General features: G+C 48.2%; 1 protein-coding gene across 5 annotated transcripts; it reads right to left on the minus strand.

Annotated features, from left to right (window-relative positions):
• Positions 1 to 6,204: 6,204 nt before the first annotated feature.
• LOC144944041 (MAP/microtubule affinity-regulating kinase 3-like) lies at positions 6,205 to 59,750 on the minus strand. 5 transcript variants are annotated; one of them, XM_078872063.1, is made up of 19 exons: positions 58,486 to 59,750; positions 50,652 to 50,861; positions 47,220 to 47,273; positions 44,828 to 44,876; positions 44,110 to 44,175; positions 38,990 to 39,060; positions 37,632 to 37,688; positions 35,655 to 35,891; positions 34,795 to 34,914; positions 32,649 to 32,748; positions 32,117 to 32,229; positions 29,308 to 29,458; positions 23,896 to 24,098; positions 22,407 to 22,498; positions 21,378 to 21,581; positions 18,929 to 19,210; positions 14,860 to 14,886; positions 14,118 to 14,162; positions 6,205 to 13,450 (listed from the first exon to the last, which is right to left on the minus strand). In XM_078872063.1, the coding sequence occupies exons 1-19, from the start codon at positions 58,528 to 58,530 to the stop codon at positions 13,069 to 13,071; spliced, it is 2,508 nt and encodes an 835-aa protein (XP_078728189.1). In that variant the 5' UTR covers positions 58,531 to 59,750; the 3' UTR covers positions 6,205 to 13,068. The 5 variants fall into 5 exon arrangements, with proteins under 5 accessions (XP_078728189.1, XP_078728188.1, XP_078728191.1 ...); XM_078872062.1 differs by having other exon boundaries at positions 23,896 to 24,101; positions 58,486 to 59,748; XM_078872065.1 differs by lacking the exon at positions 44,110 to 44,175 and having other exon boundaries at positions 23,896 to 24,101; positions 58,486 to 59,749.
• Positions 59,751 to 60,948: the final 1,198 nt, after the last annotated feature.

The following is a 60,948-nucleotide window of genomic DNA, read 5'->3' on the forward strand; positions in this document are numbered from 1 at the left end:
ACGTGGGATGCTGTAGCCGATGAGAGTGGGCCTGTCGCTTTTTCTCAACTAACCTGAACACCTCCTCTGTCAGCCAGGGTTTCTGGGGAGGTCTGGACCGCGTACCCAAAGCAGCCATTGCAGCTGCATGAGTCACATTCCTAAACCTCACCCATTTACCCTCGGCATCAGGAGGAGTGGGGGACGATGCCAACCCCAGCTGCAAGCGATGATGATATTCTCGCTTGCAACTTTCATCAGCTAACTGAGACCAGGCCACTTTTGGTTGGAATGTGGTCCTGGGTGTACACCCGGAGTGGAAGAATGGCAGGCGCATCTTACAGATGACTAGTCGATGGTCAGAGGACAGATCAGCTCCACGGTAGGTCCTGGTGTCAAGGACATGGGCTCGCATCCACTGGTCCGTCACTATGTAGTCCAGCAGATGTTCTTGCTTGGACCCGGCATGCATCCATGATGTTGTGTGGATGCGCCGATGCCGGAAGAGCGTGTTGGTAATTACAAGCCCATGGGCTGTACAAAATTCTAGCAGCCTCCTACCGTTGTTATTGAGCTGATCTGGCCCATGCCTTCCAATCACTCCAAACGAGGTGCCAGCATCATGACCAACTCGGGAATTGAAGTCACCCAACAAGATGACTCTGTCCCGAGTGGCCACTTTAGCCAGCACCTGTGACAGGAGGTCATAGAAGGCATCTGACTCATCGGCTTTGCCTGCATCCCTCCACGTATGTTCGTCTTCGGTGGGGGCATAAGTAACCACGACCACCACTCCTCGCCTCCGGTTGACGGGAAGGCGAGCCCAAAGTATCCTGGGGCTTACAGCTTCCCACACCTCACCGCCACACTCCCACGCCCCTTCATTCTTTTACTCAGAAGAAGAGCCACACCCTGTTGTTTGGCAGTCTTCTGCCCCGAGTGGAGGACTGTCCACCCCTCATGGTGGCAGGAGCCAGAACCGGTCCACCGGACCTCCTGAATGCCACAAAGATTCAGGCGGTACCGGTCCAGCTCCCGACAAAGGAATGGGAGCCTCTCCTCCGCAGTGAGCGTTCGAACATTCCACGTGGCCATCCGTAGTGGATTTTCGTTGTTTCTGGAGGAGCCCCGAGGGTGAAGATTCAATCTCCTGGCTCCACCAATTGTGGTTTGGCCAGGAGACGTCATAGAAGCCTGTCCCCCCGGGGCCTCTGGCACAAGCTTATTTGTTACAAATTTATGTTTCATTCGTAGTTTAGTGGTAATGAATTGAGGGTGGAGGGGTTACCAGCCCCTCGCACCCATCCAGAGCCCCCGTTTAGCCACTGTGGTGGTCGCAGACGCCATAAGGTGAGAGGCCAATGGCCATTGGCCCTCCCCCCACAGCGCTGTCCACGACAGTGTTGCCCATCCGGCACCGCGAGGAGGTAGGGGGTTGTTTTGCCGGACACGTACACACAACATACTCAACACGTACAATCGTACACACACAACACACACACATAGACACAACACACTCAACACGTACACACAACACACACACAACACACTCAACACGTACACACACAACACGTACACATACACAACACACACAACACGTACACACACACACAACACACTCAACACGTACACACAACACACACACAACACACACTCAACACACACACACTCAACACGTACACACAACACACACACACACGCGCGCGCGCTGATCACACACATTGCAGATCCGTCTATCCGGGACTCTGTTTACTCAAATCCTTTCAACCGAACCGAGCTCCGGGGACGTCACTGGCCACCAGGAACCCCCCCGCCCCTCCCCCCGAAGCTCGATGGTGCAACCCCATCAGACCCCCCCCCCTCCTCTAACCCCCAGGGTGCAGTCCCCACAGCCCCGTGCCTCGCACTCCCTTCCATCTCAGCGTCCGAGCGAGAGGAATGCGTGCGGGGGGGGGGCATTTTGCCTTTTTCTTTTGGCAACTTTGCTCGAGTTTTTTTTCCCGTGGCTTTACACTCGCGCACGCCACGTGCGTGAGTGCAGGTACCCAGAGGGTGAGGATGACCCAGAGGCGCCAGGAGGAGGGACCACGGACGAGGAGTGAGGAATTCAGCAGCAGCGGCAGCAGCCACGCGGTGGTTCGGAGCCGGCGATACCGACAATTGCCCAAGCTCTGCGGTCCTCTACGTATGTTGAGGCGTTATCAGCCAATTAAAAGCGATTGCTTACACGCGCGTGGGAGGAAAACTGGAGCATGCACGCGTGCCAAATGGTAACACTCTACCACGGGGGTCAGCAAACCAAACTAACGGAAACGGCCATTTCGAATTCGGAAAAGGAACTCAACATTTCAAGAGGCGCAATGCACTGTGGTCGTGGTGGTGGCTGCGTGACGACGGTCCTTGATGAAGTCACGTCACGAAACAGCCCTCAAGCAAGTCCGCATGCCGACCCCGGCTCCATCCGATGCAGATGGAACAGGTGGAGTCCTAAATTGCTGTGCCGCCGTCTCCTGGCAAGCCAGGGTATGGCACCTCGACAGCGGTAAACATGTAGTGTCATAGCGGCGGCTGGTGGACAGCAGCGGCAACTGTGGTGGACAGACAGAGCACACACACCTTGACTTAAAGCTTTCGTGACTGCAGGAATACATATTCTATGGGTCCTTCGGTAAAGCCACGTAGAAAGAAAAATAATAAAAAAAATTATAAAAAAATAAAACCTCGTCTCGGCAGCGTTCTCTCTCTCTCACCTGAAGACGATTGCTTGTGTTGCGATCGAAACGTCGAGATATTTGTATTATTTTTCTCTCTACGTGGCTTTACCGAAAGACCCATAGAATTGTACACACACCGGTGAAGGTGAGCACGGTGTATGTTGGCAGAGGAGAAACTCGGGAAAGAGTCACGGAGGACCCCATCTGGAGGGTCCCTGGAACCTGCTGGCAGGTTCGAGAAGGGAGGCGCGGTCAGGGCGGAGCCAGGGCGGCGCTGGGAGCATAAAAGGAGCCGAGAGCGTGGAGCTCGAGGCTGCCGGTACTGGGAGTGGACTCGTCTCGTCGCCGTCGTTGCTAAACGTCTCCGCTGGATATTGCGCTACGGACAGAGGTCGCAGTCGGGTACCCGATACCCGTACCCTACCCGATACCCGGCTACCCGTACCCGGCCGGGTACGGCTACGGGTAGCCGTTTGCGACCCTGGTGCGGCCGAGTACGGGTACGGGTAGGCCGTGAGTCACTGGTGAGTAACTGTTTGTCACTCATTTCGGGTAGGATACGGCTACCTGTACCCGGCCGGGTACGGGTACCCATTTGCGAACCTGGTGCGGCCGGATACGGGTAAGGAATCAAAACCCGTTTGCGACCTCTGGATACGGATGATAGTCGTTGGGTATCTCAGTCAGCGCCGTCAGTGTTAGCGAGTGTTGTGTACAGGCGAGGCTGAGCTACTGTGGAGAGTGCGGACTGCAGGAGGAATCCGATGAGCTATGAAGCTTTTTTTTCACACAGATGTCCAGGACTGTCTCGGCTGGACAGCGAGTGGAGCGCTAAAGCCACGAGGTGGTGCTCGGATATGGCAGTCCAGCAAGTGGGTGCGTGAGGCCTGTCTCGTGCACATTTAGAGTGTTTATCTCCTCATATGCGCGGTGCGCTTTGTCCGGGTCTCTGGTTTCAACCTCCCGCACGAAGTAAAACCACCGTTCATCCCTCCGTATACGGCAAATCGTGTACAGACTTGTGTTTGGAAGAGACAGCGTTTTAAAGGAACTTTATTTTCCGATTATCGAGGGAATGCGTTCGGAAAAAATGGCTTCACGACGTCATGATTGGTCCATTAAGATGCGGCCCTACTTGAGCATATTGGCACGAGACAGAAGAGAGTGGAAACAAATGTGAAACTGTGCAGTGGACATCCACGGGCTATCTGCCCAAGCCCACGGATCGTGATGATGATGCTGGATTTCGTTTTGAAGGCTTTTCATGAACATATCTGTTCCTAATATCGAGGGATGTCCTATCGTGCTCTTTAAAACACCAAACTTATTTGCCAAACACCCCACTTGTAACATGACCCTCCCCGAAAGTCTTCAGAGCGCTGATGATGTTTCGTCATCGGTGTGATCAAATTATCCGTTCTCCATTGGCACACCAGAGCCGAGCCAGTGCGGGGGGGGGGACACTTTGACGCCTCCGTGATGAGCTGTGTTGATGTAGCGCGGTCCATTTTATTAACTATTTAACGAGCATACCCAGTCTCCGCTTGCCATACCAGTCGAAACCGGTTTAAGTAGTTGCTGCTGAAGCGCCCATTTATACAGAGCTTCGGTACATTATTTATTTACAAGTCATATCCAAGTTCAAAAGGCGTCTTCCCCTTATCTGACATATTCTCTACTTAAACGAACCGTCAATTTCACCAGTCATCCCATTTCCCTATTACCTCCCTGTAACCAACTTCCTCAGATATAAATCAGAAGAGAAAACAAAATCACTCCTTTACCGTACACGTGCAGCCCCCCTTTTTTGTCATATCCACTGCTGGATGAGGGCCTCCCCCACGCTGTGCGGCACGTGGGGGTTATTTGGCCGTAGGTCCATCCATGCCAGTTAAGGTCCGTGTGTCGTTGGCCCTGGAGCAAAGGAGGACAATGAGATTCTGCTTCACTGCCCTATGCGTCCCTCAAATGCCGAACATAGCGGCCATGCACGGCTGAGTCACCCATTCAAGCATTACCCTGTTTCCGATAAAAAAAAGATGGGAATGGGCACATTCCGGGTGGTTTGTAATTTGTATGCATGTTGAACTTCTTTTGCACCGTGCGTAGCCAACCGTGCTAACCGGAAGTGCGGTGGAAGGAGAACTGAACACAAAAAGCTGTTCTAAATAAATGAGTTTTCAATCCAGACTATTTAAAAGTGCATGGCTTGAGTGGCTTCCTAATATCGGAGAGCATTCCAGACGGCCGCAGAGGCGCACCTGAAAACGCGCAATGCGGTGGGGCCGTCTTTGTTCGCTGTCCAGCCGAAAGCCTCTGCGAGGATGAGCGGAGCTCGCGTGATGGTTGATGCTCCTCGGTCATCGCCGTTCGACGCGTTATAAATGAAACGCGAACTTGGTTCCATTGAAAGGGGGAATTATTAATTCAAGTACAATTAAATCATGCTGTACGTTTGGTTCTCCTATAAACGCGCTAGTCGCGTTGTTGAAGCACACCGCGTTATGGGAAAATCGCATTATAGTTGTATCGGGTAAAAAACACAGTCCGCGATAACTCGCGAGATGCGTACGCAGGCTGAACAAAGACCGAGGCGCGTGGGTAGCATCTCGAAGCATCCAGCAGCATCCCACTGCCTTGTTGCGATGCTACGCCGAGGCAGCCGTACGACCGCTTAGTCCGACTCGCGCGACTTAGTGCTGTTCACTCAATCGCGTTATATACAATTCGCACATTCATCGCGTTGTATCCAATCCGCGTCGCGACCACGCGTGAACGGTAGAACAGACTTCACATTGACAATGTCATCTCCCTCGTGAGCCTCTTCGTAACTGCACGAGGTGGTGTGGAACATTCTCGCGCGCCCCGCTGTTTAGACACGTTCATTTGCATGGCAGCCGAGTACAGCAGCATTCACCTTTACAGCTGGGAACATGCCGAATTAAAGTAACAATGCCAAGTAACGTGTTGATTCTTGCTCAATCAGTGGTCACCGGGCTGACAATCAACTGCTTACATGAGGATACAGTTTCATCGCAGGAAACTCCAACTCGGATTCAAAACCCACGACCTCATTAGTGGGGTGATATAGCTTAAGTTTTTGTGGTCCAGATATTGTGAACAGCCCCAACCCCGAACCTAATCGGACCACCTCACTTGCGTGTTTTATTTTTTCTAATCCTCGCCAATACAGCCCGACACCTGGATTCGAACCCTGGGCTCTCAATAAGCGGGCTGGCAGCTCAGTGCAGTGACCCCGGCCATGATGAACCCCACCGAGGCACACACATCGTGCCATGCCACTCACGCTAGTTGTTGTTGTTTCTAACACTCGCGCTACAGAAACTCACGACATCGCAAGCCGGGTTGGGTCAGCGTTGGATACCGTTTTTAATTCACAAAACCTGAAACTCCCATCCCAAAAAACATGGGGTGGATAAACAAAACAAAGGAGAAGAACAAAAACACGAAAACAGTGTGTTCAGTAAAAAGCACAGAGCAACGTACGAACCACAGGTTTAACAAAGTCCTTTATAAAAGCACCAAGTCATACAAAAACTGGCGGATTGAACCCTCGAACCGAAGCCAGACCCCCTTTTACGCAGTCACCAACCAACACGGCAGACCTCAACATCGCGCACAAACGCGACCGCTGCCCTGCGCGCCGACAAGACGCATGCAACAGACACGACAGGCAGACGGACCGGGCCGTACTCATCAACAACCACAACCAACCAACCACCACCACATCCCGAAGAGGGAACTTTGCATCACCCATCCTGGGCGTTCAGCTGCGAGTTGACATGGGCAGTCCGGGTGGAGGAAACCCGCGAGGTCGTTTTGTGCGCCGACGAGTGAATGTGTCAAAATCACGTGGGCGCGATTCACAGGCTGGCAAAGGGACATTTAAACTTTTTTTAACTTTTGTGTTTAGGAAACCTAATTGTGGAAGTGTGACGAGTACCCGCTTGTCGGTTGGTGCTCCGTCTCCTTGTCCGCACATGGATAGCTGGCACGGAGGGGGGGGGGGGTACCCATCGAATGGTTGAGATGAAATGTGATATAAGGTGCTTTGGATTGCAGAGGCATTTAAGCAACCTCCATATAAACGTAGCGATTGTGAGATCATGATTATTATTGTTGTTATTATAAGAAATGGCACGCGAATCGAGGATTAAGTCTCGGGAGAAGTTTCGGAGTTCAGTCACGTCGATCTGTCGGCAACAACATCGTCCGGCTACGGGGATTCTGAGAACTTCACGTACATTTGTTAAAAATCTGTAATCACCAACGATGGTTCAACTTTATTATTTCCTAAATATAATTGCATAACTGTATTAGTACCATTATTCTTGCAAAACAAAGTTCACTTGGTGTTTTTATCCCTCTCTTCACCAACCCAAGCAGCAATCGGGGCCCGTTGCCAGAACGCTTTTCAACGATTGCCGCCGAGACAAACGATGCTCTCCGGTCAGAATAACAAAACAAACATCTCCCTGTGCCAACCCAGTTCGCGCGCCGTTACGATATTCTTACAAAATCGACGACCGCCAAAAAAAGTGCCCCGTGTGTGTGTGTGTGGGAAGTAGGTGCTTCTCTTAAGGCAAATGGGGAAAAAGCAGCATTCATGATCCAGGGTGGAGGACAGGCAAGACGGGACAGGCGGCGGTGAACAACAACAGCAGACAGCGGTGAACAACAACAGCAGACAGCAAAGACAAAAGACAGCAGGGAATGGGGCCCGCGATGAGACAACACAGGGTGACGCTTCCGCTGCTGTTGGGAGCACGTTCTGGGTAGGAGAAAGTATTCCACAGACAAATGTAGAAGGGTCACGAAAGGAGGTTGTTCTGTACCACCTGGGGTGGCAAATGCTGCCAGTACAGTACTGTCCACCATGGATGGGCGGTGTCCACCATCAGCAAAAAAACCTTCCATTTCATAGACACACTTCCCATTTGTTCTCACATGTCAGACGGTTCATAATCGCGTTCGCTTCTTCCGTTCCAAAACGATATGCTCAAAACCGGCCACTTTCTGAAAGCCACGAGGAAACCCCCACACAATCGCAACGGGAGAAAGCGGTTGCCGCCTGGACGCGAATCGAACATCGCAACGCACACCCCCCGCTGCTCACGTGCATGCCCCTGCATGGAACTGTAGACGCAATGTAGTGGTCACATGACATGCATGCAAGAGGCAAGATGGGAGTTGTTGCTTCTCGCCCGTTTGTGAGCACACCCGTTGCGCGCCGTGACGTCCGTGCAGTATTGTCTCTGCTGAGCACGCCGTGGTATCCTTTTGTGACATTTTCTCATAAGACGCAATCACCACCAGACCTTGCTATCCATATGTATTTCTGAACCAGCGATAACACGCGTCAACAACAATCATTGGTGGCATTCGCCGCCCCCCCCACCCCGACTCCCCCCGGTGGTACCGATAAGCAATTTTCAGGCCACTGGCTCCGGGGGGGGGGGGGAGGGGACCTCATAATTAGGCACACAGCACCCACACCGAGTGAGCCCAGCCGATCCTTCAGCAAACGTTTGCAGGCACTTGACGCACTAGAATTTCTCTCGCTCGTGGATAGATTCCCGTTTCGTTAAAAAAAAAGACAAATCTCATCTCGTTGCTCTCACGGTTTAAGCGTTCCAACTCAGTGTGCGCGGGTGTCTCGAACAAGTAAACGACAAGGACGACGCACGCGTACCCGGCGGGCGGCGGTGGGGGGTTGGGGATCAAGGGTAGCTACGCGACCACGTGGCAGACTTTGTGGCGAGCTTTCTGTACAAACACGGGCCGCCTAGAAATAGTCGGATTGTCATAAGCTGTTTCCACTGCAGGCGCGTGTGCGTGTATGCGCAGGTGAGCGGTGCCCGCCCGGACGCAAGAGCGCAATGGAAACGGGCGCTAAGCTCGCGAAACTTGCCGTTGCGTGAGTACGGTACGAGACGGAATTTAGCGACATTCTGGGGGCAACGCGAGTTCCGTGGCGGGCTACCTACCTACCCAATGCGTAATCCGATAAAGTTTCAATGCGCATTTACTCTTAAAGTTAATCGATTTCTACAATTACGCGAACCGTTTGTCAGTCGAATTGTTCACGTTTTAATGCCAACTCAATATCTGCATTGTGGCGAGGGGCATTGTGGGTAGCAGATATGAACAGATATGAACAGAACTCGGCCAGCGGCTTTCCAGACCAACATTATCCAGCAGCGTTTGTTTAATCGAGCACTCTCAGTACTGGTTTAAGACCTTTGGGGTCTCATTAGCAGCGAGGTTTCCTAAACAAAATGTGAATGCGAATAACCACGACTATGTGACCAGTTGCAAAAAAAAAAGATATCGTAAGTGAAAAGAAAATGTCGAATTACAGTAAAGCTTTTTTGATGCAAAGGTCACATAATCCCTTAAATAATATTTTCTCGCATGAAAACTTTTCCGGACGTATTTTAGTGGAAGCCGGTGTTAGAAAGGAACCATTTTGATTGCAACGCATGTATTTGAACAATTAGTTTTCAAGAAAAAAAATATTGATTTCGAATTAAAAATGATTTCTTCGTCGAATAACGGCACGAGAATTCCACCTAACTTTTGGCAAGAGCCACCAGGGGAAGGAAAGAGAGATCCACACTTTTTGTGAAGGGCACTTGGGTAACAAAGGTAGCGACGGTTAGAATTCCCATTTCAAAGAATAAGTAAATGTTCATTATGAAAATGTGAAAGGTCACAGCCTTGGCATTTAATACACCGCTTCCGACCGCTGGACTGACCGCAAAGTCTGCCAACAAACTCAACGGACTTTGGTATTTTACAGCATAATACAGACTTTCCTTGGCTACGTTTTGTAATGTTGGGCACGATGATTGTGGCAAGTGATTCTAAGTATCTGAAAGACAACGATCACGCGGAAACAACAAGAGGAAGAATACAATGGGCATCGACATTTTCAGCCAGTGGTGTTAAGTTAAAAGTCTACTTACTGATTTAGAACATATCCTAGAAATGCCAAATGTAGGAGCTTCCAACATGCAGGAACGCGGAATTGAGTTAATAACCACAATGACGTCTGCCGTTCCAGCGATGGCATTGCCATAGGGCCTGCCGCACTGCAACCAAATCTTTAACAGAGTAGGGGTGGGGAGGGAAACCGTTTCCTTATCGAGGGTGCCGAACAGGACTTCAAAATTCCCTTTGGCAGGCAAACACACGCAAACCACGTGCGTTAACGTACGCTCGCGTTTTACCCCAGTGGCAACGTGAAAAAATTGCGAGGCCCCACCTTCACCGAAATGCACCAATACGAGGCCCGCAACCCGCTCTGCGATCACCAACAGTGTCGGTGTCACGTCAGTTCCGAAATTAACTGACGACCAAGATGCAAATTCTGACAAATATCTTTTGAGTCGGATAAAAATGAAGTCACGGGTTCCCCAACCCTGCTATGGACGGGAGCGGCCGTCATAGTGGGTATTGAATATGCCCATCGCACAGTGTGTCCTGTAATATTTCACGAGGGTTTATCACAAACCAGAGACAACCGACAACGCACGGTCACCAACAGGGCTCAAATGCACCGCCCACTGTCGGTTGAGAAGGAGTGTGCTTAAGAATCAACTCTGCATGGTCAAAGGATGCAGTTGCCATGGGATTGGGGAGAAAGAACATTGCGATCAATTATTGTAGAAGGGATAAATTGAACGAGAAAAGAAAAGAGATTAACATTTCAAGCAATGGCCCTTTTTAAAGAGTAGCCATTCCCAAAACATCACCTCATCTTAGCTTGCCTAGTCAAGTCGGCACGGCCAAAGCTGATCATGGCGTTCACACCTCCACCAACGCCTTTCTACATTTTATTTTTGTTCTGCCTTTTCACCTTTGCTACGAGCGCAGCACTAACGCTGAAAGTGTCGAGTTGCATTCCCCACCTGTCTGCACACCCCGCTGCCAACGCAGCCATTCGTTAAGCGAGCAGGAGGGGTGTCAAGCCGTTAACGTCGATGCCACACGATGCAGGACGCTGATAAAAGAAGGGCTTCCCCCAATCCCCAAAATGCCTTTTCGTCGTCACACAACCGCACGGCAAAGCAAACGTGCGCCCGTGCAGCGGCGTGACTGCTGACCTCCGTCACGGTGGGGGTGGGATTGGGAGGGGTGGTTGCACCGCCGCTCCGATTTAAGACAAAGTTTTTTCCATGCAACCCACACCGCAAACCCGCGTCGGTCGACAGGGTCTGACGTCGGAAAAAGGAAAACCCCCCGTCCCACGAAAAGTGCGGCCCCCCAACGATGAGATGAACAAAAAAAAAACGGTCAAACCGGTCGCGGTGACAAATAACCCGTGCGGCCGGTCACGCGCCGCAAGCGCTCGCGCCTGGAAAGAACACGCCGTCGCGAGTCAATATTTATGCTGCGCACGATTGGGAGGAAAGGAACACAAAAAAAACACAAAATCTGACGGTGAGACAGGATTAATGCTGTGGTTATCGTTGGGGAGCGTTTCGAGTTGCCACGCGCTGGGCCAGTGCGACCCAGGGGGGTCGAGGGGCCCCTTCACTCTCAACAAGAACAACACTGAGCGCGTACATTTCCAAGTAAGTCTTGTTAAAATATCACGGTATATATCTGAAATACTTTTTATTTTAATTGTCGGTTGGAATCAAACACGAGCGGTGAAGAGAACAGTACCGTTAATATCACGTTCACCCAATTCATTACATCACACATCTTTATTTACAGTATATCAACGTCGGTTTGCGATGAACATTAAGGAAATAAAACAAAACCAAACTGTGCAGTCTGTGGAGCACGTTTGCTACCGAGAAAATAGATATGCCAACCAAATGACACCTAAATACGTACGATCATAGCATTAATCAAGCACAATTATTCGCCAGTGTTCATTAAAAAGAAAGCTTCCAAACAAACTGGCCTAAATAATATACATTACTCGAATCAACTGTGCGTGGTGCTACACACCAGATAGTGTTGAAATATATAAAGAAACCCCAACAGACTAAGGCAGCCCCAACGTGAACAAAGAAAAAAATAACCAGACAACGAAAAATTATATTCTGTATGCTACACAGCCATAAATTAATTATCCCCCTTACAAAATATTTATTTTTTATAATTTTTTTTACCTCCAAAGTTCATTCTTACAGCGTATAAAATCAACATTCACTTGGATTTGTAGCAAGCTATACAATTACAAGTGAGAGAGAGAGAGAGCAAGGCTCAGAGCAGTAAACAATTCAGGCCTATTTCCATTACAAAATGTACCCAAAATATTCAATTTTTTCTCTGCTCCTAATCTATGTATTTAGCAAAACCGAGCCTCTGCACTCCGTCCCGTGTTTTCGCTCCACCTCCACCGTGATGATCTGTGGTCACGCGTCAGCAGCTCAAGCCCAACATCGATGTGCCCTTTCGTTGCGTGAAACAAACGAATACTAAAAACCCAAAACGTAAAATAACAAACCCCTCCCCCCCCCCCCCCCGTTTGAGAGCTGCCCACAGTGTGGCCACGAAGCCCGCCCGCTGGGACGCCCGCCACACCGTACGTGAAGAGAAACCAAGCCCGGCCGAGAGCAACGCATTTTGGCAGAAGGGCGACGCTGTACAACGGCAAATAGGGAGATGGTCAAACGCTTAGCTCGGTGGGTCTGTTGAAGGGGGGGGGTGGGGAGCAACCGGGGCGGTGAGACGGGAGTGGGGGAACGCATTTTTTTGACCAACAGCCACAAGAGTCACCGTTTCATGCAAAGCTGCCCGCGCGCAAGCAACGGGGGGGACAGGGCTGCCGCCGTCGGATTCGCCGCACACGTGAAGACGACGTCACTTCGGGAGGGTGAGCAAATGACAAAGCAGAAATGTATATCATCATCACCACCACCATCACTATCATCACCGCCACGAGATGTGGGGCGCACACACGCGCAGCTCCTGTACACACATACCCGCTCTCCAGCACTTCAAGCATCACCACGAAATTAAAGCTCACTTCCACGGACGTGAAATAAGCCCCGGAATCCAGGTAGCAGAGGCGGCGGTGGCGTCCAGCGGGCTGAAGACGCGGTTACACAGTACCCTGAAGGACTAAAACAAAATCATATCTGGAGTGCACCAAACGCCAACATCCGAGTCCAAGGCTCGAGTGACATTACCAACCACGGAGAGAAAATTTCACGAGAGAAGGGACGGCGAGGGCTGTTGACGGCGGAGGGTTGGGCAGAGCATTTGGGGGGGGGGGGAAGATAAGAAGGTTGTGGTGGGGAGACGGGGAAGACAACGAGAGGTGGGGGGGCGGTAGGGTGGGGGGGGGTGGAGGAGGCGGGGTGGCACTCGCATCATCTCCCGGGGCCGTCGGCTAGAGCTTGAGCTCATTGGAGATCTTGGAAGCGATGTTCTTGAAAGCGATGGAGCTGCCCGAGATGCGCTTGAAGCGCACGCCGTTGAGCGAGAGGCGCGGGAGCTTGCACACCTCCATCTCCCAGCAGACGAGGTCACTGCCGACGCCACCGCCGCCACTTCCATGATCGTCGCCGTGCATGCAGTAGAGCAGGAAGGGCTCGCGCACCTCGCAGTCGCACCGGTTGGCGTCCAGCACCTTGCGGATCTCGCGCATCATCTCGCGCGCGTCCATCGAGCTCGTCGTCTTCATGCTCCACGTGAAGCGCAGCGCGCGGGGCTTGGGATCGCGCGGGATCTCCTCCCGCGGCTCAGCAAACGGCGTCCGGCTACCGCCACCGCTGGCGGTGCGGGAGAAGGAGGGAGGAGGAGCGGGCAAAGTGGGAGGAGGGGCAGTAGGAGAGTGGGCCAGAGGCAGGGGGGTAACATGGGTCAATTAGTCTGGAAGTCGGTGAGTTTTTCCAATTTTTTTTGTCTTTTTCCACAATTTTATTCGAGTTAGTGCCAAGTCATGGGACCAATAATCCAGTTGGAACTCCACCGAGCAGTGCAACAACTTTGCCACGGAGAAATGTCCACAGAAGCTGTTAGTTAACGAGATACCTCTGAGAAACTCTTCAAGTGATGTCTGGCTAACAGAGTAGGGGTCAGCACTTTACCACCCTCCCCTACTGCAAGCAGATCAATGTTCGTTGGATGACAGTCAAACTGATCATTTTTATTCTAAGAGCTGGAATTTAGCCCAATTAAGTACGAAACCGCATTCAACGTGACTTTTTTTTCCCGCGTAGTCATTGAAGGGTGGGCTGCGACCCATCAACTATCGCGACACTTGCGAGCTCAGCTTTTAATCAGAGGCGGCAGTGACGTGGATTCACAACTCCAGGATCTCAACGGCGTCGCCTCACTGCTCTGACCTGAGCCACCCCGGCCACCGCTATTTGCGCAGCAGGGAGCAGGACAGTGCAGGACAAGAACGTCAGCTGGGGGATTTCAATGTCAACTCACCTGGGTCCCTCGAGCCTGCCGTTCTTCTCCACCTCGTTGACAGCCCTCCAGGGACACAAGAGACACGGAGCAGCAGATTAGACACGGCGTGGCGGACGAAGGTGCCATTCACAGGTCACACGGAGAGAGCCAGACACCAAGACAACGTGGCAGCAGAGTCGACAAGACAGTGCAGCTACGGGCCCTTTCCCGGGGTTGAAACGAGGCCACCGAGGATACCACACCGTTAACCGCAACGTTAACCGCACCGTTAACTGCACCGTTATCCACACCGTTAACCACACCGTTAACCACACCGTAGCGTTAGCGATGCTCGGCCTCGTGCTGCGCCAAACAAAACCGGGCCCCATTTTCGCGCACAGACGGAAAATGGACGAGGGCTCTCGTAGGAGAAGACACGACGACGGGAAGGACCATCGCATTGGCGTGGGGAGAGGGGGGGGGAGGAGATAACACAGGCGTCGTTGTGACACGGGGAGGAGCAGAATGCCCAACAAAGCAAGGCTCGGCCACCGTGCGCTTTGTCCCCATGCAGGAAAAGCACGGCACACCACGGGGGGTACATATCGCGGGGGCAACACCGCATGGGCACACCGTGGGGGCACACCGTGCAACCAATCACAACAACGAGCCACGCGCAGCGCAAGGAGAGGTTGGGGTTAGTGTGGCGAGCTGGAAACGGATGCGTTGGGGGTTATGGAGAGACCGACATGAAAAATGAATAATGGTGCACTCGGCCTACCTTCTGGTAAATCGGATAGACAGATTTCTACAGCCAAATAAATAAATAAAAAGAAAGCAAAACAAAAAGGAAGAAAATTGTGAGATGGCATGTAAACGATAAACGTTTGACTTTAATTACTTTTAAGCTTGGGTAAATGAGCATGTGGTTCAGGTATACACAGCATAACAAATGTTGATGTCACTTGATTGAGTCAACGGGGCCAAGCGGTCCTTCTTCGAGTGTTGTCAAGTAGCGTGGTGGGCGAGGCGGCGGGCGAAATGGGTGATTAAGGAGATGCAAGTGCACTTATAGCACGGATGAATGAATGATTGATTGAAAATGCCTGTGTTATGCCTTCCAACCGCGTGGCCTCCTAAACGCCACACATTTAAATCGAGCGGCAGAAAAAACTGGGGCACGGCTAGCAGCGGTCACACACTATTTTCAACCCTTGACCAAAGTCAACAAGAAAAAAATGATTTCCTGCTCAAATGAGTGTCGGCGGCGGTGCTCACCACTTAATATTTACAGCCCTAAGCCAGAGGGAGGTTGAACTTCCGCACTCCTACAATAAAATTCCACATTGCAACAGTCTGTTGACAATTGACCCCACCCCCTTCAACCGAAAGCGGTTACTCAGGTAAAACGAAGATTTTCGTCACAGCCAATGCAATGATCCACGTTTGTTTCTGGGCCAGGTCACGTGATGGTATTTTTATTCCAGTTTATTAACATCGGAGGGACGGGAGATCAGGGGCGAGTGAACCTGCTGCCGCAAAGTCATCTCCCTTGCCTGGTACGCAGGAAGCCCTGGGTTCGACACTGATGATGCCTTCGGAATACTTGGGAGTTCATGTGATTTCTAACTCTCCCCATGGTGGTGGCGTGGATTTTTCTCCAGGTCCTCCAGTTTTTTCCTCTCCACATTTAGAAAAATGCACAAACATTGTTTGGCTGCTACTATAAATTCCCACGTATGACAACCCACTTTGATGAGCTATCAAGTATTCTCAGATCGCCTCTGAAACGAATCTAATAGCTTGGTGGGCTGTACCTGGTAAATAAACTAGTTGAATTTTAACCTCCTCAACCGGTATATAAAATGGCAAATAAATTTCTAACACTGTCTGTAAACATAAATTGGGTTCGTACGTTACTCTTTGTGAAACATCGCTTCCGCTTAGCATGTAAAGGCCATTCGCAAAGCAAGCGGAATTTTTCCATCCCACTCGGCTCATATACTTTGCTGGTAGTAGCAGTGGAAACAGAAAGCAGTCAAGTCGATGAAGCAACGTGCGCACGTCCGATATAAAAAGTCCTGCGGTGAAAACGCACAAACTTTTAAAAATCCAAAAGCGTAAAGCTGCTCGCAGTCCATCGCACGCTTGTAGCAATCCACACCACCCACCCCCCCTGCCACTACTGTAATTGAACCGTCATCGGAAATACACGGTGTGGTGAGGAGATGGCAGTGCCCAGTGCAACTCCTTGTATACACAGTGGTGGGGCTTGCCTTACACACAAAGTCACTGTCATTCATGGAATTGGCCAAACATCCCAATGTACCGCAGGGCCCTTCTGAGAAATAAATCTTGAGACTCAGTGAGGCATTTCTGGGCGAATCACTGGCATCATTATTATAACTGGAATATTGTGTCGTAACTCGGAGCAACAATTCAAGATTAAATTGATCTCATTTGTGTTTTTTTCATTGTTTATGTCTTGTGTTGTACAGTGTTGCACTCTCCATTAGCCAATATGTAATATTATCACGCCACCTACATTCGTTTGCCTTAACTGTAAGACTAATTCTCACGCAAGATTTGATGCATGTACCATGTAAACTAAGCGTAAGGATCTATTTTGATCGATGAATTAATTGTTGCATGCCTAGATGATTGCACGGGCAACCTCGACCCATTAGGTGAAATATGGACATCGAGGTTTGTTCAAATAAACAGGCAAGCAGAGCCCACCCAAACACCTAAAACTCGTTTCACACATCCAAACGAGTCACTGGGCAAAAGCAAAATTTGGAAGCACCTAAGGTGGCAAAAATTAGGTGGTGCCAATTAATATTGCCAATATAAGTGAATATACGTCAATGACCAAATCACCCAGAATATTCCCTCCTGTGTGTATTACTAATTTATTTCAACTGCATGCACTTGCCTAGCCTAACGAGGAGTTGCCCATCATTAACATAATGCCTAAAGAATGTTCCCACCCCTACCCACCTCCAATGTTATCCCGATTGCTTTATTGGCATCGCATCACGAGACAAAGTCTCCATTCGGAACTCTCGCAGAGCAGTAACTCGCCTACGTGCATAGTGCAGAGCTACCTGTGACGTCTCTTGAAGTGACCTCTAGTCTGTACAGTAGAGGGCAGCACACTCATATGATTGCCCGTCCATGACAGCCATATTCATATGTATAGCCAAATTAAGCAACAGAACTTAATTTACCGTGATGGGTTTTCTACCGCGTGCAAAATCATTGGTCGACTCACTACGCTTGGGACCTGGCTTAATCACAACATTGTCTGCACGTGTATACGAATCTCTGCGAGAGTCTACGATGTCTTTATGAAAGTCTCCGGTTTAAACGCAGGCGGCTGCTGAGACCCACGTTCCATCTCAGCGCTCAGAGCCACAAGAGGTCAACCTCGAGCATTTTGGAGTAAACACCCCGACGCTTGTCACCACTGTCGGGGATTCTGGAAGATCACCAAAACATTCACGGTGCGAAGCAAAGGAAGACCAACGTAGTAATTGAACGAGAGTTTTCATCGTTCGGCGACATCATTAATAAATCGTTTTTGATAGAGCGTCCATCATGCTAGGGTGTTTCACAGCACTTTACACAAGATATTAATACAATAACTGTTTTAAAATGCGGCTGATTAACAACAAGCAGATACATGCGGTCTCTGGTTTATGACGTTCCGATATACGACGATAAACATTTACAACGTTAATATGCCACCATGGGTACATTTACGACGCAGATACTTGATTTACGACGGATCTTCTGACATGACTCCGAACAGGTTTGAACAGTCAGTTTGGTTTTCGATGTGACTTGGCGTGGAACTTTTGTAATTCTCAATTTTTTTTCGGAATTTTGACCTATTACACCCTATTAAATATGATTGACAAAGGGAAAAACACATCAGCAAGTGATGTTTCTCCTGTTTCTACTGTCTGTGGGAAAATAGGGTCAGGGTTGTAAAAGCAGGAACCAACTGTACTTGGAATACTTACTCCGACGCAAATTTTCATCCATTTCAGAAAAAAATTACTTTTGCATTGTCACAAATACAATTAAAAGCACACAAGCAAACCAACAACGACAGAAAAAAGCTCCCCACAGTATTTTCAGCCTTTTGGGGCATGCTTGTTTCGTTAGCGAGCAAACTAAAACTAACCCATTTATTGTATTTTACCAGGTAAGGCCCACTGCGCAGTATAGCTCTTTTTTAGAAGCTGCCCACAAATAATAGATCAACGAAGTGGCTTATGATCACGTGGAAATTTATATTAGCCAAATATTCTAAACGCATGTTGATTCTCAAAAACTGGAGGACCCAGAGAAAAATCCACACGACCATTGGGAGAACATGCAGACTCCAAATATACAGGCATCAGGGTCGGGATCGAACCCACAACCTCCTCCATACCAGGCGAGGTAGTTAACATCTTGCCACTGTGGTACCAGCAACTGTGACCGCCAGACAAAGCCAAAAAGCCCTCACGTATAGCCTTAACAGACTGTCAGGGCAAGTGCTGTTAACGAGCACCTATGAAGGACCGGCACGGTACACGAGGGGTTGGGAGGCCAACACCATGCCCGGCTGCCTTTGTCCCCCCAGTGGCGATGTTTATTTAACACACCACACCAGGTACTCATTTGAGTCGACCTAGGGGAGGCCCAGGACCGGAACAGATAATCATCCCTGGCGTTGGCCACAACAACCACCACCATTCGTCACTAAGTGGCGGCGACGTCACCACGGCGCTTGTGCCAGGCTATGTGCACTTTAAGGTGTTGGCTACACACACACAAGCACAGACGCACACACTCACCTGCGGCTGAGCCGCGCCGTCAAACGGGAGAACATGTTGCCGGAGGCACTGCTTCCCCGAGCGCCGTCACGCGTGGCACGGGAGAGGCCACCGGTGCCGTCGCCGGGCTCTGCGGCGCCGCCAGCGTTGGCATTGCCGGTGGTGGTGCGCCGGTCGCGCACCTGCCCGCCATGGAAGGTGCTGCGCGTGGCCATGCCGCGCGGAAAGTAGTTCCGGTTGTCGCCGGCGCCGCCAGCACTCACGCTGTGCGATGACGGCGAAGCACGTCCGCTCTGTGCCGCCCTGCCGGTGCCGCGGGAAGAATGGGGTTGGTGGGTGGGTTTGGGAGGGGGAGGAAGAAAACGTGAAAATAATAAAAACGATAACGCCAGCGAAGACAACAAAATAACAGCAAGCAGCACCAGCACTCACTCACACACACACACACTGACCCCCACTCACGCACTCACCATACTGAAGGTCACAAGATTCTTCTCTCGCACGTCTCCACTTTAGATTCCACTCCCATCACCTGTTTGCCCAATCTCTCATGAGCTTGCTCAATTCGAGAAAAGTATCGACTCTTTTCTATCACACACATTCAATTGTGCTGTTTATTGCTGGCGGCGTGGCATTTTGTGCCTTTACTCAGCAATGTTGATGAAAGTATAAATATACGGCCTCAAGATTAGATTTTTCGTACGGCACGTGTTTCAGCATTAGCGAGTCTGATGCCAGCATGTTCTGCTTCTATAGCGTCCAGAAGCACACTTTACCACGTACCCGATGCCACATTGAGGTTCGTTTTCATGCAGGAGTGGCCGATGACTCGGGACGTTACGATTGCGCCACTCTCCCCCCCCCCCCCCCTCCTGAGCGATCTGACGGATTGCCACAATTCAGGTGCTCAAAGATTGATCATAAAAATTTGCGCAAATTGTAATCGGTTCTTGCCCGCACGATTTAACGCGTTAGTCTTGAGCGCGAGGATCAATTTCAATCGATGAATACATCGATGCATCATGGTTAATCTACTGCTGGGAGGCTCCCTACACGAGCCGTTGCCATCTCTCACGCTTGCAAGAATCCATCTGCATTGTAAATATCCGTTCAGCGCTGACGCACGAGCCGATACCGTCGCTCTGTCTCTGCTGTGGAGAACCACTAATGATTTGAAAGGGGTTAATTTTTGGTTAGTAGCGACTATCCAAGAAGCTTTAAAAAGGAGGAAGCAAGGGTTAATCCAAACAGCTCCTATACGTACGCACCTCGGCTATGTACGCCGGGCAGGCATTTTGAGCTCTCGTAACGAGAAACAAAAGATTTTTACGTTATAGTCAAGCAAAGCCACCGTGTAGCACACGGGTAGCATCGCTGCGTTGATGCATTAAAATGTATGAGAGTGACATTACTCTCATACATGTCGTGCTAATGTTGCGTGCCCGCTTGACCGTGACATTCAAGTCCGTTGTCATCGGTATTAATGATGAGGTGTGAAGACTCGTGTTGGGACAGCCGGGCGGCATGCACTGGCCTCGGTGCGTTATCTGCCAGATAATAATTTTCGTTGTTTCGATTGCGTCAATTTAACCGGTTCCGACAATTCCCACAAGGCTGTGCTGCAAGCGAAGGATTCTACAGAGCAGCCAGATGGGAGTCACAGCTATGGCTGGGGGAGGGACTAAGCAAAAAGCGTGAAACAACATTCCCTCCCCTCCAGCTGAGTGACGATATTTAAATAAACGATTTAAGATCGATGATCGAGAACAGGTTCTTTATCCGGTCTCATCTGTACTCTCTTTCTCGGTCCAGGGGATGACCCGTCTCGTGTTCCATTTCGTTCATCCCATTAGCCTGAAAAAGAGCTTCCTAAAAATCCATTGCTTGCAACCAACCACAATGCGTCCCATTTAATTTCGACGTATTTTTTTCGTAATTTTTCCCAGTTTCATCCCAATTTTGGTATCGGCATCATATCATGTGACACAGAGCCTTCGTGTCGGAGAACGGCCCGCGGCGGCGGAGGTCAGAGCTAACTCCTCTGAGATCCCTTCAGGAGAACGCGCGTTCTCTACGTCACACGTGGCGTGTTCGACGATCGCCGGGGGCTTGCGCGGCGCGTAAATGCGCCACCTGCTTCTCAGTATATGAAATCCGGAGGAGAGATCTCGATTTATAGGAGAGATTGGTGAACGCGGTTCACGAGGACTGGAGTTTGCAAGACCTAACAATATATCGTCTGCGCAAAATCTGCGCTGGTCGTAAACAGTCCAATCGCACGTGCACCAATTGACCCGTGTATTAGTGAGCAACCTCAACAATCACGGTCGTTTTCGATTCAATGGATTGCGACTGCTTGGCAATTGCCGCCCGGTTCTCACAAGCGTGCGAGGGGAGCGCGGTGCGCAAGAGGAGCAAGGGCAGTGGGGTGGGGGAAGGGCGGCGCGATGGGATGGCGATGATCGCTTACGTGGAGTACAGCGAGTCGGACACCTCCGAGAGTGTGCCCGGGTGCTCCGACGAGGACAAGGACTTTTGGTGGCGCGTGCGCGCGGACACGACCGTCGGTAAGGGGGCGCCGGCGGCAGGCGAGGAGGAGGAGGAGGTGGTGGTGGAAGAGGCGGCCACGACAGAGGAGGCCCCGCCACCGCGATGCTGCGGAGACTCGGGCGCGCTGTGCCCAAGCAAGCGGCGGGATTTGTTTTTTAGCAGCGAGGATGAACGGTGCGAGTCGCGGTGGGAGCAGGGACATGAAACACACATGGGGGGGGTGGGGGGGGGGTGGGGGGGGGTCAGGGGGGGTTGGTGAGTCGTGGGTCACGTGAGATGTGGATTAAAAGGCAATGGACGCAAGGGATGGCTGCGGAGAGTCAGCTGCTGCAGGAGGGGTAAGTGGGTTATGCTGAAAGCCTTAAAAATTATAAAATAGGAACACGACATGATGGGCAAGGGGATGCAGAGATTTAACCAACTCGTGAAAACCTGAAAATTTATTTGCGCACTTTAACAGCCATAGGCGAGTCAATGCTGCACATGTTGGCTGAAGTACTCCTAATTTTGGTAAAAACGTGGCACAATCGTGCCTTTGGCAAATGCTCAGTTTCACCTGCTGTGTACAATGCCAATTCTACAGCTTACTTCCAAAGCAGTGAAGAGTGTCTCTGCATACCCCTTCCCATCAGTGGAAAACAGCCTATGGCAATGCAGTAGGCAATTTCCGCACAACTTATATTACTTACAACTCGTCCCTGCAACTCTGCGGGGAAACACACCTGCATAACGTCCTCTTGCATCGTTACCGCAGCCGCGAGTGCACATACGCACACACGTCAAGACGCACTGCGCATATCCGCGCATTTAAACATGTACAAACGAGCACGTGTACATATTTAAAGGCAATTGTTCGAATGCACCGCTGGCGCAAGACTACACAAGCCAGAGGGAGGCGCGACGCGGCACAAGCGACGCCCCCCCCCCCCCCCCCCCCGCGGAAACTCACCTGTTCTCCTTCCCGTTCTGTATCGAGGACGCGGTCTGGTCCAAAGGTTCATACGGGTTGCGTTGCGAGCGCCACCCTGAAGCCGCGTTGTTCTGCAACGGTGCGCACGAGGCAATACGGCGTCAGGAGCCGCGTGCTATCTCGCCAAGGCACCCGCCGCGGTGGTCGGTTGCGACACGCGACATGCGCGCGCATGCGTGCACGTGCGTGCGTGTCAGCAGTTCCGACGATACCGCTAGGTGACGTGACGTACCACAGTCGGCAAAGCGCGCACGAGAGACAGAGAGAGAGAGTCCTGCTGTATGCGTCGCTCTCCAGAGCCCAGGGCTTAATGTGAATTACAGCTGACAATTGGCTCAATGACCTCTGGCGGATGCTCTGGTGCACGGTGTAAGCGGTAAAGTGAAACCCAACCCGGCTGACGGTGCTTTATAAGAGTGCCCCGTCCGTATCTCGCCGTCTCGGACCCGATCGCCCTGAATGCGTCCAATCATTTGGGATCTCGGAAGTTAATCTGGGAGGTTGTGGTGCCTGGTTAGCGCTTGGGTTAACCAGATGTCATAGGCTTGGGCTGCGAGGTGGCAGCACACAACAGCGGTAAAACAACAGATTCTTGAATATATCTGTGCGGAGCTCTGAGTTATTATCCCTTAATTTATTTTCTCTCAAACGTACTTCAGGGTCTGTCCGCATGCCATACAATGCCAGTGGAGCCGGACCTTCTTGATAATAATTATTCGTTTCGAGGCGCGGCGACACTTTCCTGGGTAAACCAACGGCAAATCTCTCCAATGCACTTTTGGGATGTTGCGGCACGAGGTCCGACGTTTTTCTGCACCTGCTGGGAGCTTCCTCAAATACTGAAAGCGAAACGTCGGACATCTTGTCTATCCATCAAATATCTATAGCGCCTCGTCCGCACAGTGCTCGGCACTACAAACACCCCTTTCCAGAGCTTCTCCATCGACTCCACTCGCTTCCAGTGCAACAAGGCGTGCTACACAAAGCCGCTGTCTTCTGTTACCAAGCGCACACACATGCTGGGTCAAACGGCGTATTTAGCATCTGCCGTCTCATTCTACGTCCCATCGCGCAACCTCCGATCTGCCTGAAGAGGCGTCCTCATCATCCTTCTCCTTCTCAAGCCCTGTGTCGTGTCTCGAACCAGACGATGCGAACGTCACTTCTCTATCGTCTAAACTTCACTCTCCCACTCCGCTCTCAAAGCGCCACACATCGGCGGTGTCGTCCTTCTGTCAGAAAACTTCATGGACTTTTTCTCCTTCTTTAATTCGTTCTCCGACGCCACCGAAACGTCCTTTCAAGTTCAATTGCGCGCGCACTATACGTTTTCACAATGCGCTATACGTTGTTTAACGATGAGCAAACGACGCCGAACAATGGGCGGCACAACCCGGTAACCCGTCTTTAGGGCTACGCAGCACGGCGACCGCGGGAAACCCGACGGCGCGTTGCCGGGAGCGCTTACAGACGATGACGGTGTGGAGCCCTTTTTCCGCGGAGGGTTCTCCAAACGGCCTGCGTTGGACGGGTCGAACACCGTCGCCGGGCTGGGCGGTGTCCGCTCCGCCTTCCCCGAGGAGCCGCCGCCGCCTGCCTTGCGACTGTCGTCACCGTCGTTGCCGGCGGTGGACGGGCGCTTTCCATACGCCGGGACGGAGGACGGGCCGCCTGCTGTGGGACACGCAGAGGAGGAAGGCCGTCGTCATCGCCACCACCGCTTAAGGTTGGAAACCAGCGAAGGAGTTTCCCCCCCCCCGCCCACCCTCCGAGATCTACTTGCGTAGGAGGATAGGCTCAGGGAGGGTTCATGTACAGGTGCAGCCCTGCAATAGCTCGCTCACGCCACCATTAGCGGAACGTTCTCCCCGCGGTCGCTTGCATTTTTATCCGGGTCTTCCGGTTTCTCCCTCAACATTACAAAACATGCATTTAGAGTATCCATGGCCTGCTCTTCCAGAATGGCCTGCCCTCCTAGAAGGGATGACAATACCCACACTTTACCCCACCACACGCAAGCTTCCGTTTTACTAATTGTGATGTACCATTTATACACTTGCCACTTATGTTAGCGGTGAATGAAAATGTAACCAAAGTCACTGTGTTTGTAGCGCAGTGTGCAAACCACTGCACAGCCATTCCCTCGGACAAAAACAAAAAGAACTGGAGATCCCCTTATAGCCTTAACAGACTGTTGGGGCAAGTGTTGTGGTTTGGCATGGCTAGCACCACTCCTGGCCACCTTTGTTTCCCTAGTGGTGATGTATACACATCACACCAGATACTCACTTAACACTAAATCGACCTAGGGGGGGGGGGGGTCCAGGAACAGTTCAAATAACTGTCGCTGATGACGGCCATGAGCGAGAATCAATCGCAGTGCGCTAACCACTGTGCCACCATTTCTCCACGCTCGCGCACGCACACACAGACAACTCCAGTGCCTTGTGATCGTAAACGATCCCATGACACGCCTTGTAAGAGCACCCTACTGTGAGCTGGCGCCTCGCTCAAACTACCACGCTCCTCCTCAAACCACCGCCGTCATAAACCAGACAAGGCGTCCCTTGAGAAGGGGCGGGGGCGGGGGTAGTAATTCAACAGAGCCTCCTTGAACAAAGTCCATTATTAAGAGGAACCCACTCAGCGCAAAGGACATGAAATTTTCGCGACGATTCCCGCTCCTCTATCTCGATAATAAAATCAAGAGTTTCACTGAGCCTCTCCCTTGCACGAGGAAGACGATGCACGTTGTAAAAGGAAAATAGTGCAGCAACAGCACAAAATGCTTTGAAAGAGAGAATAAGGGCGACATTACAAAACGAATAAGGATAAAGTTGTAAGATAAAGATGTGATGTACAATCCGTGATTGGCTGTGGGAGGGAGTTACATAGTTTAGATCAATGAAACAACAATCATCATCAGCCAGTGTTGTATCCACTGCTGGACGTAGTCCTCCCCATGCCATCATCATAACGAGCTTTGATAAAATCCACTATATGATGAAGGCCTCTCCAAACTGTCACCGTGCCTTAAAATCCTGTGATGCCACAATCCACCTCATGCCTACCCATTAAATGAACTTCACCACTCCACCTAATTACACTGTGTAACAATTTTTTTTGTTTCTGGGTAGTAAGTGTTATTTCCTAATTGCTTATGCCTCAAAAGTGCAGAAAATGGATATTATTCCCCACAAACTTTGCTTTTGTGACCAGGACAGTGATATTTTGAAATTCACCTATTTTTCAATGAGAAAACGGGCGAATTTGTGTCTTTTCGTTCACATCAAGTCAGAAAAAAACAACATATGAATACAAATTTACATGTATTCATACTAAAGTAATACAAAAATTACTACAAAAGATTTAGACACAGGCGGAACTGGCCACAGCGGACCGAGTTCTCTGTGGGGAGGAACAATACTGCACATCAAATTAGGCCTTATGAAACAATTTGTCAGAGCTGTAGATAAGGAGTCGGCAGCCTTCAAGTACCTTCAAGACTTCTTCCCTAAGCTGTCTGAGGCAAAGGTCAAAGCCGGTGTCTTCGTCGGACCACAGATAAAGAAGATCCTGGAGTGCAATGAATTCTCCAAGAAGCTCACTAGTAAGGAGAAAGCGGCTTGGAACAGCTTTGCCGCAGTGGTTCGTGGCTTCCTGGGCAATCACAAGGCCGAAAACTATGTGGAGCTGGTTGAGACTCTGGTGAAGAACTTCGGCACAATGGGCTGTAGGATGTCCCTCAAAGTCCATATCCTTGATGCTCATCTTGATAAATTCAAGGAGAACATGGGAGCGTACTCGGAGGAGCAAGGCGAGCGCTTCCACCAGGATATACTGGACTTTGAACGCCGCTACCAAGGATAGTATGACGAGAACATGGGAGACAACATTTGGGGGCTGATTCGTGAAAGCGATTTACAGTATAATCGTAAATCTTGCAAAACGCCTCATTTATAAATCTTTTGTAGTAATTTTTGTATTACTTTAGTATAAATACATGTTAATTTTGATTCAAATGTTGTTTTTTTCTGACTTGATGTGAACGAAAAGACACAAATTTGCCCGTTTTCTCATAGAAAATAGGTAAATTTCAAATGATCACTGTCCTGATCACAAAAGCAAAGTTTGTGGGGAATAGGAATTTTCTATACTTTTTAGGCATAAGCAATTACGAAATAACACTTACTACCCAGGAACAAAAATTGTGTTACATAGTGTTATTAGTGGTCATCCTCTCGGGTGAGTTTAAAAAAAATTACTACATATTACTGCAATATTATCACCAGAAACAGTTCTCGGTTGAATCTTTTAATCCAGAGACTTTTAACAATGAATACCCCATTTTTTAAATGATACCGAAGACACAAGGTACACAAAGTATATTACAGGTAGGAACAACAGGTTCCACACTGCCCACCAGGGATTATTTGTCTGTCGTGTATAGAGGAATCGAAATCGAAACCGAACTAATTGCTTTTTGATTCGTCATCTCGATGATTACTTCCATTTCCGGCGTACCCACCCACACCCACCGCTGTCCAACCAAGTTCCTACCTGCCCACTCCGAAGGAACGTGTTTAGTTGACCGTTGTTCACGCTGAAGGTGCAGAGGGAGAGCAGTAGCTAGCACACTACACAACTGACTCAACAAGAGACGAAGAAAATTCCCAGCCACAGCGAACATGATCGCCGATTGATATCTGAACCGATGTTGGACCTGACCTTCCACCTCCACCAACCCACACTGACCGTAGGGGGAGGCCTTCATCCGGCAGTAAAAGGTAAAGGTGCAGCCCTGAAATTTGCTGGCTCGCAGCATTACCTACGGAAGGGCTATCGTTCAAGAGAGCTCCATATCATACTTGGCCTACTCTTCAACTCTCACTTGGAAGAGGTGGTAACTCCCACACACTTTACCCCGCTGCACGCGACCCTGCCGATCGACTAACTGTGGTGCAAGAATTGACACAGCTGGGTGGACAGATGGGGGTAGGAAGTGGGGAGATTTAAGAAACCTGAAGCAGTTGTTTAACACCATTGTTTAAACTGCCGGCTGGGAGACGGGCGACCTCTGGATTGCAAGTCCAGCGTGCCGCTATCCGCTACACTGTGCCAGGGTCCCAGCAGTGGCCATGCTAAAGTCTACTACGTGCTCAAGCGAAGTGAACCTGTCCTTTGGACGAGTGGCCACAGCTAGTAGCCGAGATAAGAGTAAGAACAACAACAGTCAGGGGAGGAGTAACAACTTCCTGTAAAGATTCTGTTGACAAGAAACCCCGGAGGCCAGGTCACTGCAAGGCACTGGAAGGCACAAACACCCCCTACCAAATTTGCGATAGTCTGCAACATTATGATTTATTTGCTGTAACTTTGTTATTTTTTTTTCACCAAGCTCCCTGCACGGGACATATTACATTCTTGTAATATAGCCGGTGGCAGAATGTTTTCTAACCCACGTCAACAAATAAAATCAACAAAAAATAGATAAATAATACAATCACCACTCCACATTCTTTGTGACAGACTGCAGATTATTATTCATTCTTCAGACCGGTTTGCAAGTGGCCTTTCGAGATAGGTGCGGTGGGATATGCCTGCGTTCCAGTGCTATTGAGCCAAGGGTTGGTGGATCACAGAATGATTCACCTGGACCATCCCTCCCCAGCACAATTTGATAAACTGTCAAAATCAACATGGTCAAAAAGTCTTCTTGGTTCTTTCGGTAAAGTCACGTAGAAGGGAAGTAATAAAATAATAAAAATAAAACATAATAAAATAAAATAATTATTTTATTTTATTATGTTTTATTTGTATTATTATTTTATTTCATTATGTTTTATTTTTATTATTTAATTACTTCCCTTCTACGTGACTTTACCGAAAGAACCAAGAAGATGAATCCCTGCAGTCACGAAAGCTTTAAATCGAAATGGTCAAGAAGAATGACAAGAGATTACAATACCTAGCATCTGACGTATGCCCTTGACCTTTAAAGCCAGATGAATATTTTATAGTAGGTTGTTTTTGCTTTTTGACCCAGGTTACCCTCGAAAATAAGATGCATCATCTGGTTAATCAAAATAAACTTGAAGCTTCCATAGCTGCATACCCTACTCTGCAACTGAATCCCTCAGTATCTGTTTCATGCACCTGTACCCAAAGGCCAGAAGCTTATTTTCTATTTGCTTGTTAAAATCCAGGTCTCTGACCTACAAACATATAAAAATAACTCCTGCCTCAACAGTCACAAAACTAAAACGGAACATCTCCCAAACTGGGAGCAGTGGCACAGTGCTCAGTGTCATCGTGCGATGAACCGGGATACCGGTGTTTGATTCCTGGCCACGGCTAACATCAATGGTGAATTATATCTGGACAGGTGCCGAGGTCCCCCTTCAATAACCCACACTGACCAACATGGGGGCCAAATAACCCCCATGATCTGGCATCAGGAGGCCCTCATCCAGCAGCGGACTGACAGAAAGCGCTGGAAATGTGTAACACTAATCAGATAATTTCTTCTGCCGATTGCGCTGTAGGCCGGGCACATGCCAACAATGAGCATGTCATTGAAAGTGGTTGCACATGTACACCATCACCACCAGCCATCGTCAATCCACTGCTGGTTGAAAGCCTCCCCAAACAGCCACCACCTCTCACGAGGATGTACACAAGCGTGACATTACCCCGCTTTCGGTGATGGTGCCCGGGAATGGGTACATGCCGGCCACACTACGTCACTGGATACGGCCGAACGACGTCATACACACGTGCCAAACATTATTCCCGTTCGTTTCTTCTTACGCCGCCGGCGCCACTAGCAGCGCGGCGGACGTTGGCGGTCACGCCGCCCCCGCCCCCCACCCCCTCTCACCGTGGCGGTGCTGCTTCTGCGCGGCTGACGAGCTGCGCTGCACCTTGCCGTGCGCCGCCGCCGCCGAGCCCGAGCTGCCGTTGTGCACGTCGCTGCTGGCGCGTGGCTTCATGGAGAGCGACTGCGTGCTGCCCGACTCGCTGCCGTCGCCCTGCGCGGGAGAACCGGCGTTATCACCGCCGCCGTTAACCGATTAACCGGAAGGCCGCGTGTTTATTTTTTTTGTTAAAAACAAAGAGCCGCAGGCCATGCACTTTATTGACGTTGACCGGAAAGGAGAGCTATCGAGTTCATTAACAATAACTAGTATCAAGAGCTATGCATTTCATTTACGTTAACTACAACTGAAAACTACGCCTTTCATTAACATTAACTACAACTGAAAGCTATGGGGTTCATTAACATAACCAGAAGCAAAAACTGCATTAATTTGGGAGAACTAGAAGTAGTGTCCTTGAAATACCAGGGTAATTCAGGTTAGGGGTGTCCCCAGTAACATATATATATTAGTTTTAACAAAGTGGAGTTATTTCCATTTAGAGCACATTAAAACCCATTTTGCACCTTGTAATGATATTTTTTTAATTAAGAAGGTTAATAAACATCACAGAACCACAAAAAAATCACGAGCCCATTTTGAAACGTGCAATGCAACACTGCAGTCGTTAGAATGCAGCACCCAACTGGGACTGCGACTGCGTGACGTTTTAGATGTATGTTATATGAACGTTTAACTTTTTTCGTACTGTACATAGCCAACCGTGCTGATCAAAGGTTTATGCGCGAGTTCGCATTGCATTGCACACCGTTCAGTTTTTGAGCTTTCCAGAGCGAGATTATGAAATTTTAATTGCAATTGTTTTAACATTTTCAGGGGGCATGGTATAGACGCCAACGTTACATTAAGGACACAATGTAGAATGGAAAGGGAAGCATTCCGTTACAACGGGAACTAGGAGGGCAACGTGATTTTGTCAGAAGTAGAACAGGACTGGAAATAAAAGTACAACCTATTTAAAGAACAATAAGATACTAATATAACATTATTGCACGGTTGAGGCCACAACACGGAGTTACAGTTTAACTGTACGTCACAGCTACGACGTGTTTATGAATTCTTCAAACGTACACATATTTAAATCTCATCTTGCAATCAATGTCCATAGGCCTACTCACTTTTATGATGAGACAATCTGATTTCTTAACTATAGGTGGAACTAAAACTTATATCATATAACAATTATCATGTATATTCCCCACCGTTATTGATCGTGAGCGGAAATCGAACTCGGGTCGCCAGGTTCAGAGCGGAATGCACCAACCACTACACAACTGCTCCCCCACAAGGTTCAACATACACAGCCAAGACAAACTTTGCACCTACCAAAGTACTGGGCGTGTGTGCGCGCGCGCGCACGCGCGGACGCGGGTCAGACTACGCAAACAACCTCTACACCACCACGGCGGCGTTTTGAGATACCGCTGCAGTTCGACGCTACACAAATCTAAAAACTTGCATCGTGTTTTCCATGGAGATGGCAAAGGTGGCTTGGGGGTGGCTTCATAATGGACGCACGCGTTTAGCCTCGCTTTACGCGGTAGATGCGTTCAAACAACAGGGCGCGGACAAAGCGAAACTTCACGACACAGCTGCCTGCCGTGTAGCGTGTACAGTACAGGACACACACGCAGTGCCGTCCCAAGCACCGACCGCATAACTCCATGTAAGTGAATTTAAACCACACAGCAGAGGTAAGTTTGGGTAGAAAAAGATTGGCCGCATTTACTGGGAAATGGCACAAACCAAACCCGTGTAAAGCGAGGGAAACCTCTATCAGAGCACCGAGCCGGAACTGCTAGGATCGCGAATTAAAATCTGGGCATCAGCCGCCCGAGACAAGCAGCGTTCTCACGAGTAGTCAAAAGTCAAAGTGATTTCCTGCTCATATGAGAATTTAAGCGGTGCTCATATTTTGTTCACAAACCTCAGCTGGTTGGGTAAATTCCACATTCCTATGACATGCGCTAGGCAATGCACAGGAATCCCACGGTTGACCTCCCCACAAAGGAGCATTAATTTAATCAACTCCAGAGGGATGATGAGCCAAGTCAAAAACCCAACCAAGATTTGAACTCGCAGACGCTCACTCTAAAGCGTAGCCAGCAGGCCAAATGAATGCAGCGAGTTGCGTGCATTATCTCCAGTTCTTATAAATGTTTTGGTGGGATTGCCATGCGACAGAAACTCTTTGCAGGGCCAATAAAAGTGTTTCACCGAGTGTAGATAAGCAGGCCTGTTCGGGCACTCTCTCTTGAGTTCGTTTACTGGCAGAAGGGAGTTGAACAATCCTCGCTACAAGGTTTAAAAATGTAAACATCTTCATCTCATATGATGCCAACAGCACAATTGCAATATAAATGGGAGCATGAAAACAATAACGAAATCAACTTCTACATCACCAAGAAGTGACGAGCAGGTGGCAGTGAAAATGCCAACAGGTGTGTGTGCGCATTTTCAGGCGAGCGCGGGAGAGCATTTGCATACGAGTGTGTGCGTGCGAGTATGTTTGGGAGTGTGTGGACCAGGCATGATTGCTGGCCACCCACCCCCTCGTATGCCGTGCCGGCCTTCTACGGTCTATCAGGACTATACGGGGGACTTTTGTCTATGGGAGCATGTGTGGGAGTCCATGTGCGTGTGTGCGCGAGTGTGCATGTGTGCGCGAGTGTGTGCGGGCATGGGTACGAGTGCGAGTGTGAGCATGCGAGCGAGCAAGGGTAGGCGAAGGCCGGTTGGGTCAATCCTCACCATTTCCTGCTTGCGTCCCAGGAGCAGATACGTGGCCGTGATGTCATCGTACTTCATCTCCGAGAGCGACTTGGTGATCTTTTCCCGCGCGAAGCCCATTCCCACCATGAAATCTGCGGAGACCAAGAGTGGTTCTCTCAACGGCGCAGGGGTTATTAGGGGGCGTTCGGGCCGCGCAGAGGTTACACGGTGGGCAGTGTAAAGTGTTGCCAAATTCTGATATTTTGTCACTAATTTTTGCCAACCTTTGGATTTCCTGAGCGACAAAATTATCTTACGAGTTTTTTGGCACAAGGACAGCTTTAGGAGCAATTCCAAGCATGTATTAAGTAACCTGCATCAGTTCACTACGTTTTAACACTTGGCAAATTGTCTAGCAGTGACAAATTGCGATGACTATATGATCCATCGAGTGCCATCTAGCGATTTATTTTTAGGTTAATTTGGCGACTTTCCACTCTGAAGCGGAGTTGGCGACGGTGACCTTGGCGGTTGCGCTGCCGATGGGGGGGGGGGGGGGGGGGAGACTTGCCTATCCGCTTCGTGTCACCGATGTCGAGCGAGGGCTCCAAGTACGGCTTCAGCTCGTCATCCTCATGGCCCACGTTCATCCAGCGGTCCTTCATGATTTGCTGAAGAAAGAAAAGGCAAAAGCACAATGACGGGGCAATGAACCCAATCTTCTCCCCATTTATGGACCCAGGAGTATTGAGGCCGGGCCTCAGTCCGTGGAGTTATCATACCCCCCACAGCCCCCCCCCCCCCCCACAGCCCCCCACTCCCCCCATGTAGTCTATGCCTTATACACTGGGTTCTTGTTTTGTTACAAAAAAAATATTAAAAAAAACAATGACAACAGTACAGACAACTTATAGACCGTGTCACTCTATGACTCCTGTCAAAGTGAAGTGCCTTAGATAACGTCCGTACAGGCCTTGGTTCTAGCTGTTTTCCATGGGTGATAATAAAGTGTAAGGGCTCTAAGTTAATCTATGGGTGCCAGGCTATGCTGCCATTACTAGCATGTAACATGTATGTATAACTTATTTCACACTGTGCGTAGCCAACCGTGCTAAATGGAGGTGCGGGGGAAGGACAACAAACTAAACAGAGCAGTTCTAAAGAAATTAGTTTTCAATTTTGATTTCAAAGTGCATAGCTCCAGTGGCTTCCTAATTTCGGAAGAGCATTCCAGACAGCCGCAGAAGCGCATCTGAAAGCACACGATGCGGTGACGGGCAGGTGCTTCTTTGACGCCACATAAGGTTTACAAAAAAATGCCCTCTGCCACAGTCCCTTTTGGCGACACAGAAGACTGTAGGAGTGGAGTGGTGGCGTAGTGGTTAGTGCACTGCGCTATGCACCTTAATAACATGAACTCTATTGGTCGGCCATGACTAACATCACCGACGAGTGAAATCAGAAACAGTTCTGGGCCCCCACAGAATCGGTGGTGAAGTCTGGTCAACCAACCCCCATTGCCATCACGGCAAGGGGAGGGGCCCTCATCTGGCAGTGGACTGGCAAAATGGTTATAAATTACAATATGTTAAATTATTAACGCGTGATTATTTGATTGAAAATAAACAATTGCGCACCATGTAACGGCGCTGCGCTTTAAAACACAAACATAAATGAAAACACATTTGCTGTTGTCGTGACTACCCCTTACCACTGGCGGATAAATTTAGCGCAAGTGTCATCCCCTTTTCCTCAAAGGTTTGCACTTCAAATGAGAGCCGTATTGGGATGCGGGGGGGAGGGGGGCTTCGTCTCAGGCTGAGAAAACAATAAACGCCACCTAATCCTCGCGAGCTACTTCACAAAGCAACGACAGTGCAACCAGCACTGATGACATAACGATTCATTCATACAAATTCACAAAACGCGAGTCATGATACCAACACCACGCCTTGAGTCACATGTGTAAGAATCAACTGTTTCCCCATTCATAAACACATTTTGTACGAAACTGGCCCGTGGAATTCCCACTGGCAAACATAAAAGAGAATGTGAGGTGGTGGGATGGCTCAGAGGTCAGGGCACTAAGCAGGCACTGCTGAGATGACCAGTTTTTTGGCCACCTGTAATTTAACCAAGTTTCTTCACTGTAGTGAAGTTTCTGGTCTCAACCCAGTCACCAACAACTGCACAAAAAGAAACATCAAGAAAAATTTCATCCTGCTTTTAATTGAGCTAAATTCCAGCTTCGAAAATTAAAATATCGGTTTCAATGCCATGAGCTAAACAGTACATTAAGAACGGATTCTGTATAAAACTAGGGTGGGGGGAAAGCTTTTTAAGTCTGAATTTTTTCTTAAAAACATTCTTCAATTGAAACGTGACTCCAAATTGTGACCCAGCATCGCTACAATTCACAAAGTGAGCGGGGGGGGGGGGGCAGTGGGGTTGGGGAATTCTATCACACGCATAGCAACCAACATCGATAGCGGATCGCTCAAGTCAAACTCTCTCAACGTTTCCTGCGAGCAAACATAAGAAGCCTGCGCACGTGTCACCGTGCGACACCACGGCGATAGTAAGCAGTCATTCCGTTGAGAACACAGGGAGGTGTGTGGGGGGGGCGTGTGGTCATAGATCGTTTCGCGAAGTACGTCGCCGACTCTGAGCCCGCGTAAGAGTCGTGTGAACCGCGTGGAGGCTGCCAGTGCTCGCACCTCGAGGCTGCCCCGTTTGAGAGGATGCAGCACCAGGAAGCGCTTGAGCAGGTTCTCGCAGTCGGTGGACATGTAGAAGGGGATGCGGTACTTCCCGCGCAGCACGCGCTCGCGCAGCTCCTGTCGGCACAGCCGGACAGCGGTGGCGTCAGCAGATTCACCGAGGTCACCCCACCCGACCACGCGCGCGCAGGGGTCAAAGAGTAATGCACGCACGGAACTCCATTTTCTGTACGAATACGGGCCATGTATTTTTGTTTACTTCGTCTCCACAAACTCGGCACAAAACGATACGCCATCGTACGCAGTTTATTTATACGTACCCGTCGGCCGCTTGAAATGTTACATTGCCAAAGAATCAAATCTCGAAATGGATTGATACCCAAATTGTGACAATGCGAGAATCGAACGAAAAAGCACCTGGGGCACGTGGAAAAAAAAAACGTGACAAACAACACGTGGCATGAACCGACCACACATCGGAGAGAGAACTCTACAGCACAACTGTGAATTACTAATCAAAACTTTTATTTTACTAGGTAAGGCCCCACTGAACTATATAGCTCTTTTTTATAAGCAACCTGGCCACAAATGATAGCTCAACGAAGTGGCTTGTCATCATGTGAAATTGTGTATCATTGAAATATTCAAAAGGCACGTTGATTCAAAATATGGAGGGAAAAACAGGATGACCCGGAGAGAGACGTGCAAACTCCAGATAAACACGCGTCAGGGTCAGAATCGCGCCACTGCGGAATACCTACGCAGCCGCCAAGAGTACTTTTGTAAAGCGTAAAAAAAGAGTATGCCGACTTGTCAGTGCCCCGCGTGTGTCACCGCGCATGCGAGTCTAAACACACCTTGAGGTTCTGGCCATCGAAGGGCAGCGACCCGCTGACGAGCGTGTAGAGGATCACTCCGAGGCTCCACACGTCCACCTCGGGCCCGTCGTACTTCTTGCCCTGGAAGAGCTCGGGCGCGGCGTACGGGGGGCTCCCGCAGAACGTGTCAAGCTTGCTGCCCAGCGTGAACTCGTTACTGAAGCCGAAGTCGGCGATCTTGATGTTCATGTCGGCGTCCAGAAGAAGGTTCTCCGCCTGCGGGGGGGGGGGGGGGGGCGAGATGGAGAAACCTCTCAAGAGATTGACCGATTATACCCACCACAGGGATTCCATGATTCGTCGTGACCTCGGGCAAAAGCGACGGCCACGGTGCAAGGAACGTTTATGGCAAAAGAGGTGGAGGACGTCCCGTGGTGGAAAAAGAGGACTGAAGGCATTGTTCTGGAGACGCTGACAGGAAGAGGGCTGACATGGATGCAATATCAACGGCTTGAGTATGGCAGAAATAGATGGAGGACTCTGCTATCTATGGGACCTTTTTGCCAGTATCAAAATGATGAAACAATAACAATAGGTTTTAACCTTTCTGGCAATAAAACGGATGTCAAGATGTTGAAACACCAAATAGATACCTTTTGCAAGGCATCAAGTCTGCATTAACCACACGTACTTGTGGCAAAACATGCAAAACAAACGTTTGTGTGGGCAATGGACCCAGTGGCCTCTGTAAAGGCTGGAAGGGAAAAAAAAAAGGGCTGCGATTCGATCTAAGTATCGATTATTTTGGTTGTGTACGTAATATAGCCAAAGTACAGTTCTGATAATTTAAAACTTGGTTTGAATGTCATGCGAGGAACAATCTTTCACGCAACATGGTGCATTGCTAGCTGCTACTATCTCAAGACATGACGCTGGAAGCACAATTGGAACATAATTGGGGAAAAAATGTGGAGAATTTTCCCGTAGAGGGGACTTGAAGAGGATTTTTTTAAAGATTTTGGGGGGAGGTAGTAAGGCAAAAGATAAAGCGAGGCGGCAGGGTGGTACACTGATAACATTTGTGCCTCACCAAAAGAAGGGTCTGGGTTCTATTCCAGACCAGGACACTTTTCTGCGTGGAGTTTGTACGTTCTCCCCATATTCCGTACGGGTTTCCTCGGGGTTCTCCGCACTGCTATGGCGAGATGTTAACTACCTCACCTGGTATGCAGGAGGTCTTTGGGTTTCATTCAAACCCTTGACGCCTCTTTATTTGGATTTTGCATGTTCTTGCCGTGGTCTCGTGCATTTTTCTCCGAGTCCTCTGGTTTTTCCCCTCCACGTTTAAAATCAACATGCGCTTTAAAGTATTTGGTTGCTATAGATTTCGTTGAGCTATCATTTGCGGCCAGGTCTCTTCTGAAAAAAAGCTATATAGCTTAGTCGGCCTTACTTGGTAAAAAAAAAATCAGTTCCTCCCATAGCTAAAAAAAAAAAACATGTAATGTGACCGGTATTGGCCAAAAACATCCAAATGCTGCAAAATGTCTCTGATATTACTCAATTGGAATTCCAAGTAGCAACATCGGCCCCTACCTCTGAAAACTTGGCTGGACCCTCCAGAAAAACCGCCTTCAGACTCAAGATTTTTGGAATCAAGAAGTCCATACGAAATAATACGAATAAAATAATGGTTCTGAATAGAAAGCAGGTAATAAACAGGCGGTGAGTCATAGCCAGAGGATACGAAGGCCTTGGAGCTTGGCCTTGACCACGGAGAAGGTTTGTGCGGTGTAGATAGCCAAGGGTGGCCGGTCAAATCTACACAAACAGGGGCGGCGGCGCAAGGAGGAATGACCTCCCACCAAGCGAAGATTGCCTGGGAGATTTGACAGGAGGCTCTAATTGCTGGAGCAAAGGGGCACACCAGGGGGGGTAAGCAAAAAGATATGGTCCAGCAGCGAAGGTGAGCGCGGGAGAATAAAAGCAGCGGGCTTGGACTGGCCCCGTCCGTACCTTCAGGTCTCGATGTACGATGTGCTTCTGATGACAGTACTGCACGGCTGAGACGATCTGCACACGAGATAAAATCCCGACGCGTGAGTCACTCACACGGTGACGTGGCTTCGTGAGTGTTCAGGCTGTGCAACTGGGCCAGGCCCCCGGGCACCAAGCTACAGGTTTCCCACACCCCCCCCCCAACCCGCATAATTTCTTGCATCAAGGCCCATGCCAGCCACGCTAAGCAACCGGTTACAATTAAGCCACATCAACACCTTTTGGTCAGAGTGACCATATCATGCTATTTTGTTTGCTGCGGTTGCACCCGATTCAAGAGCCGAATAACTCACAGGGCTATTCCAAATAAATGAAAAATGAAAACTGAAAATGTGGCCAGCATCCAGAGAATTAAAAAAACGATCATTGGACAGCAACTGGAAATGCAACAAATTTTCACAACTGATGCTATTGTTGCGAACGAACTTAAAGCTGTGCATTTTATGAATGGGAACTCGAATGAGAAGCGTGATATTTTTTTTGCAGAGCCTACATAGAACCGTGACCGAACGTTCAATCTCAGCAAGTCACAAGAACGGAACGGGAACGTGTGACACAACACCGAGTTGAGTTTAATTGAGTTTAATTGGTCTGCGTCATAAATGAGGTCCCTATAACATTCATTCATTGTACACACTGTACAAATCGAAACCAAACTTTCCGCTTTAGGCCTACCAGAATTATAATCAATTCTGGTAGGCCTAATCACTGTTATTATGAAATCCTCGAACAGTTTAACAATGGCTGGAACTAAGACTTATATTGGTCGAAGAGAATTGGAAGCGAAAATTTCTACAACCAGAATGAGAACTGAACAAAACGATGCTTCCATCACGGACAGAAATAACACTAAATTGATGCACACGGAACAGAGTAAAAACAGCAACTAATTAATTATCATGAAACTAAAAATAACACCGTGCCGAGTACATTATAACCGCAGCTTCCACCACCGTTGTGTGATTATGGCCTCACTACCTTAACGTGGTCACTCGCCAATACCTTAATGTGGAACTATAATAATGCTACACCCGGTATAACCAGCATTCAGTGCATTCACAGAACACTATTCCAATTAAACAATTTACCTACATTTGAACAAAACAAATTAGTTGGTGATACTGCAACAGCAGTGGTGCCCAAGCACAATCAAAACAAAACTTGGCGAGTTGGAATCATGAAAAGGGATTGTTAAAAGTATAGAAGGGTGATGATTCTGGCAATGAACCATTGCCCTAAACGTTGAATAAATTAAAACTGCATAGGCAATAAGGCCAAAACGCACGGCGAGGTTGCAAAGGGGGGCTTTCTCTTACCTGCCGAAACTTGGCCCGTGCCTCCTTTTCTTTCATCCGACCGTGTGCTACAAGGTAGTCAAACACCTCCCCTGTGCACGCAACAGACGGAAGTGGAGGAGGACGGGGGGGGGAGGCATTAGGATGGCAACTACAGCAGCATCAACAATCACAGCTGAACAGCAGGTGTCCATTGACAATTAAAAGTGCTGCAAGAAGCATGGAGCAGTGCACGCCTTGGAATTAGGCTTAGAGAGAGAAAGAGGAACACACGGATTAGAGAACATGTGCCAAGAGAGGTAAGTGGGCTTGGGCAGGACACTAATGATGGGAGTTGCAGCCAACTTAAGGCGACAAGCCCAAAAAGGTGTGTCCACCGCAAAAATTAACTCGGTCCATGCGCGAGATGGATTGTTGTACATCGCCGGACCGTGAGAGTAGGGCAGTCTGCTTGGAGAGAGGACTTCATCCAGCAGTGGATTTTATAATGGCCAACAATGATTGCAATGGTGAATGCTGCAAGGGGAGAATTTACTTTTATTCAATGTCATGTAAAATATTGTGAAAGGTAAAAATAGTGCACTGAAATGTTATTTGGAGATGCATGTAAGGTCAAAAGGTCACCATTGTCACTGCTGTTGATGGCACCAAACATCATCATTGCTTCCTTCCTTCTGATAGGGCTGTCAACTATTGCACATTCAACTTCTGCCTTCCAAAGAATGCTCTTACAGTCCTCCCCACCGTCTGACTTCACATCTTCCCCTCGATTACCGACCTTCGAGTGTCACTCCAATGCCCGTCTGAGTAACCTACCTTCCTTCATCCATCACAACTTCCTCTTATCGATCAAATTAACAAGTGGGCACTTTCTATTCTATTTGGCTCTTCCTTGGAGGTAATCTGCACAAGCCGATTTGCACTGCAGGTAATTATGTTTGCAATATTTTCAATTCCTTCAGTGAAAGTTGTATGGTTTTTAATTCCGATTTTGATTTGTGCTTTTTTACATCATACCGGCAATCCAAGTCACCCTTGCAAATGAGATGCATCCTGGTGTCCTGATTTCTCAGCTGGTTAAACAAAATAAAACTTGAAAATTCCAAGCTGCTTACCCTACTCTGCAATCGAATTCCTACCAGCTGTTTCTGCACCTGTCCTCAAAAGGCGATAAGCGTATTTCCTCGTTGCTTCGTTAAAACTCCAGTTGTGAGAACCACGCAGAAACAGACTGCTGCCTCCACAATGACAAGAAGAAAACAAACATGGCCTCAGTTTAACACGTAGGGTTTCGCGACCAATGTTATTCATAATCAACGTTTTTGGGTTTAGATTGCGTTATTTATAAATGTGTCGTAACCCTCCACCACCCGACACGGCCAATCAGTAAAAATGTGTCACGTTGACAAAAGACAAATAGTTCACTGCTTTAGCCCACCGGTGTGTTGAAGCCACAGTACTCAAATTGTAAATGTTGTGGCTTCAACACACCGGTGGGCTAAAGCAGTGAACTATTTGTCTTTTGTCAACGTGACACATTTTTACTGATTGGCCGTGTCGGGTGGTGGAGGGTTACGACACATTTATAAATAACGCGATCTAAACCCAAAAACGTTGATTATGAAAAAAATGGCCTCGTGTATACTGCTGAGGGTGGAGCGGTGGGACAGTTGTGACAGCGCTGCACTGTGAACCCAGCGACCAGAGTTCAATTCCCGGCCACAGCTAACATCAGTGACGAGTGGCATCTGAAGTGGTCCTAAGGTCCGCCCCCGCCCCCCCCCCTTATCAACCAACAGATGGGCACATATATAACTGACGTGACAAGGGAAGATAGGCAAGTTGATTGTCAAAAAACTGCCAATACTTGTGTGTTACTATTATATACACACACAGCTCGCAATGCAGTTTTAGGGGTTCCCCGTTGTGGTTTCTGTTACAAAATAAAAAAAATTGTCGAAGAAAACTGTTGTGGTTAAGGTTCAAAATGGAGGGGAAATAATTACACTGCTACGGCACTTTCAAAAAGTGGTTATAAACGAGACAAGATGAGAGATCAAATAAAACTTACTGTCGTAAAGTCTCGCAGCAAACGGATGACAGCAGCGGATCGGTGTGTACCGATGGTCAGCGGAAGTGTCCACAGTGAAAAATCTCACATTTGTTAATAACACTATGTGTGGCCTCAAAAGAAAATAATAATAAGTAACGTTTTGGGCAATTCCTCTTCTTCATATCATATAAATTACGTGTTTTGTAGGCCCATTTATGAGCTAATTGTTTGGAGATGTCACCTATGAAATATGTATTTCCTTTTAGGCCACAGTGTAATTGAGGCATGTGTTGATTTGTTTTATTATTTGTGCTTGTGCGCCAAGGCAGCAGCAGCATCACTAAATAATTTGTTCGCAACTAACAGAAGTTGGCTTTTGTTCAGTCACAAGGGCTCTCTCTTTATGATGGTATTACAATAACAACTTGCAGGTCACAATTGCAATAATCTACATTCTATTGGGGAGGAACTTTACAAGATGGTTAAAAACGGATTGACGTCAAATGACTAACCACCCGCAAAACCGGCCGAAGCTCAAGATAAAACCCGAACACTTTGTTGTTGTTGGCAGTGCCGCATTGGCAAAGTGCCAGAAATTCTGAACTGCACTGCATTTGCTGCCTATTATTCAAACGGATGGGGGGAGGGCAGAATCATCCAAATTAACATACACTCACAACAGATCGTATAGCACGAGAAAGGAAATGAATAAAGCACGGATAAATAGGCATCAAGTACACGGACAGCCCTTTGTTTTAATCCACTGCTGGACGAGGGACTCCGCGTGCCGTGCGGGTCAAGGAGGTTTATTTTGACCGCGATTCAGCATGCTGGTCGGTGCAGGTCGGTGAAGGCGAGGAACAGGGATGTGGGAATATAAATGTAGAGTACAACAATGGATTTTGCTGAATTGAGCTCTGCTGTCCACCATAGGTACTTAAAAGCCTACAACAACATCACATGCATGATGGTCGCGCATGCAATCAGTATCCAGGGCTTGAACCTGCTTGGCTATGGGATCTGATGAAACCGGGCAAAACTCAGGGTAATTTGGTGACAAGCAGCTACCCTGACTATCACCTTGTAAATAAGACTGCTGAATTAATTAACAATAACTCGTTTCTCTCAGGAAAGCCTCAGTGAATGTCCAAGGCGTTGCAGTGAATTGTTTGGACAATTCCAATCATGAGCGTTTGGCATGTGGGAGGAAATTCTAGTAGAAATAAAAATACCAACACACATGAGAGAATAACACTGAAAGCTCTGCACAGATGCATTTAAGAATCCAAGTTTCAACAACCCGCAGCCCAAGTTGCATTGCAAAGCAGTCTCCCATCCAAGTACAGCAGAAGCTGGATTTAAACACACCCCTTGGGAGCAAGACCATGTGTGCTTATATAAGAAGTAGTTTGTGAAGATCAGAAGTTGCCTGTCCCCCCCCCTCAAAAAAACATGGACAATGTAAGCAAGTGCTGCTTATATCAGAACTGTGCTTATACCAAGGTGTGTTTATGTTCAGCTTCTACTGCATTCCTAACCAGGCTCAAGCCTCCCTGGTTTTCGAGATCTGACGGGATCCGACGCATGCGCGCAAGGAGATGTGGTCATAGACAGAACAGGAAGCTAGCAAAGGAGGGGTGGGGGGGGTTGGTATATTGAGGTTGTGTTGCATCGGTGGCTCAGGTTTATTTCAACTTTCGCATCGTAACAAATGTGTTACCGAGCACCGATATGCAGCACTGATATCCTGATTTCGTCATATAATGAACCAATTAATTAAAAAACATCTGCTGGCTTTCCAAGTAATGGTTTTGGCATCCACGTATTAAGTAACTCAATTCCGAATGTTTCCTGCTGGGTGAAGATTTCGAATTTGTTCTTCTGATAAAAAACCCTAGGCAATCATACATTTTTGTTCATTAAGGATAAGCACAATGGACTTGCAATCCGGAGGTCACCGATTCAATTCCATCGCGACGCTTGAAACAATGGGGCAAGTTTCTAAAATCCTCCGTCCACACCCAGCAGCATAAATGGGTACACCATACACAGTCAATCGTCAAGCTGTGTGTGGTGGGGTAAAGTGTCTGACCAGAATAGAGTAGCCCAAATACGTTCTAGAGTAGTGGTTCTCTACCGGGGGGGGGGGGGGGGGGGGCTACGCAGACCCCTTGGCTAAGGTGGCAATGTCCCAGGGAGAACGTGAGCTAATTTATGTGTGAAATTGTCATGTATGAGTCATTAGTGAATTATAACGTATGAATCTGCCAATGTAAAATAACTACAACAAAATGTAAATCCATATCGTAACCTAAAGCGAGATAAAATACATTTGTAAACTCATTGTTCTTAAACAATATGATTTTCAGCGAGTAAGTAGCGAGCACAAACAAATCAGGATACCGCACAAAATGGACAGATGGTTAAAGTTTTTATGTTGTTGGGCCTGCTCCACCCCCCTCACTTTCCCCCGTGCTTACAATCAACAGGGTTGGCTTGCATCGACGGTTTGAACATGTGACACAAAAGTGATGTCACGGGCCCGCGTATTGCCTCAATAAAAAAAGAATGGTATTCATTATTCATACATTTATTTCTCAGAACCATGTTGGGTAGGGCAAGGGTTGTATACACGGTTGAAACAAAACTCAACAAGCAGAGGTAACCCAGTAGCTAAAAAGAGGTTGAGAACCACTGCTAGTCTAGAGGAGCTCCCGCTGGGGTGGGAGGCCCTTCCACCAGCAGTGGCGTGAAGCAAGCCAGCAACGAATCGCAGGATTGCACATCTACCTTCTTTCTTACACGACAACTGCTTGACCAGGGGTCGGGGCAACCCACGGCTCGTGAAAGAGCTGCTTCGTGACATTACTTTTACGAAGGACCCACCATCTCGTATTCACCACGTCCATTGCGGCTCTTGAAAGAGGCTTTTTTTTTTTACCGGATAAAAAAAAAACAGCTCTTCTTGTTATTTTGGTTGCTGACCCCTGTGCTTGGACAGAGCGCCGACAACGAGAACACAACACGTGGCAAAGACTGAGTGCGCATGCAGACGCGAGCACAAACACCGCCTTCTCCGCACTCGTACCTCCGCTGGAGTACTCCATGACCAAGTACAAAGTCTTCTCCATCTCAATTACTTCAAACAATTTAACTGCGGGGAGATAATTCACAAGCACATGTGAGGGCCTTCACACCGCGCGTTGGCAGCTCACTCGCTCGGCGCATCGCAGACGCAATCAAAGAGTGTTTTTTTTCTAAGTCTGGAGCGTGGCCACGTTTTCACGTGGGCTAAATGGGACATTGCGCGATTTCAAGAATCAATGCTTAACAGTTTTTTTATGCATAAAAATAGATCTTATGTAAATTATGAAAGCGGTTTTCATATGATATGTTGTTCCCACTGTGGGACTGAAGGAAATGTAAGCATGGCTTTCTCGGATGTGTTTTCAGCGGTTGTGCCACGTGTTGTTCGGCACGATGTCTGACGTTTTGCTAGACATGCTCTGAGCTTCCGCGGGATACTGACAAGAAACGTCTGACATCGTGTATGACACAAAAACACATCGGAGAGCAATGTGGCGCAACCGTGAAAACCTATGTAAAGGAAAAGGTAAGCAATGTTCAAGAGTGTTTTCAAATTTGAAATGTCACACTTTAGCGAGGAAATTTGTTGTGCAATGCCAGCGAACGTTTCACACAACGCCGTTCCAAACGGCTAACCGTGGGACTTTGTGTTCAAGATCCCTTGTGAGTGGGTAGTGCAGCACAGGGACGATCAAACAGACTCATGAGCAAATACCTACCGATGTTGGGATGGTTGAGCACCTTCATTATTCTGACTTCCCTGAAAAGCTGCAAGAGGGCACACAGAAGAGCGGAGGCAACGTTACAATGGGGGAGAGTAGCAATGACACTTAACGAGGCTGTAAGAAGGTAGCTCAAGGACAGAAGGCATACGCGCGCACACCATCAACTTAAGAGGGTTGTTTAGCCAAACTGCACAACGCTGGGCAGTATGAGTTGGTGGCAATGGCGTGGTAGTAGATTGACAATATGTGGCACAACCCCAGAAAACACATCGGAGAGCTATGCTTAAATCCAGCAGTTGCATGACAAAGGTGTGTATATGTGCATGAAGTTAACACAGCGGCATTTTCCACATGCTACTCCAACTAATTAGGAGGGTGGGTCAGGGGGGGAGTGGTGGCACAGCGGTTAGCGTACTCTGCTATGAACCTGGACATCTGACCTCAATTTTCCAGCCACAAATGATATCAGCATCAATTGATATCTGAAGGGGTCCTGGATCCCCACCCCCCACCCTGACTTCACCAAACCATATCAATCAGCGTGTCGAAATATGGTGAAATAACCTGTAATGTTCAAAAAAACTTGGTGGAGGCATTCATCCAGCAGTGGATTGACAAAGTTGGTATCTAATTTTTGCTTTGTTTACCCCACCGATAAACGTAAGTTTGAAAAGCGGGAAAGAATGCTGCCTTTCTTTTATAAAGATAAACATAAAAAAACGGCAAAAACTGGTATGACACTTCCTTTTTTCACGTTCAAACCCACCATAGGCGTAGAGTGGGCAGTGGTATGGACGCCAGATAAACACGGCAAGAGCAGCTGCTGCGTCACAAGCCGCCAATAAACCGGCTTTCATCAGCAGGGGAGTAAAGTCGAGGCGTTACGGGAGGAATCCACAGCTTCAACAACAGAGGCGTCAGTACCGACCCCTTAACTAGCACCAACCCAAGTCCTCTTCTCTGCCATGCAGGTAGTGATAATTATATCAGATGCCAATTATTTAACCAGGAATGCCTCGCTGAGTATCTAGATTTATTTTCAGGAAGGGTTTTTCTGCATTGGGAAGTTCATTCATGAGGCATTGCAGACAATGGCACCAACACTACATTCGGCACGTAATCCAACGTAAAATTAATAATTTACAACCTTTTGCAATCCACTCACGGATGAAGGCTTCTCCACATTTGTCAGTCATGAAGGCTGTTTTTTTTATCATACTTCCCCACATGAGTTAAGAACAGCAGGTATGGAGGTGGAGGGCACTCGCCACTGATGCTAGTCAGGGCCGGCAATCAAACTCGGGTCTCCGGGTTCATCGTGCAGTGTGCTAACCACTGCGCCACCGCTGCACCATATCAAGCATCGATTCTACATTATTAAAGCAAACTATTTTTTCCATTAAGAAGTTGAGGTAGTGCAGAATCGATACACACGTGATGAAGGTCACACATTTGTGTTGCACAACACGTGGGAACGGTTGTCCCACATCTATTAGTAATCATCATGAACCAATCAAGGGCAGCATGACACCACTCACTTGCCTTGCACTCCAGAGGGCCCTTCATTACAGTTGGCTATTTTACAGCCGTGTGTTAATCCACTGCTGGATGAAGGCCTCACCACGCCTTGTTGACCATGGCGGGTATTTGGACCATACTGCAACCACGCCGGTCAGTGCGGATTGGTGAGGCCAGGTTTGTTTCGGATGTCACCCATCAATAATGTTAACTGCAACTGGGAAGGAGTGCAGGCATCATAGCTCAATGCGCTAACGACTACACGACCTCTCCACCCCATGATTCTCTATTATTTAAGAATAAATGTCGAAACCTTTTATTTGTACTCAGAACAAGCTGCTTTTGCGACTTGAAAATAATTACCTGGGGCAAACCCCCCCACCCAACTTTTACTTTTAATTTGGGCGTGCTACTCCGAAAACTAAAACAAACTTGGCTCAGTTTTACTTGGTCTGAGCGAGTGACGTTTTTGTCAAGGCGGGTTTTCTCAAGCTTTGCATTGGCCATGACCCACGGCCCGGGGAAAGAAAGCCCCACTTTGCGCGCCGCACTCTGCAATTGTCACGCGAAGAATGACGAATCTGTGACCATTGTACAGTGGGCCGCTTCGTGTGAGCTGAACCGGAACGGGCCAGTCGGCAACAAGCAAAATTACACCGCAGGCACCGCCCACCAGCTCGCAACAATCGGAAAACTGATTAAACAATACATCTGTTTACTTTGCCATTCAATTGCTTTGAGAACGGAAACTCCTGAACTTTCCAAGTGCCTTAACTGATAGCGTTTTTTTCTGTGCTTATATTACGAATATTTTACGATTAGAAAATTACAGCAGGCCAAGATAAAAAGAAGTTTAAACCGTCATTACCTTCTGCAAGCTGGAAGTGTTGAGTTGCGTTTTGTCGATGATTTTTACAGCAACCTGCAGGAAAGCAAACGCACCGTCACGTTTCACACCATTACACAGTTGACCGATGTCACGATAGAAAAATGCAGAATAACAACACAATGCGTACGAATATATAATCGACACACGTGACTTCATCTCAAAAGACATTGTACAGAAACGGTGTCATTAAAAAATAAAAGCAGTTAGTTCAGTCTCAGTCGGAATAAAAGAAAGTTTTTGATACTGGACTTAAACAGGGTCACAGGGAATCGACACAGCACAAACTAATGGGGCAAGGGATTTCCAGACTACTATAGCGGCAGCAGAGGAGAATGTGTGACCTCCCACTGAGCTAAAGTCGACTTTGGGGGCTTTGACAGCAAGTCTTGGTTGCACAATTAAGTGGGGCTACATTTACAGCGTTGGACAAACACAAGTATAAAGAAAACCTCACCACGTTCGTTATTAAAAATGCCTTCTGCTAGAAGGGAGATTGCCTGAAACGTCAGCCTACTGTACACTTTTCTGCTTAACCTTAATCAAATATACGCTCGCTTAGTTCGTATGGTGTTCAAATAAACACCTTCCGACAACAAAAATAAACACGCAGGCAGTTTGCATTATTCTCTGCAGGCCTCATTTCAAATTATGCCCGTCGCTATGATAATTAGCAACACTCCTTTCCAAGTGGCCATTGAACCTGTGCACTGCAAACACATTACGCAGTTAAATGTAGGAGGCAGTTTCTGCAACGATGGCATTTAACATAATGCGCTGCGAGTGATTAAATAGTAATGTATTAATAAACGCTTTGCAGCGTTTCTCTACAAAGTGCTGTTGTGTCGGAGGCTCCATCAAGACATCCGTAGCCGTTGCCAACGGGTTCACTGTACGACGTCCCACTCACTGTACCGACCATGAGACACACAACCTTTGTGCGGGGGCTGTAAATTATACCGCCAAAAGCCAAAGTTACCAGCTTTGTCAAAAGAGTGAAACGTGAAACAGCGCCTGCATCGCTGGGTCTTCGATGCGCTCCAGACAGGCGGTGATCGTGGAAGAGAGCCGTGACATGCACATGCATCCGATCGTTTTAACAAGTACATCCAACCCTCGATTATCCATGCGTTGGATTACCCGGGTTACAGATTAAACGAGCTGCTGAAATGTTTTACTAAAATATCTTGACACGTGCCGCTCATTTCATTTATTTGCTGCTCCTCAGTCATGGGGGGGTCAGTGATTCGGTACCCATGTGACAACAAACATTGATGCGAGTAGGCCAATTACTTCTCTGGGACACCTATCTCCCCCCCCATTACCGCAGAAAATCGAGTTGATGATCACACAATGAAGAAAAAACATTCCTACACAAGCCACACAGGTAAGGTGACCAGACATTGCTGTTGATACTTTGCAACCTGACATGCAATGCATAGGAAAAGCCATTTAATAGGTGTGTACTGATGACAAACGGATCGATTGATTCAGATTCTTAAGCGCATAATAAAGGTGTCAATCCACGTGCATTCATAAAAGGATTTGCATTTGGGTTAGATAACGTAAATATAAATGTGTCGTTCAGCCACCACCACATGATACTGCCAATTAGTAAGGTTTGTCACATAAATAAAACATGCCAATTACTTACTTACAGGAGAGTAACCAACAAACGGGTGTGCTGAACTCGTAACTAATTGGCACGTTTTGTTTACGTAACAAACCTTACAAATTGGCTGTGTCGGGTGGTGGCGGGTTAACGACACATTTATATTGACAAGATCTAATCCAAAAAAAAACTTTATTATGGATATTGATCGCGGAAGACTACGTGTTAAATTAACGTGTATTCAGAATCAACATTTTTTTTTACAGGTTCATGTTTTATGTGTAATGTGCTCACATCATTCCCGCAGCCACTAGAGTTGCTATCATTCAGTACGAGATAAAGTAATCCCTGCAGCCACAAGAGGTGCTGCCATTCAGCGAAAACTTAAAACAAATTGATTCTCGAATGAAATCGCAACGGTGAAACACGACAATTCATTGAATCGCCAGAGGGGGTGTGAAACGTTACATTCCAAGTAATTAACAACAAAAACAGGAAGCTGTCTCGTCTTAAACCACTCTATAAAAGTTAGCACTAAGCAGCGGCAACGTCTGTTGGACAACTTTAAAAAAAAAAAGACTTGAGAAAAAAAAAGCACTCACACGAGCTGGCTAGACATGTGACAATCCATTATTTAACAAGCCCAAATCCTGCTGATGAGACCCAGAAGTTCAAAAACGGTCGAGCATTTTCTTGCTTAAACAAATGCTTCGAGATAATATTGGTCTGGAAAGCCAATAGGCCAATGGACTAAAATATATTCTTATTTGTTTGTGGAAACGCAAAATGACATGTTCTTACATGTGATTTTTCCCATCAATTAAGGAGATCCCTAGGCTCACCATAACACACATAGTACTCATTTACAAGACGTTCCATCACTTATTATTGCTAAAATAGATATGTAAATTATATGCAAACGTTACATTTAGCCCAATTGAGCAACCATAAATTGCACAATCAAGGCAGGATACAAACGTGATGGCCAAAACGAAACAAAAAAATGGGATTATAAAAAAAAACTAAATCATTATTTAATCGAATCGTCATTTCCCAAATCGTGACGAGTCGTTAAATCACTGGGAAAGTGAACCAGCCCCTGCTAACTACCATGCCCAACAGTCGGATTCAGCGGGAGACATTTTTTGTCTTGCAATAAGCTCACATGATGAAGGCGTAGATGAGAGATTCAGCCAACTCTCGATTATCCAGCGTAAAAGAGATGGAGTGGTGGCCCAGATAAAACAAAAAAATATAAATGATTTCGATTTAAAGCTTTCGTGACTGCAGGGATTCATCTTCTTGGTTCTTTCGGTAAAGTCACGTAGAAGGGAAGTAATAAAATAATAAAAATAAAACATAATAAAATTATTTGATTTTATTATTTTATTTTATTATGTTTTATTTTTATTATTTTATTACTTCCCTTCTACGTGACTTTACCGAAAGAACCAAGAAGATGAATATAAATGATGTAAAGCATCTCTAATTTTGGAAATAAAACTAATTTATTGTTCATCTGCGTAGAACTGGGGCCAAGACGTAGAATGTGTCGTTTTTATTGCTTACTTAAAGTGATTGGTTTACTTGCCGACGTGTTTGCGGTCACGTGGGCGCCAAGTCATTGTCACTCGACGAGTGAGGGGCAGCAAAAAATTAAGCGGGCGCATTTAAACATTTCATTAATTTTCCAAGCAAGCATGGTTTCATCGGTAATCGAAATAATCCATCCACGAACAATCAAGCAAAAACATCACGATCCATCCCGCATCTCGCCATCGCTTATATCCCGTGAGCCGCACCTCCTGCCCGGTGAGCGTGTGCTTTGCCAGCTTCACTTTGGCGAAGTTGCCCTTGCCGATGGTCTTGAGGAGCCGGTAGTTGCCCACCCGTTGGGTCTGGCCCGAGGGCGGCTGGGCATCTTCTGCCGAGTTGGAAAGCGGGCTCCGGCAGCGCAGCGATTGGCCAGCTTTGCTCCCGACCTCAGCAGGGCCATCTCCCACGACGGGCGGCTGTTGTGGCGGGTGAGAAGGCGCACGGGAGGGGAGGGAGAGAGAAAGGGGTCAGAACATCGAGAGGAAGTTATGATGAAAACAAACCGCTTCCTGAATGGAAAAGCGCCCGTGCATATGCGTGCCAACCAGTGTTTGAACTCTACTTGGGGACCATTTTTGCTGCTGCTGGTGTTTGTGTGTGTTTGTTTTCTTTAAAATACAAAGATTACGAGTTAGACTGAGGTACCCTTTTTCTCCAGGCATCACGTAGCAGATGTGCTAAAATCCCACTTCGATATTCATACTCGGAATGAAAACTGGAGCCGAGGGAAAGCGGTGACAGCTATTCCATTAAGCCGTTAAATGGCACGTATGGCTCAAAACGGGTATTTATAACCCCTCGTCAGAAGGATCTGAACGATCGGTAGAATCACAGCGTTGAGAGGCGCGCAGGGCCACAATTAGACTTGACACTTTTATTTCCTATAATTAATCAGGGAGGGGTTTTTTTTGTCTTCTGTGTCACAGCCTGGCATCAAGAGACGACAAAATCGCACACTGGGCAGCGTGGAGGACAACAGGCCGCTTCTTAAATTAACCCAAATGCCACAAACTCTTGAAACACGCAAGCAACTATCATTTATCTTAGCACAGTGCTGCAATGGTATAACTGCCTAAACACATGTCCAACTACCACAGAATTAGTTTTCTTCAGTGCAGTACAACGTCGCCTATCTGACTCACTGGGAATTGAGGCATAGACGGACATGTGAAATGATGAGATATATGAACCACCGTAGAATATTAGTTACACTGTGAAAAAATAGGTCACTGGACTAAAAATGCTCCTTTCAAAACACTCCTTTAAACAAGGGGGAAATGCCTTGCTGTGCTTCAGAAGTGAGCGAATGTATGCAACTTTTACAACAATACTACTGCAAGTGAAGAAGGCAGCATTGTGAACATCTGTAGAGAATGACAGTTACAGACACCACTGCGCACACAGCGTTGGGGACATGGGTGGTCAATTAGCGAGGGTGGATATGGGGACGTTGTACTGTCCCATCGGCCAGAGTCTCACAGGCAAACAGCATCAGCGCTGTTGACACTGGTCACTCAGTTCTCATTATAACTGGGCCCCATGACCCCCAATGAGTACTCGTGACCCCCCCAGAAACCCCGGACACGTTACCGGCCCCACAGCCGGCGCTTGCACGACCAAAAAACGTCCAAAGCTCGGCTCCATGGGGTTGGGGAAAGACCCAGCTGGTTCGGCTACTCTAGTGGTGTCCCAGCATTCGTGTGTTTCTTTATTTCTTTCCTTCCAGTCAGCCAACCGGCCACTGTAAAGGCAAACTATGGCTGGGCAAACGGCCGCTGAGGATCGAGCGCCGTTCCATTTAACACGAGGGTGCAAAAGTTATTATCTCAAACACACGACGGAAGACGCGCACACAAACACACACACGTGGGGGTGGTGGTGTGGGGGACACGACAGGGAGTCGCGTCCTGTATCCACACCAAAGTAATTTACTTGGCAGCAGCGACGGGCAACGATAGCAAGCACACTCTCAGGAAATACAGCAACGCACTGAACAGCGGGCGAGCAATACAGCAGACGACAGAATACCTGTGTAGTAGTGTACCCGCCCTAACGCGGAACACCCAACAACAAAGAACATTTAGTGCCGTGCCACAGTCAGGCACAGTAACACCGCACGGGCACACCACGCGCACACTTAACGCCCAGCAGGATGCTCCAACACCCACACAGACGGAACAGTAAACACACTGAATACACACGTTGGAGCCCTGCACACTCTACACAACCAGTAGGAGACACCCAGCACTTAATAACATCATCCAACAGTGTAACACCCGGCACACACGACGACAGGATATACGGTGCATCGTATACCCACAATGCTGTACAGCGACAACTATGCATCGTGAATACTTAACAGAATGCACGCAGAAGATGGTACACGTGACACGGTGAATACGCAGAAGCTATAATTGAACATACAACACAGAGCCAGCCCACACTACAGCCAGCATGCAGAACACCCAAGATTGGATACACCCAATAAGAGTGCACCCATCAAACAGAACAACTCAGCCACAGTGCTCTGTACAAGACAAAGTCCATCCAATACTCGGTACAGCCAACACACTAGGCCCGACGCACAAAACACCCGGCACAGAAATAGGCTCGGCACACGATTCCAGACAGTACATCCCAAAGAGTACAACCAACAACACACAGCCCATTGCTGGATATAGTGCACAGTATCACGCAGAACATCTCACACTCGGCCCACTCATCAGAGTCCACATCACAACACAGCCCAAAACACACAATACCCATCTACAATACATGTGTATTGGGTTAGATCGCGTAAAGATATAAATGTTGTCGTTAAACCCGCCACCACCCGACACAGCCAACTAGTAAGGCTTGTCACGTAAACAGAACGTGGCCAATTCGTCACTAGTACAGCACTAACCGGTGTGTTGGAGAGCCAAGACACAACATTTACAATCTGAGTACGACGTTTAACCTGGTGTGCTTTACTTGTAAACAATTTGCATGTTCTGTTTACGTGACAAACCTTACTAATTGGCTGTCCGGTGGTAGCAAATTTAACGACAACATTTATATCTTTACGCGATCTAACCCAACAAAAAACCCTGTATTATGGATGATATTGGTCACGAAAGCCAACATGTTAAACACACAATACCCAGCACACAATACAACCGGAACAATCAACCCTCAACGTGTATGTCTGTATGCTGAACTGCTTTCGCAGGGTGCATATCCAGCCGTGCTCATCGGAGGTGTTTCCGTCAACAAAATACACTCAAAACAGTGCACCGCATAAACACACCCAGCACTCAACTACCAACACAACATGCAGATCACCGGGCAAAAAAAGTATCCCCAGCTTACAGGACGCAACTCGTACACCACGTGTTGAGTATACAAAATACTGGAGACATCGTACAACGCGCATTCCACCTTACACTCAGAACACCGAGCCCACGGTACAGTATACAAGTACAATAAGTTCAACATACAAACAGTTCAACATCCATCTTATAAGGTACACAATGCCCGCAGTGCACAGGAAATATTACACCCATCACCAGCGAACTGGCCCACAATACGCTCACGACATTACCAGGTAGATTATGTCACACCCAGCACAACACTGTACTCACAGCTTGCTGTAGATAGGAAATTATCCATAGCACGCAACATTTAACACACCGACCATCGTACTTTAACAGCAGTCAACGCAGCATAACATTTACAGACGGCCTTCCCACAACCGGGGGGTTGTTTGACCATACTTCATCACCCCGCCGCCTACTGCAGACTGGCAGAGGGCCTCCCAGGATCGGATCTCGTCCAGACGTCACTCACCATTAGATGTCAGCGGCCGTGGCAGGAAAATCGATCTCAGGTCGCCGGGTTTACGGCACAGTGCGCCAAGAAACCCGGGGCACAACTCACCGCTGGCTCCCCCGCACCCAAGCGAACATGGCACGAAAATAGTCCGAAAAAAAGTGTCACTCTCAGTAAAAGAGGGCAGAGCAGAGGCGAGCACACGCGGCTATTTACAGCTCCGGCTGGACCATTGTGCCACTATTGTATCATTACAGCTCTTTGGGGCCAGGCCCTTAAAACGCGTAAGCGTCAAAAAAAGAAACCCAACCGGTATGGACACAAGGCGATGAGTTATTAAAGCGTGGGTGCGTTAGTCACAAGGAGGCGAGGCAACACCGGCAGGCAGGCAGGCACCGAGAGGGAGGGGAGGGAGGTGAGGAGGAGGAGTAGGAGGAAGACGGGTACCATGCACGCGTCGGGTTAGTTTATCGCTCAAGTCGGGGGCTCATCACGTCAGCAAAATGTACACCTGAATCAGATGACAAGGGTGTATTATTGTCCAAGGGCCAAGTTAGAATGAGAAACTAAAGTCCAGTAAGGGGCACAACGGTTTGCGTTCTTATTTTGTTGGCCCATTACGCCATCGAAACGTAACATGAGATTACATGGGTGTATGCAAGAGATGACACGGGTGTATTGTCAAAGGGGCTAAGATTGAGCACTTCCATTCTCGTGAGAAGGATAAACTAAAGTTCAGTGAGGGACACGTGTTTGGTTAGATTATAGTGCTTAGTCGTCGGGGCCCATCATGTCACCACGCACTGTAACATGAAGGAAACGACATTGGGTGTGTATTGTTTAAGGGTTAATGTTGTGTACAGTCTTATCAGGATGAGAAATTAAACTGCAGCTGCAGTGAGTGGCGCAAGTTCAGTTACGTTCTTTGTTGGTGGCCCATCACGTCAAGAAACAGGTAACATGAGATGACATATGACATGACATGCGTGTATCGTAGAAGGGCTAAGAAAGAGCACTTATTCTGATTACAGTGAGAAACTAAACTAAAGCGTTGCATGTTTGGTGAGGATATTTTGTTAGATATTGGCCATTAAAAAAATATCGCACAAGACTGCGTGAGTGTATATCGTCTCAGTGCTAAGGTTGAGTACTTTTTCTTACCAGAATGAGAATGAAAACTGTCAGTGATAGTACTCTTAGGTTTTTTCGGTAAAGTCACGTAGGTAAAAAATAATTAATAAACCTAAGAGTATGAATCCTTGCAGTCACGAAAGCTTCAAATCTAGAATGTCAGTGATAGGCCAGAAGTTATATTGGTGGTGGCCCATCGAGCCATCAAAATGTAACGTGAGATGACGTAAAAGTAAGAATGAGATGACTTGAGGTGACGTGGGAGTATGAATGAAATGACAAGAGTGTATTTTATAAAATGCTAAGACTGAGCGCTTGTTCTTATTATGTGAAACAAAACTACAGGAGGCACAAGTTGGGTTAGATTGCTATTTGCTCGTGGCACATCATACCAAAGTGGCATGCATCAGTGTGTGTTTGTGCAAAGTACATGAAATACGATTGGGTATGCTATTATCAGAACGAGAAACCAATGTCAAGTGAGGCACATGATTAGTTGGGTTAAGTTTTTGTTGTATGTAGAAGTTCTTTTAGTACTGTACATAGCCAACCGTGCTACTCGAGGTGACAGAGAAGGACAACAAACTAAGCACATCAAGCTATCAACAAGTAACTTGAGATGACATGGGTGTATGAATAAGATGACATGGGTTTATTGTCCATGAGTAACGATTGAGTACTGTACGCATTCTGACCAGAATAAAACAACCTCTAAACGGCGTTAAGAGACGACAAACTAGGTTATATTCTATGGTTCTTTTCGTAAAGTCACGTAGATGGAAAAAATTATTTAAAAAGTTATTAAAAATATCACGACGTTTCGATCGTAACACAAACGACCGCTTGTGTTGCGATCGAAACGTCGTGATATTTTTAATCACTTCATTTTTATTTAGTCTATCTACGCGACTTACGGAAAGAACCATCGAATATTAATTCCTGGCAGTCATGAAAGTTTGAAGTCAAAACTAGTTATGTTTTAGTTATTGGTGAATCACCTCACCATGAGCAATTAACATGGATAAGAGGACATTGATGCATTTTCGAAGGGATAAGATTCAGTTGTACGATATTTTGATCTGAATTAGAAAACGAATGCCACATTTTAGGTGGTCTCAAAATTTCCAAGTGGCTTCACTCACCCACAGTGACTCGCCTTTTGAGTAACAAGCCTTTCGACTGTGTTGGGTCAGAGTTGGGGGAATGTTTTGACTACCACAGAGAAAGGTATAAAGGGAGAATGTGAGGTTTTTTTTTAGACTCCTTTACACACCATACAAATAGAAATTCCGAAACTGACCACTGATTTACCGCTTACCAGGGAGTGGACAAGTGGAACAGTTCGTCAGTGCACTGCTTTTTGACCACGGCAACCCTGAGTTCAATTCCCAGTCACGGCTAACATCAGTGGCGTGTGATATCCGAAATGGCACCAAGTATTCCCCTTCACCGATATGCACACTGCCATGAAATATGGCTAAACAGCTCAGTATTAATTAACCATAACCCACGATTGTTATTCACACACACACTGCAAACACCTCGGTGCCCCAGGTCTGGTTGCAAAGTGACAGGATTCAGGGGTCAAGACCATTTGTGTCCAGTCAGGGTTTCTATGTACAGCATATTTTAACCTGACATGATTTGACACTGCTTATCTGCATTATAGATGGCCCCAAACGCTTCTCTAAGTCATATGGAAGGACTGTTTGGTGTTTAACCCGCCTCTTCGGTGGACAAGGGGAGTGTGTGTGTGGGATCAAGTGAAGATCTGTCCGATGCTCTGCCCTCTACACCTGCTGGCCTTCCCATACTTCTCTGAAGTACGCACCTCGTTAGCCCTCCCACACGCACTGTGAAAACTGGGCCACTGGGCAGGCATTTCTTTGGCAGGGTTCTTGGGAGTTGAGCCAAACATAAATCTCAATCTAGACAATGATTAATATGGGAGGCTCACCTCTCGTGCCACCTCAACTTTGTAACTTCCTGGCCTTAGCATCTTGTTTCAGTCAACACCATGGTGGCCTCTTCACGTCATTTTAGCCTTCCATATGTATGCTGAACTTCTTTCACACCGTACGTGGCCAACGGTGCTAATCGGAGGTGCGGGGGGGAAGGACGACATATCCTGATATCCTCACCCTGCTTAATTAAAATAAATACCCATTAGTTATCAATGTTTATTGCTCACTTGTTGCCCTATCTGGTGGCCCAGAAAATAGTTTAAACCGACGGATAAAGATTGTGAAGGGCCACTTACCTCATCGCCCGACCCACATCTCTAACCTTCCAAAGCTCTCCAGCTTCTTCACCTCCTCTGGCCTATCCACACCTCAGCCTTCCGACACCTCTTTCAAAATTCATACTCACACGGCCTCCACACCACTTCCGGCCACAACACCTCCTCCTTGGTCCTGAACACCTGTTTGCAAGCTTCCCCTCTGCACTGGCCTCCACACACTTGTGTGTGTGGGTAGTGGTGGGATGGCCAAACAAAGTGGGAATGGCGAGGTTTTGAGACGGATGAAGTGTGGAGACCACTACTGGGTATCTGTTAAAAAAAATCTTCACAGCTCATCGGATTCCTCCAATATAAATATATGTTCTGATACACCGCCGAAATCCGGACCTTGAAAATTTTGTATTTTAACATCCTCTCCTAACTTGATTTCAAGCTTTCCTCTCCTACCTGTTCCAACACTTGATGAGCCACGCAATTCTACATCATCAGCCGACCTGCTCCACCTACACCACCTCTCCAGTCTATCAGTCTCCATCAATATCATTCACCTTCACCACTATTTGGCCATCCCAGATTGCCAACCATAATCATCCTTCATACCTCGTTAGTTCCACATCGTGGCCCAACAACAGCCCTCGAATGACCATCAATCACACTTTGCCCCACGTTACCTGCCTCCGCATCTCTTCGGGAATCCCAGACGCACCAACATCGTGAGCATTCACACACACACACCTCGTTAATCCCAGTGTCAACCTCTCCCACACCCCACCTCATCAGCCATCAAACCTCGTCGGACCTACCGCAACTCTTTCTGTCCCCATGTCTCCCCCAACATTGGCACACCCAGCGCTTACTTGTTTCGACTCGGAAACCGTCGGTAGAGGCGGTCTCGTCGACATCTCGGCGGTGGTGGCGGCGTTTCTTCCACTTGAGTTGTGTTTTCACAAGACGAGGAACGACAATTTCAAAAAAGAAATAAAAACAAACAAAAAACAAAAGCTGTGTAGGAATGACTTCTCAGTGGCAGCTGGACGGATGACCCAATTCGCCAAGTTGTTGGTCTTGACGGATATTTTCAGCAAATTAAAAGACGAACTTCTTTCAATTCAAAAAGAAACAAAAACTCACAAAGTTCTGATTGGATTCTTTAATTATCCTTAAGACGAAAAATAAAAGCAACTTGTGTCGCTTTTACACAAATGTCCAACCCAAACTCAGAGACGACCGCTAAGGCTCAGCCATTACCAAGTTGCTTGAAACAGCTTCAAGTTCCAGATCCTCAAAATCCTACTGCCCCCCCCCCCTCCTATGGGACCCTAAGTTCCTGGAATCCTTGGACAGAGTCCTGGGATTCTTTCTATCAAGATCCCTGTGCAGACCGACTCCAGGTGTCCCGAATCTCTGATAATTCCACGCGGTTCCTGAGTGCGGAATCTATGGGGTTCTGTGCTACGGATATCTCTGTACCGAGGCTGGAGATCCCTTAACCGTGTCGGTATTCGGCCCCGAGTCGAGATCTTCCCCAAACAAAGTCCTGGAGTCCCTGTGCCGAGACTAAGGAACCTTGCGTTGAGTTCCGGGGTCTCTCAGTCTCAGGGGGTGGTCCCTAATCAGATCCCCAGGGATCGATACGCTGAGTATAGGGGGGCTCCTGTATATATCGATTACCAGGTGTCCCTAAATCTCTGGGGGTAGCAAGTCCCAATGACCCCTTCTCCAAGTTCTAGGAATTCCTGCCGAGCTGGGCGGAGGGGGGGTCAAGGGTCTGGGACCTCCCCGAGCACCCGAATGCTTCGAATCCGCTCAACGTCGGGCTCTCTGCAGCTCCTTTGCCGTATCCCTCTTATCTTCTTCCTTCTTCAACTGCGGCTGCTGTTGTCGACGATGTTGCTGAGGATGACGACGACGAGGACGATCAGGACGAGGCGGCAGCAGCAGCAGCAGTAGAGACATGGGACGAAGCGTGGAACCTCTCCGTCGCCTCTTCCCGTTGGCCGCCCTGATGCAGCGCGGCACGGGCCGCCGCTCAGCGCCTCGCGAACATGGCGCGCGGGCGGACCGACAAGGGCCGTGACGCCGGCAAGGCAGACATCTTGGTCAGGGTCACACTCGCACCGCTCCCCCGCCGCACGCGCACGAGCCCCGCTGCGTCAACACCCAGTTACGGACCCCGCCCCTTGCAATTAGCTCAGCGTAGCAAAGGTGGCCCCTTACCAAGATGTCCGCCCCACGCGTCACGTAGCTAAGGAGCCCCCCCCCGCCCACACTGATCCGCCCTCCCCCCCGCGGCCACCGGCCGCCATCTATGTCTGTTTACTACGGAGTTGCATTTCGTAGTGCGGATAAGGCGCGTCCGCCTCGCGTCGTCGTCTCTGATTGGTCAGCCGGTGACCGACGAGGCGTGGCGCGCGCGCTCACCCCCTCCACCGTTGCGCATCCGCTGTGGGAAATGTGAAAGGATCGATTCCCCCCCCCAATCCCCCTCCCCGGCACGCTGTGTTCGGAAAACTTTACGGAAATATCCGAGCGGCCACGAAGATGACGTCGGGGCCCTACCTTGTTGCCGTACCTACCTCGAACGTTGATGGTGGCGGGGGAGGGTTGCGTCATTGATGGTGGCCCAGACCCCAGAGGCTGAAAATGATTATGAAAGTTTTTTTCGTTTGAGTCTCACGCCCTCCTCGCGCTTATTGAAAGTTCGTGAGAATCGGAGGAGCGTTTATTTGTCGTTCTTCTCGTTGCAACGAACATAAACAATGCTCAGACATGATTTAAAGCCTTTCGTGACTTCAGGAATTCATACTCTTTGGATGTTTTAATCGGAAAGAGACCAGATGGCTCACTGGGACACTGTCTAAAACCTGACTCCCACCACCATCCAGACCAGAAGAATTCCCTCATCAAAACCCTACACCACAGGGCCCGTTGCATCTCCGACCAGCACCACCTAGCCAGTGAACTGGAGCACGTACACTAAGCCCTCAAGATGAATGGATATTCGGACCGCACAATCCGCAAAGCTGTCACCCCAACCGTGGGGAGAGAACCATCTGAGGACCCAATCAAAACCATCACCTTGCCATACATAGCAGGGGTCACCAATTTTTTTTCCAAAGTCATAAACAAACACATGATCCAGGTTCGATTCAACACAGTACATAAAATTCGCGATCTGATCCCAGCTGTGAAGGATGTGATCCCTGACATGCAATACCCCGGTGTCTACAAACTAAGTTGTGTCTGCGGCAGAAGTTACATTGGGGAAACTAAGCGACATGTCTCGGACCGTGTTCGTGAACACAAGGCAGATCTGAAAC

This window comes from Lampetra fluviatilis, chromosome 33 (assembly GCF_964198595.1).
Source record: "Lampetra fluviatilis chromosome 33, kcLamFluv1.1, whole genome shotgun sequence".
In the NCBI taxonomy this organism is placed as follows: Eukaryota; Metazoa; Chordata; class Hyperoartia; order Petromyzontiformes; family Petromyzontidae; genus Lampetra; species Lampetra fluviatilis.

Coding starts and splice junctions, on each gene's coding strand:
- LOC144944041 (XM_078872062.1), bottom strand. CDS start 58,530: ATGTCGACGAGACCGCCTCTACCGACGGTTTCCGAGTCGAAACAA. Junction 29,459..32,116: donor TGGGACGCAAGCAGGAAATG/GTGAGGATTGAC, acceptor TCTCCCGCGCAG/GGCGACGGCAGCGAGTCGGG. Junction 22,499..23,895: donor GCTCCACACCGTCATCGTCT/GTAAGCGCTCCC, acceptor GCACCGTTGCAG/AACAACGCGGCTTCAGGGTG.